Source organism: Gadus morhua, chromosome 16, assembly GCF_902167405.1.
Source record: "Gadus morhua chromosome 16, gadMor3.0, whole genome shotgun sequence".
NCBI lineage: Eukaryota > Metazoa > Chordata > Actinopteri > Gadiformes > Gadidae > Gadus > Gadus morhua.
Window position 1 is genome coordinate 30581088 of NC_044063.1, and position 71016 is coordinate 30652103.

Sequence of the window (71016 nt, forward strand, 5' to 3'; positions counted from 1 at the left end):
GTTACCTAACTACTTGCGGAGTGCTACCAAAGACGTCATTAGAGGTAAAAAATCCTTGGTTTTCCTTGACAGCGGTCAATTAAATCAAATCAAATTTATTGTCATTTTGTTGATCGAACAACAAAACGAGAAGGCGTTTCTCAGGGATCAAGATCACATACATTACAAACAAACGTCCCAATGATGAATAAATAAATAATAAATAAAGTCCAGTGGGAAGATTTAGGACGCTGGTGCATTGAGCATCCTGACAGCTTGAGGCAGGAAGCTGTTCCGCAGCCTGGTGGTGGAGCATCTTAAGCTGCGATAGCGCTTCTTGGAGGGTAGGAGCTTAAAGAAGTTGTTCAGAGGGTGAGAGGGGTCTCTCACTATTTTCTGGGCCCTATTCCTGCAGCGGCTTAGGAATATGTCCTGGACAGAGGGAAGTGAGGCTCCAATGACCTTTTCCGCTGATCTCACCACTCTTTGCAGGGCCTTTTTATCCGCCGCACTGCAGCTGGAGAACTAGGTAGAGATGGCGTACGTCAGCACACTCTCCACTGCCCCCCTGTAGAATGTGGTGAGGATACTGGGAGGTAGTGAGGCCTGATGGAGTTTCCTCAGGAAGTACAATCTCTGTTGGGCTCGCTTCACTAGCCCAGTGGTGTTTTTGAACCAGGAAAGGTTGTCAGAGATCTGTACTCCCAGGAACTTGATGTTCTCCACCTTTTCCACTTCACGATTACTGATGCAGAGGGGTGTGTGCTTAGGTTTTGATCTACGGAAGTCCACGATCATTTCCTTGGTCTTTTCCGCATTGAGCACCAGGTTGTTGTCTCTGCACCATCTCTCAAACAGATTGACCTCCTCTCTGTAATAGGATTCCTCATTCCCATGAATGAGACCCACGACTGTAGTGTCATCTGCAAACTTAACAATCATGTTGTTCTTGTGCCTTGGCACACAGTCATGGGTCAGCAGCGTGTACAGCAGAGGACTGAGCACACATCCCTGGGGGGATCCTGTACTCAGTGTGATGGATTTGGAGATTTTTTTCCCAACACGAACTGACTGTGGTCGCTCCAACAGGAAATCCAGTATCCAGTGACAGAGGGTGGGGTTTATGCCCAGGAGGAGAAAATTAGACTTAGCAACGGTGAATTATCAAATAGAATTCACCGCCGGAAGTTGTGAAGGGCCCATGCAAGTGAACTGAGCATTCCACGGCATTGAGAAGACCCGTGAAATAAGTATATATATTTCTATATCTTTATATATATATACATACATAATGCATAATAATATATATATAATACATATAATATTTAATATATCTATACATATCTATACTGAGGCAGCCTTGCCCATGAAGGAGGGGTACGTTGAAGCCCGCTCCGACAGGCCCTGCGTTACGGGGGAGCAGCGCCCCCTAGCAGCTGTGACCAGATTAGCAAGAGAACTGGCAACCATGAACCGCCCCCAAGCTTCCCAAGTCCCTGGGGCGACTCTGATGGAGCCTTACGCCTCGTGCCCACTACCTCCGTCAGTTGACCTTTGCCTATTGACTTTGAATGGGGACGGACGCGCAATGCATTGTGGATCCGTCCGTTCAGTTGGAGCGTTCGCCAACGTCAGAAAGTTGAAGAATGTTCAACTTTTTCGGCAGCGACGGTTCCGTCATCCAATCAGATCGTGTATGCAAATTTAAGCACTGTGACGCGACTCGGGCTCTGACGATACCTGAAAGCGGGAAAGCGGGTCATCTTGCCTCGCAACAAGCAGGAAGAAGCGGGAAGAACCCGGCGAAGCGATTTGATTGGCTGACGGATGCCTCTGCAAACACTACTCCCCCATCAGTCAGCCACGCCTTCCCACGTCCGTTGACTGAAGGAGGTAGTGGGCACGAGGCGTTACGCCCCGTGCCCACTACCTCCGTCCGTTGCGTCATCCCCATTGACTTTAATGGGGACGGACGCGCAATGCATTGTGGATCCGTCCGTTCCGTTGGAGCCTTCGGCTCAGTCAAAAAGTTGAAAAATTTTCAACTTTTTCGGCAGCGACGGATCCGTCATCCAATCAGATCGCGTCTGCACATTTAAGCGTTGTGACGCGACTCGGGCTCTGACGATACTGGAAGCGGGAAAGCGGGTCATCTTGCATCGCAACAAGCAGGAAGTAGCGGGAAGAACCCGGCGAAGCGATTTGATTGGCTGACGGATGCCTCTGCAAAGACTACTCCCCCATCAGTCAGCAACGCCTTCCAAACCTCCGTTGACTGAAGGAGGTAGTGGGCATGGGGCGTTACCTGGCCTAGCTCCGGCAAGCTGCATGGCACAACAGCGGGGACGCAGGGAAGGTTGTTCACCTCGCCCTGGAGTTGGAGGGGACGGCGATACGGGTCCTGATTGACCTTGTCCAGGTGGAGCAGCGGATTCAGGCGCTGACCAGGGCAATGGAGAGGCGGTTCGGGCAGCGGACCTTCAGCGACCAGAGCCAGGAGCAGCTAGCTGGTCGCCAACTCCAGGAGGAGGAGAAGAGCCTGAAGGCTTATGCCGCCGAGTCAACCTCTACGCCCAACGCGGGTATCCAGACTTTGCTCGGCTGAGGCAGAAGACGGTCACCTTTCAATTGTCACACGCCAACCTAATTGGTATATAGACCTATTTTCTAAGGTGGGTTTTGCACTCCTTGATCCATGGATTATCTGCTCACCATGACATTAACAATGGTCTGTCCAAATCATCGGACTGGGTGATTTTCGGCTTTTAACCACCAGCCCTATATTCAACCCTGACTTGCGGCCAGTCATCGGTCCCTACGTCGCATTCCCTTCGCCCTTCATGATGACATGGCTGTGAAGCTTCAGAAGCTGCTGGAGGCAGACTTAACCAAGCTGGTCAACGCTGCTCCCTGGATCTCGAACCTGGTGGTCACTAAAAGACCAGCGCGCGTGTGTCGACCTCAGGGCTGTTATCAAGTCATTCCAGACAAGTAGCGGCTGCCTAAAGCGGAAGAACTGACAATACAGCTTCACAGTGCCAACATATTCTCAAACTTGATCTCCGCCAGGGTTACCTGCTGGTCCCACTGCACCCCGAGATCCGGAACCTCACTGCTTTTGTCACCTACCCAAGGGTGTTTCACTACACAAAGCCTTTTGGGCTCAGCTTCCAGCATCAACTGTTTCCAGAAGATTATGGCCACCATCTCCGCAGGCATTACCGTGGTGGTGATGTACCTGGATGTTCCTCTGTACTATTATTACAAATATATGTGACTAGCAATTGCCTGCAAGTATTGTGTGCTTTTTGCATCGTCGAAAGACGAAAGAATCATACACGATTTTGACGGGTCGGCGACGAGACGAGGTCTTGTAATATGACATGCTTGCGATCTGCGATGCTTTCGTCTGCGACGTTCGAAAACCCCACGACGAAAAGTTTGGCATGTCAGAATTCTTTGGGGAATCCATTGTTGACATGAGGGAACCACGCCCCCAGTTGCGTGAGGGAAGCCCGCGAACAGCTGGAGCTCACGCGCAGTGTTTACCAACTGACTTCACTGCACTACGCTGAGTAGGAGTAACTACTGCAAAAATGAATGCGATCAATAACAAGAAGAATGCTAATAAAGAAAACGATAGAAATGGAGCAATATAATGGAGACAACTTTGGTGGAAATGTGGCAGCAACGTCCCTGCATTTTCAACCCAAGAACGAGTCCACAATCTTTTCTTCTTTTTCTTCCTTTCCGTCTCTGTGCAGGGGACCGCCAGCATAATGCCTAGTGCTAGGTACTCGGGATCCATTGTTTGATTGCTTTGTTGCTAGGCTACGTTGTTGCTGCGTCTACTTTGTATAGTTCATGTCACGCGCAACGCAACTACTGTGAGGAATTGCCGCATTGAGCAGATATAAAAACTACTGGAACCTTTATGACAAAAATGTAAAAAGCATTTATGTTAGGTCTAAATCTTAGATTTTCAAAATATCTTGCAAACGTGAATGATACAAAGTAGAGAGCATCGCACCCTCGAATCTTGTAGTGTGGCCAGTCTTACGACAAGGCCCGATTTTCCTGGCTCTGAGATCATATAGTGTGACATGTTAAATCGTGGAGGAATGTCTGAGAATCGTGTAGTCTGAACCGGCCATTAGACGCAATATCTGATGGAATTGCCACGACAGTAACAAGGGTTCCCATTATATTAAATATTGTCTTATTATTCATATAGTTACAAAGTGTAGTTACAGGTATTTCCATAACATTAAAAATATTCCTTACTTTTGATATTTTTTAAGCGTTAATCTTGAGGTAATACATTTAAAGACTTTTTCTTCAACCCCCCCCCCCCCCCACACACACACACACACAAAATGTAGTCCAGACGCAGTGTCACAACTGAATATACAAAAGGACGATGATCAATCGGTAATTAGCTAATTAAATCTCAATCTGTTAATTAAATGATTAAAAAGGGGCGAGGGAAGAAAAAGCAGAACATAAAACCTATGCCCTTTCATCAATGGTCTGACAGAGATAGTCAGAGAGATCATTTCACTCATACAGCCACTGACTCATGTGATATTAAATTTATTCACAATCGTTATGTGTAACAAATTGCTTAACTTTTTTCTAACTTCAAAGGCAGTGCTCATATTTCTTTCAATATGATGTCATTTTTTACAATACTGAAAACTAGAGGGAGGCTATGAATATTAATAAAAACACAATGTCTGAAATGTCTCATTCTATTTAATATATATATATAAAATAAGAATTAAATAAAAATATACATTTTCAAATACAGCATGTTGAATTTGGGATAAAAAAATACATTGGATACAAAATACATCATAGTAAGACTTTTTCAAGCCGTGGAAAATCAGGTAAAAAGAATTGCCATTGCATAGTTCACAGTGGGTTAACATGGATAAACGCAACAGGTTTTCGCCAAAGATAATTAAGTAGCAAAACAATTGCTTCAATAACATAAAACTTCAGCCCTCGGCCCTGTTCCCGAAAGCATCGTTAGCCTAAGTGGATCGTGAAGTGCGTCGTACGAGCATCGTACAGTTTTCACACCATTTCCCGAAAGCATCGTTGGTAACGAACGTCGTGAAAACGCTCGTACCTAACGAGGACTCCAGGGGTACTCATAGGATGCTAAGAGCATCGTTAGACTACTATAGCCTCAGTGGCGTCAACAGCGGACATTCCGTGTATTGGATATGTTTTATTAAAACACATCCAATACCACGGAATGCCCAGCTAGCACAATTTCGCAACCAAAAACAGTGGTTACCGCCGATATATTACTCATAGACTACTGTTAGATTTAAACAGCAAAGATAGAGACATGTTGTCAACAACAACATAATTTATTGCAGCAATTTGAAATTCCAAAAATACATGCGCAGTCGAAATGTAACGATCAAACGCCACATCACATGGCATATAATAAAATCAAATGATTCCATCTCTCTGGTGTGGGAGGTCGCTTTCGAGCTGCACTTGCTGTCTCCCTCTGATTTTAATTCAACCATCGTGGTTAAAATGTCTTCATATTGATCAATGACAGAAGACTTAGGCTACTAGGAGACCAGCGGGTGTCGGATCATTTCTGCAGGCGTTTTTTGTTGCGATTGTTTGCATTAAACACTGCAGGCGCTTCGGTGAGGCTGAGATGAAGTAAGTTGTAGTCTACACTCAGTCGTGAACTCATTATTGCATTCATAAAAAAAAATTAACATTCGTGAGTATGCAATAATACAAATTATTCTAAAGAGGTCTGGACTCCGTGCGCAGCCCTGCCTTCTCCAGTGAACCAAGAAAGCCTGCGTCGTGACGCTGGGGGGTTGACCCCCTCGGTTTTACACAGGAAACTTGAGATAAGAAGGTGAAATCGCCGGGCGTGCCAAGTTGCGACCGAACCGGCTTGGCAGCGTAAAAAGAACTATAGCCTACTTCTTCCTGCCCAACAATATGGGCAGGATCTAGACCAAGCTCTCCTAATCGGGACAGCAATAGCCGTGTGTCAATGCCTAGCCTCTGCGTTTGAATGCAAATGAATGAATGGAACGTTGCATTTTAAATGTAACGAGAGAGTGTGCGCCAATCAATGAAACGTTATGCGGAATCAGATAAAGTCGGCTCTCTTTGCTGCGCAAAGTATGTTTCAGAAATCAACACCTAGTTGTCACACAAGCTATTTTTGATTTTTGTATTATGGAAGCGGGGAAAATGCCGTGAAAAAATGTACGCACAGTGCATTCAGGATTAGGACCAATACATATGTTGGCCTAGGCCTAATCAATTGTGTTTTAATATCTTTAGCATTCAAATGATTGCAGTCTATTCTTTTCGTAGGCTATTCTGCTGTTGGCCTTGCTGGGGAGATATTTTAACGCTTTTTAACCCCATTTTCTGCGACATTCCTGCGTCTCCCTCAGTACGGAGCCCATTTCAGCACTGTGTAACAGTTACAAACCTACGAACGTTGTGAGTGCAGTGAACGCACGTTCATGTTAGGAGTTTCGGGAAACGGTCCAAAGAAATTCACGATGGTTTGCAAGATCCATCGTGAGAATGATCGTACGAGCGAAGATCCATCAATATCGGGAAACTAGGCCCTGGCCTTTTTTATAGTAAATCAAGCCTTGTGAACTATGATGCCAATATATAAAGGTTATATGACAAAAATAAATAGAATGAGACACCGTATCTCGTCACAAGTGCTCTAGCATCAGAACTTGGTTAAATGGTCCAAGAAACTCTCAGATTTATTTGGATGCATCACTGTGAACACTGCCTAACAGGCCAGGCTCGCCCTTATCCCAGCATTATACTAATTGTACTTCATAACAGCAAGAGCCATCACATCACAGAACGCAATCGTTCCGCTCAATTGTTATCTTATGCCAGGGAAAACAATATCATGCACGGCAGCTCTGCGTCCAAGATGATAATGGTTGGATTTTTGATTCTCTTGACCCAAGACGTCGTGTGTTGGATCATATGGTTCGTATTGTTGTAACGTTTGCATTGAAGCCAGTGTCCATCAAAACTAGTTGTCCTTTTTGTCTTCACTGTCCTCAGTGTTCTGGTAAAGAATAAAGAGACACAAATGTTGTTTGTTAATCCGTAGGTGGCTGGTGGAAGTAATAGAATTCTGATGACCTTACGAGGACGGAGGAGGGTGAATTTTCAGCGTTTTCAAGCAGATCAAGATTTAATGAATAGAGGCGATTACGCTCTCTACGTAAAAGCATTCAAACCTAATATAATGGATCAAGTAGTGTTATGATAGGATTATTGGTTATAAACAAGTTTGCTGTGACTTGTAATTTGTTATTTCGTCTAACGGATACTTTGGTTAGGAAAGGTCAGAAGCTTAATATCAGGGGGTGGGTGGATGGCAGAGGCCCTGTGTCGGGTGTCAGTCACCTGTAGCAGTTGGTGCTTATTCAGAAGGCTATCATACTCTCTGGCCAATCCGTCTGACTGTCTCTTCACCGCCTCGGCATCTGACTGGGACTCCTTCAGCGCTGAGAAGGAAACGTGGTTGAAATCTCAGCCACACATTTACAGCCACTTACCAACTTTCAGCATCTGCGTCGCTATCCAGACTCATAGCGTAATGACAAAGAGCTGAAAAACACATGCCAGGGACCAGATGTGTGCATGTGTGTACTGACCTTCGCCTGAGGTCTTTAATTCTTCTTTAAGCATCTCCACCTCTTTCTTCAACTGCTCCCTGCCCTCTGTGGTAGACTTATCCCCCTTCCCTTCAGTCAGGGTCTGAATCACATATAGTCATCAGCATAAATGGTTGGTTGAATTATTCAGATCCGGATTACGATCTGGGCGATCTCTAGATATTCAAGCATTCTCTTCAAAAATTACAATAAAAACATTATTTTCCATTAATATCAATGAGGAATTGTCTTTATGATTGTTTAACCAATTAAATATCGCCCAAAACAATCGTGCTTACGTTTTTTTCAAAGATCAACCAGCTCTAGTCATCCAACCAACATGCATCAAGAACGGGTCTGACTGGGAAAATCTTTAGCTATTAGACGTTCACCAGGATAAATGTATACCGCCTTACTTGTTTTAGAAGCTCATTGTTCTCCATGTTCTTTATGACTGCCTGGTTATTGCTGTCGGCCTGTATCTGGAGGGCGGCGGAGGTGAGGTGCAATGTGGCCAGCTGGTTTATTAGGGTGACCATTCGCCTCACCACCCTGCAAAATATCACATGTCCATTGGATCACAAGGCTCCCTTTGAATCCCCATCGGTCATATTTGGCTTTAATATTTCCGGTGTGTCGCATTGTTATTGGATATCATTCGTTGGATATGATTTGCTGTTTTGGTTCAAGTTTAAGTATTTTATTGTCCTGTACACAGAGAAATGCAGGATTAAACTGAGCACTGAAAAGCTTGAGACAATGCACTGGGAAATACTAAACAAACTACCATAAAGCCTAAACACCTGAAAGCCAGGTGATATTAAACATAAACTATGTAAATCGATACACCATGGGGTAACCTTTTACACAGGAATATTACATACAAATAAAACAAATACACAGAATAGCAAAAAATGGATACACCAGTCCAGCAGCAGTGTTTCCAGTGTTTTGTGTTTTGACTAATGACTTAGTCAAAGTGTTCAAGGAGCAGGGGGTCTTCGGTGAGGGTTCCAGTTCGCAATAATCTATACAACCACCTGATGCCGTCGTTTCAATTCCATTCAAAAAGCTTTATGGCACGACTATTGTTTTGTACAGTATTACCGATGCATTATTAGGGGTCCGAGCAGCGAAGCTGCATGGTCCCCTATTGTTTCTGTAACGTGTTTTTTTCCCTCAAATTCTGTAAAAGTCCTACTGCAGCCTATACCGTAAATCTAAAACTCTTGAAATGTTCAGGTATGGTTACCAATAACCCCCACTACCCATGAACCCACATTTGTGGTCCTGCACCCAAAGGTATTGTGGTATTGTAAAAAAGAATGAATTAGGCTTATTTCTCCTCACCAGATTGACCTGGACTCAAAATTCTTTCATAATGTTAATCTCTAAAATCAGATGCATCTTTTTCACCCTGGTCTTCTGATCTAAAAATGTTTACTTTTCCCACAATTTCATAGAAAAGCCAAACTTCCACAGTCTCAACCCATTTTGCCTATATGAGCATTTTCTTATTGTATAACTACCATACAGCTATTATTAGGTTGATACCATTAACAGTGCAAATTTTCAGATCTGTGCTCTTTTAAGAAAGCCCTTAAATCTCTTGTGAAATGTGTGCTTGGAGTTTTCTTGATGTTGTGTGCTTATCAATAGACATTTTCACCATGTGAATGAGGCTTCATGCAGTTCAGGAATGTCAGTGCCTCAACAGGATAATGCCTTGTACTGGTGATCCTTAGCTTGAGAGTTCGAATCCTGATTAGAGCATTATGAACAAGCTGAACATGACATTCTGTCATTTCCAGTCATTTAAGAAACACAATATTGAACAGTGTTCCTGATGAGAAATTCATCAGGCAATCAACATTCCGACTCATTCATTTCCACAAATCTGACTGCCAAGACACAGTATGGCATTAGGGGAACTTCTTCGTTAACCGTTTTTCCTTCATAATTAAGTCTGTCATATTTATATTTCTTCCGTTAGTGTTCTTGACTATCAAGGTTTAATTTCCCAAAAATTTCAAAGATTTTTCAGGAATATGCTTTTAAGAAAGCCCTTAATTCACTTGAGAAATGTGTGCTTGGAGGTTTCTGGATGTTTTATGCTCATCAATAGACATTTTGACCATGTGAATGAGGCTGCAGTTCAGGTTTATCCGTGGCTCAATGGGATAATGCCTTGTACAGGTGATCCTTGGGTTGAGAGTTCGAATCCTGATTATAGTATTATGAACAAGCTGTACATGACATTCGGCCATTGCTTGCAGCTCACCTGAAAGCCGAGGCACAGTATTGCATTAAGTGGAACATCTTCATCAACATCTTTCCTTCATAATTAATTGTCATGTATATCTTCCATTAGTGTGTTCTTGACTTTTAATTTTGTTCGGACCCCGTTAATCACCTCTTGCGGTTATATTTAATCTTTAATTTTTGTACTTGATAGAAGTATGTTTTCTTTCCCTAAGAGTGTTTTGCACTTTGTTATTGCATAATAATTAAAACATATTTATTTAAAAACATACTGATATATATATATATATATATATATATATATATTTATTAATAATTATTATTATTTATTTTTTTTCATCTAACCCTAACCCTTTTTTTTTACATTGGTAGTAACGGCGGGGCCCTACTGTTGTTAAGGCCTTAACCATACAGTACTGGGGGAAACACTGAGCAGTGTACGGTGAATAATAAGCAGAATTTAAAAAAGTATCCAACATATTAAAGTCCAGTTGTAAATACCGTCCTTAAGAAGAGGAAAGAGGAACTGAAGATGTCTTTCAGTGATGATGGGTAAAGCTAAACATGGAAGCGTTAGGATGGGTGTGTTTGTTTCAGTGGTCTAGACTCACAGCCAGAGGAAGAGCGAGAAGCCAGAGATGTAAAGGTTCCGCTGGGCTCCAAAGAGCTTCATGTACACGTGGTCATACCGGACCGCGCCAACCTTTGGATCTCTGCCAGGCTCCATGTTGGAGTACTTCCTAACTTCTCGCACGGCGTCTGAAGGGACAAATAATGGGAATATACAACTTTAACATGACTTAATGCAACATTTGTTTGTACAGGAACGTTTTCTCAAAGCAATACCAGTAGTAAAACAAATTACAACAAAACGGCAACAATCAAAGGACAAGATTCGTCAAGACCATCCGCTACATTTCCATTGAACGTCAGTGGTTAGGTCATGGCAACCAACAATTGGATATAAACCAACAAGGTTAACTGTTCCTTGATGTCAATCAATCTGATGCACCGGTATAGTACCGTGCAAAAAAGGCAGAGTTACCATGCTCTCCAAAGAGGTGAAATGAATCATGGTGTTGATGACAGATATAGTGAACAATGCTAAGGGGACATGGCATCTCTGATTACCACACATCACTCTTTGCCGAGCACGATGGACTGAAGTTGTAGCAGCGGTGGCTAAAAATGCCATGGCTGACATATGGATACATTTTAAGAATGGATTATATAATCCATAAACAGTGACAAAGCACTGCCACTCACTCATTCAGAGAACTGGGGACCTATGAAAAATCTGATTGGTTTCTTACCAAGGAAGAGAACAATAAGAAAGATGATCATGGCCAGAAACCCCTTGTTCCAGAACCTCGCCACACTGTTCCAAATGTTCAGCTTGAATATGCTCTGCCATCTGTAACATATGATAACCACACAATAAGATTCATAACCAAGTGATAAATCATACACAATTGATCAAACTAAGACACACACACACACACACACACAAACACCTTACCTTGTAGCAGAAATAAAGGGCAAACATAGCAGGATAACAATGCCAATCTCCCCATAAAGGAACACGGCCACGGCTTTCCACTGTAGAGTCATATCTCTAGTGGCAGATTCTGAAGAAAGGGGAAAACAAGTCTATTAGAGCGACAACGCTAAACACAACATTATAATAAAAGGTCAGCTCCCTCACGTTAACATTTGCTGTTGACACAGAAACCCAAGTTATTCATGTAATACTCAATGACAGCCAGGTGTACAAGGCATTCATGTAATACTCTATGACAGGTAGGGCTGGCCCGAATTATTCGAATATTCGAATACTCGGAAAATTAGTATTCGAAGCTTAAATCAGTATTTGGAGCTTCGTTGTTACACGTAGGCCTACGTGACGTTACCAGAGCGAGGGAGGCAAACTATAAGCGACACCAAGCAGAGAAGCGAGAGAGGCTGAGGAAGAATAGATATCTTGTTTCCCTTTACTTTATAACATCATTAGCGGGATCTCGGGAGGAAAAGAAATGCTTAGTGAAATGCTAACCTTAGCTTAGTTTGTTTACGTTCGCTGTACAGCGCCGCGCCAATCAACTGTGACTGGCTTGCTGCAGAGCGTGAGCGTCTTGCGAATACCCGGTCAATATAATGGATATAATATGGACACATAAGACAATCAATATTCGGTATTGTTATGGATTTATTTTACAAATTCCCTGAAAAGATGCACGTTCCAGAATGAATTGAAAAGCTCCCGCAAGGGCTGAGATGGCAGAGGACAGCTGATTTGGTACGGTACAACAGCTGTTCGCTTCCACGGGGAAAAACTAAGTAACTCCAACTTACTTAGGCCTACTAATTAACGTTCAAAAGCTATTAAATCTTCAACAATATATGCAGATACTGTCAAAATCGGTTCCAGGGAGTATATAGGGATTGTTAATGTTGTTTTTGATGGTGTGTTTTTCTGGAAGGAGTATTCGAATATTCGCTCGGAAAAACCAACGAGTATTCAAAGCCTGAAAAATGGCATTAGGGCCAGCCCTAATGACAGCCAGGTGTACAAGGCATACAAGTAACACTCTCAATGAGAGCCAGGTGTACAAGACATACATGTAACACTCAAGAGCCACATCTACGAGCCAGGTGTACGCAGAATAAGAATTTCGAATTACTTTGAATCCATCTTATTGTACACAACAGGACACATCTTAGGCTTGGTTCCTCAACAGCCGTAGCAACAATACAAGATAAAGTCAAAATATTTGTATACATCATTTTTATAAGACAAAATAAAAATAATAATAATGGCAGCATAGATCACAATAATAAATATTTATAATGAAATAAAGTAATTCATAAAAAGAAACTAAAACAGTGTAAGTTAATAATAAAAAAATACTATAATAATTAAAGCTGCGAGCAGCATTTTACGGGTGCCAAGCCTAAAGCCGACCAATAAGACCCCGTCAGACCATTAAGACCCTAACAGACCATTAAGACCCTGACGCAGACCATGAAGAACCTGTCAGACCATTAAGACTGTGACGCAGACCATTAAGACCCTGACGAAGACAATTAAGACCTTTTTTGTTTGCATAGGTTTGACAATGCTGGGATAACATCAGCTTGGATCTGTTAATGGGCGAACAAAATTTCATGAACGTACGTCCTCCACTCTGTCGGGTAATACTTTCCAGTCAGGTCCGATGAAATTTGCATATTTAATACATTCGTTATACGGAGCTGCACAATTCCACAACCATTACCGTCAACACCCGGCCCCCTTCTTCTTCTACGCCACTTTTGCTGAACTGCGACTGTCAACATCCGGGATAATATACCAGTAACAGGGCTCTCACGCATTCGGCGTGAGACACACGCAATTCAACCCATGCACACGCTCACTAGGGCTGGGATAAACGATTATTTTTTAAACGATTCATCTAGCGATTATTTTTTGATGCATCGATTAATCTAACGATTCATTTTTTCAGTCCGATTCGATTTCGATTCGATTGGATTATCTCCCCATTAATTGACTAATAGCAATTTATACATGTTGATTGACATAAAATATGAATTCCTTAACATTTCAATACATGTTTATTGCCTTTAAATTCCAAAATAAAAGTTCAAAGTGATGCAATTCTACGGTGCTCGGTCATCTGCAGCTGCTACCAGGTGGCGCCTCTTCAGGTGCTGGTGAATTGCCGTGGTGCTAGAATGGAAAGTCATCTCCATTTTGCAAAGACGACATATCACGGAATCGTTTCCTTTTACATTAAATAATTCCCATACTTAGAGGAACGAGTGCGTGGCGCCTTGCACTTATGAAAGTCTGAGGAGCCGCTCGCGTTGCTACTACGCTCCGGCGCCGCCCATCTTTTTTTCTTTTTTTTTTATCGACGCGCATTTTTCGCGTCGGCGTAATTTATGCGTCGACGTAATCGATTACGTCGACGCGCCGTCCCAGCCCTAATGCTCACACGCCACCACACTTCGTATTTCTCACGCAGAGAAATTACCAGGATAGCGCCCGCTATTTAACAGTGTTACATGTAGGAATCAAATGGGTTTCCCGTACGTAGAGTAACCAGACGTCCTCTTTTGCCCGGACATGCCCTCTTTTTGAGACACTTTTAAAAAATGTGTGGCGGAATTTCAAAGGCCGCTACCTCATACATGTTCACATTGAATTTGCGTTGTGTTTCTCTGGGTCGTTCACAAACTAGTTAGGCTACGCCCTCCCCTACTCAGTTTGGTTCGCTTTGCATTGGTGGAACTGAGTAGGGGGAGTGGTTAAGTAGAGCCTTCAGATTGGACGGTTTGACTTACTAATGCCGCTTTTCCACTGCATGGTACCAGCTCAACTCAGCTCGTATCTGGTACCTGAAGTGGCTGCTTTTTTTAGTACCGCCTCTCTCTAGGTTCCAAGCGAGCTGAGCCGATGCTAAAAGGTGACGTCGGCAGACGGCCGGCCACTGATTGGCCAGAGAGTGTGACGAAGTCACACTCTGTTGTATATACTCCAACACTCTCCGGGACTTTTCTAGTGTATTTTGTCTCGCCGCGTGCAGCCTTCTCTGACTCTCTTCTCTTTTGTGTCTGACAAAAAGCACCAGACCGAGCAGCACGAATACCATCGCATCGATGTCCTCCATTGTTGTCATGTGGGTTCTGTCCATGTGTGGGTTGCGTAGGTGTTGTTTGCGTCCCGTACAAAAATACGTCACGGCCCTTTCGTGCAGCCGACCCCGCCCACGTCCAGGAGGTACTATTTGCGGTGGAAAACGACCCGTGCTGCTACCGTGTCGAGTCGAGTCGTGTCGAGTCGAGTCGAGCTACATGTGCGGTGGAAAAGCGGCATTAGTTACCGTCAGGTTTTGTATTTTTTTTTTTGCCATTATTGTTTTATAGGGACAAACATTAACAAATTTCTCCTACAGGGGATTGATAACGTTCGATCTATTGAACAGAAAGAAACACTTCGTCATACTTTACACACTTTACCACAGCATTGGCCTACTGAATGCCACAGATATATTTTCAGCATTGGACTGAATGCCACATAAATATATAATTATGTTTTTGCACTTTTGCAACGTTTAAAAGTTCAGGGTGTAAAGTTCAAGTATATGCCTCTACTTGTATTTCTTAAGCCAATAGCCTTTTGAGGCAGTGTTTTTTATTAGTGTTAAGGGCCAATAATGCTTACTATCATACGTTAGTTACCATGTCTGTGGACACATTTGTATGCAGTCACATGTAAATATAAAAAAACAAATGTTCCTATTGACTTATGATGGTGTAGCCATGCATGTTGTTTTATTGTTAATATGTCAATTCATTTTTTATTGAAAATACTTTGTATAGATGAATTATCCCCAAACTTGTCATCGTAACACCTTTGACATAAACATGACTTAACATGGCAGATACCTGTGTATTGTTTATCATATGCGGTAAGAGTGTAACATTTTCAACTCAGTTCCTTGGTAGCACCTACTTACATTAAGAATCACTTCTGATGGAAAAAATGATGTGTATGAAAAACACTTTTCTTATCTATTGTTACTATTATATTGTTTAAAATGTACGCATATATTAAAAAAATATCTAGCGTATAAAAAGTGGCTGGTAAAAAAGATGAGTGGCTGGTGGGCAAACAAGTTAATTTCCATCTCTGTATTGCACCTGTTATGGAATAGGGAGAGACGTCGGGAACCCGACGCAGTCTATTCATAATATTGTATAGACAGGGCTCCAGAGTGCGCCTAATTTGGGCGCACATGCGCCTAGAATTGGGGGCAGTGTGACCAAATATTGTATTTGGACGCACCGGTGCGACTGAACATTTATCTGGTATAATATTTTTTTTTTTTGACCACGGAAGAGGCAGTGAATGAACTATTGATTAGACAGCGATTTATTAGATACCTAATAAACCGTTGGAACACGCAAGACCGGTAACCATAGCAACGCCGGTAAACAAACCCGTGAAGCCCAATCCAGTGGCCTGTACTACGAAGCTCGATTAGAGGGTTAGCGAGGTGGGATGTTGAGCTGAAAGCCTGGGTTAGCTGTACCACGAAAGTCGATCTCTTTAAGCGTCGGTGTATCACCATGGTGACTTACGCTCGCAACCAAACCTGGTCGGGAGCAGCTTTTCAGCTTAGTCTACCCGGAGATCGGCTACTTATATCGGCGTGCGCAGCTTCCTAGCCCCTCCTCCGATAATGGCGTCACCATTTGTGGGTGTTCCGGTGGACCTCGGCGCACTTATCGTACAGGCGTCTCTCCGGAGACAGAGGGTTTTTCGGGAGAGAACCGATCCCTTGGCATTGTCTGACGATAATCTTTATGAGAGATACAGATTCTCATCAGAGGGTATTCGTTATTTGATCCTCCTTGTTGGACCTTATGTAGTCAATGCTACACAAAGACACTCATTCGGAATACAATTATCTGTTCGGCATAGAATTACATGCCGAATAGAAGAGGTGGTGTATTCCGTTTTAATCGACATGTATACACTTATTCCGAACAGATTGGGGAGCAGCTGCAGTAGTTCGTAATTGGTCCACTGAGCTCCGTTGGTACTTTTATACACACCGAACTTGACCGCTGTCAAGGAAAGTGGATTTATTGCCTGATTCACGTCTTCGTTCGCAAGTAGTCCGGTAAGCGTGTCCGGTTGCTAAGCGGCGGGCCATAGATATGTTTATTAATGAAATGTTCGCGTATCGTAGTGTCCCTCGGTGTCCGAGATAACTGTAAATGAGTAGGCTACTACTAGTACTTTTGCAGGCTGAACGTTAAAATACTTCTTAACTTGGAGAGACCACTCTCTCCCACCAGTCTTGGCTGCGGACTCGCATTCAAATTCCTCTTGTTTGCGGCGAAGGTGGGGGTAAATATAAAGATCAGACTTAGCTGTGCTGTCCTTCTTAATTGAAGGAGCAGGCAGAGAAAAGCTCTCTCCTGCTGTGCTTTCATTAAAATCAAATTCACAATGCCAAATAGTGATAAGACGTCCATTATGTCGCCGCCGGTCCAGAGATGTGAAAGGTATGCGCAAGAGACATAACGGACACTTGTGTTACTGCCAGGTTTACAGTAGGGGATCACATTTTAGGAACAGGGGCCGTATTCACAAAGGATCTTAGGGCTAAAAGTAGGTCCTAACTGGCGAATTTAGGAGTAACTCCTAAAAATAATGGGCGTGTCACTCTTAAATTTAGGACTCCTAACTTTTTTCACTAAGAGCAATTCACAAAGTATTTTAGGACTAAAAGTAGCACCTAAGTCTAGGAGAGCTTAAAAGTCCTCAAGAGGACTCCTAACTCAGTAAGACCTATTCACAAAGAATCTTAAAATGCCTGCGAGACGAAATGTTAGGGTATTCAACTTATTGTGGAGTTAATGCGCGATGCAATAACATCCCCGACTAACAGGAATAATCCGATTAGTCCCGAAATAAAATGTTATAAAAATTATAAGTTATAAAAAAAAATATATAACTTATAAAAAATAAAAATAATTGCGCCATCAAAAGACGAGGACGTGTTCGTCAATAGGAAGAAAGTGCATTCCATCAACACGCAGGTTGTTTTTGATGCAAATTTTAACATAGCCTACTGGATGTTGTTGCAAAGTGGCCTGGATCTTCAGCTACCCATGATTCGCGCATTTTAATGGTGAGCGGTCTGAGGCAGCTTTTTGAGATGTACCAGTTGGGTGTCACTTGCTGGGTGACAGTGACTATCCATGCAAGACGTGGCTCTAGACACCCTACCTTAATCCACAACCGGGAGCACAGTTAAAGTGTAACATGTAAGTGATTAAGATTACGCTTAGTCCTATGCGTAAAACACATCGTATTGGCTCTTTGCGAGCACACAAACATACACGAAATGTTGTGGAGAGAGGAATTGGGCAGATGAAACGTCGGTTTCATGTCCTCCACGGCGAAATACGCCTCAACCCAGAGAGGGCAAGCACAGTAATCACTCTATGTGCCATTCTACACAACCTTTGCAAGCGGAGGAACATTCCACAGCCAGACGATGATGATGATGATGATGATGGCGATCAACATTACAAGGAATTTGGCCGTGTGGAACCAGGTGGACTGGCATTTAGGGATCACTTTGAAAACAAATTTTAGGTAAACACCTTCGCACAAATCAGTCAACACTTGGGTAGTTCGTAACATTTATTTTCTTTTAGATTTCACGTATTTTTATTGTTTGCTTTCTCTCTCTCTTGAACGTGCAGGCTACAACGTCATTATCGTGGTCTGCACAAAATTGTCATCATGCGTGTATTCTGCTAACTGCACTATAACTACTTAATAGGAATTAATTTCTAGCCTAGGCTATTTCCTTGTTTTTCGGTGATTCAGTGGGCTCGTCTGAACAACCAATCACCGAATTGGCCGCTTCTAAACTCGTGCACGAGAATTGACGTAATCCATAGCAACGGCGCGTCACTCTTAGTTCACTCTTTGTGATTTATCCTTAGTAAGAGTAGGTCTCAGCGGCTTTGTGAATAACTTTTAAGAAAAAACTCCTACGTAAAATGTTTTAGCGCGAGTTAGGAGCACTCCTAGCGGTAAGATAAAATGCTTTGTGAATACGGCCCCAGATCTATTCCGCATAGACATCTATGTGGATCAGATGTGCCATGTAAACGCTGCTAGTGTTGCGTAGTGTGTCTGTGTTTCAAGTTCGAAGGTGTCCCCGCACGTACAACGTACATTAACCTATAGTCCAGTGCCGTGTTGTCCATTATCCCTTATATAACCGCTATGTCAGTGACACAATTAGGCCTAGGCATTTTTTATTCTACAAATTCATATTATAGCTGTGAGAATTGTTAGAGGGTTACACCTCCATAGTCGGAAAACCAAATCATAGGCTAGATTCACCTGAAATTATTCAAATGGATGCTTACAACTTACCACATTGAATAATATTTTATATTTATTTTTGACTTGGCCCCATGTTCGTAGGAGCAAACATGGGGCCCCACATGGTAAAAGGGATGATGATACATAATATTTTTTAGACAATATGCAGAATTTTTTACCAGCACGCCACCCTAGCCATATTATGGGCAACCGTGTTCCCCGTGGCTGTGATTTGAACTTTGAATTCTTCGTAGGAGTTCATTATAACACACTGCTCGGGGTGAGTCAAATGAAAACCTGGTTCAACTAATTGAATCTAAAGTGAGCGTTGTGGTACCATTTAACTCTGATTGCGAGTTGTCGCTCTGTCGAGCCAGGTTTTCCCAAGAAAGCCTGGGTATGTTCAGCGAGGTTTGTGGTATACCCCCCAGGTCTTACTGAAGGCATTTATGTAATGGTCAAAATATTATTAATCAGTGGCGTAAATATCGACGCTGCAACCGGTGCAGCTGCCCGGGGGCCCAGACGCTGTCACCCCCCTCAACAACTCAGCGCAAGGCAGGCACGGTCCAACGCCCCCCCCCCCTCTCAACAACTCACAACTTGGGTGCACCATAAATACGTGCTGGTGCACCCAAATTAAAAATGTAGGCGCACCAGTGAACCCAAGGAAAAAGTTAGTCTGGAGCCCTGATAGACCATGGAAGAGGCAGTGAATGAAGTATTGATTAGACAGCGATTTATTAAATACCTAATAAACCGTTGGAACAAAGAAGACCGGTAACCATAGCAACGCCGGTAAACAAACCCCGCAAAGCCCAATCCCTACGAGAGCTCCCCGCGCTACGCCCATCCGGAGGCGCACAGAGCTTTTGGCTGCGATATTATGTATACAAGAATTATATTATATACCATTATATATAGAGCTTCGGGAGTCACAAACGGCAACAATCACTTTCTCCTCCATGGTGCGGTTCACCCCGGACTGCACTACAGGGAACGGTTGGCCGGTTGAACGCTGATTGGCTGTTACGTTATGCATGTCTCCCTCATTGGCCACGCTGTTGAACGCAGATTGGCTGTCATCATGCGAATGTCGCGGCAAATCCTCGTGAACGCGCTTGCCTGTGCAGGGCGAAGTGTCGCTTGACAAATCAAAACTTGTCGCAGGTTTTCTCACGCGAAAGATTCGCCTGATTCGTGTCTCTACTTTGACTTTGTATGGAGTCTTGTCGCCCCTTCGCGTTTGGTGGGAACGCACCGTCTACCCCAGGGGTGGCCAACCAGTCAGAGACTAAGAGCCACATTTTTTACTGTGTTACTGCAAAGAGCCACATCATACACACGGGTACACATGAACATTAGGGATGGGCCGATAGTCGATTCTATCGACGATCGACGATGGAATCAAGTAGCCGATAAAAAGGCGATAATTATATTTTAATAATTAATTGTTATTTTATTATTTTTTATTATTTTTTTTTTAAAAGCGCTGTGGTAGCTATTTTTTCAACTTAAAAAGCCCCGCAAATTGTAATTGAAATTAACTGGCACCGGTGGAAAACATACTATGTAGCGCTGACCTGCCGTATTCACTCACTGCTGCGAGAGGAGAGGGGAGGGGCTCGAAACATACCGGTCTGCTCGCACGGCGAAATGACATCACACCCCGCTGCACCATTTCCGGGTCACAGCTGTGGTACATGAGCTGTGTTCGAAATCGTTCCCTATTCACTCACTCACTATTCACACTTTCGCAAATGCAGCCATCATCGCTTCTTTTACATCCATTCCACGGGTTCGTTCCTTCAATGGCACAATGTCAAGGAGTTCTTCTCTGATATGACACTCACTTGATACCGACCGTGCAAATATTGCCAACTGTGGCTTGTCCTGAATGTCGCAAGACTCGTCCAATGCGCCACTAAAATATTTGCATTCTTGAAGATCGGAGTGCAACTGCGATTCAATAGCCGTGTTAATGTCCGATATTCTGCGTTCAACAGTGTGGCGGGACAGTTGGACATCTGACACCATTAGTTTTAGTTTGTCGTTTTCAGGAGACAAGATTTTAACAACGTCACTTAGACGTTTTTTTACAAACTCCCCTTCATTGTATGGCTTTTTAGCTTGTGCAATGTTCCAAGCCAGTTGATAAGATGCCAGCGTTAGGGTCTCTGAGTGCGTCGTAGATTTTTGGAACATCTGTGTGCTTTTCTGCGTGCCTTTTCAAAGCGATTAACTTGTGCTTGCGAAGTTCAGTCCCTTTCCGAAATTCCTGGTCGAAGTTAGCATAGAGTGAGCTGAAGTGGCGCTGAAGATTTGAAGCCTTGAATTGCGCTAATGACAACTGGCATATAAGGCAGAATTGCTCTCCCACTCTGTCAAAAACGTCCTGTGTTCCTCTTCATATTTCCTTTTTGCTGTGCATTTTTTACCTGCCATTTTTGGAGCGTAGCCTACTTGACGCAAATTGTTTACTCATGGGAAGGAGCTCTGTCACGTTAAAATTGTACCGGGGGCGAAAATTGTACCGGCCTACGTCATCAGTTGTTGACAATTTGACAACTAATTTGATTGGGTTGTCCGTTGCCGGGCAGGTTTCAAAAAACATTCGGCTCATGTTTCCAAAGACGAAATAACATAATACAGATAACGGATCGCTAGATAACACTGGTTTTTACTTTATATTTGTATTGTATTGAATTGTTTAATCGAATTTAGTTAGTAAACTGAGTGTTTAAAGCACGTTTCAAAAACCATTCGCGCTTATGTTGCCGAACACCAAATAACATAATACAGATAACGGATCGCTAGATAACACTTGTTTTTACTTTATATTTGTACTGTATTGAATTGTTTAATCGAATTTAGCTCGTAAACTGAGTGTTTAAAGCAGGTTTCAAAAACCTGCCTTGTCACGCTCAATGAAGGAGTGCAATGAACGAGCATGAAAGTTTGCGAATGTTCAAGAACCTCCCTACGTCATTCAACGCGATCGCCCGTTGCCAGGCAACAAACGATCGCGTCGTCTGTTGCCAGGCAGGTTTGGAATTTGTCAACAACTGATGACGTAGGCCGGTACAATTTTCGCCCCCGGTACAATTTTAACGTGACAGCTCCTCCAAGCTGAGCAGGCCATTTTATGTTGCATCAACACCAAACGTTTGTGAACGTTATTTTGCGTCATCAATTAAAACGTTAGCGAACATGCACACACATACAAAAAAAAAAAGGATTAAAAAAAATAAAAATAAAAAAAATATATATATATATATATTTAACACAAAATTTGATGTGAACTGAAGAGCCGCACGAAACGAGGCAAAGAGCCGCAGGTTGGCCACCCCTGGTCTACCCACTGCACTAAAAATATGCAAAATAGACATATGCTGCAATGCCATGCAAACATAGCCCGTGCTCACTACTAGTTTAACCTACATTTTAACCTGTATTACGTGCTGGCCAGGCTCTGAGTCTTTGCGATGCTCTGGTTGAGTTGGATAAGATGAGTAGATGTACAGGTAATCCTCGAACGCCAGACTTCCGAGTCGAACGTAGAAGATCTCCCAGCTTTCTTGCAACATTTCTTGAAGGCAGGCCCCCTTTTTCTCTTCATCTTTCGAAAATCTGATGCTGCTATCCATTTGGATGGTACGCCGGTACATGCAAGTGGTAAGTTGCAAATCTCTGAGCTTTCTTGCGGCATTCAACTGAGGCACACCCCCTTTTAGTCGTAGGATCTCGTCGCTTTCAAAGTAGAGCGAGTAGAGCTGTATAACTCGCAAAGAGGATGGCTACGCCCCTAGTTAATGGGGGTTGAGACGCATTTTCTTTGTATTTGTACCACGTTGGAGGTTTTAATGTCATTTTTAAATGCTCTTACACACATGATTTCATTGCTGCTTTAATCCGGTCACCAATTTATGCATCGCACGGTCTTGCTTTGTGTGCAATTCAATTTAAAGTTGTGTTTTCAAGCTGGTTTGGCAAAGAGGCTATGTTGCTAATGATGAATAGCCTGCTACCAGGGCACAAAACAGGAGCACGCGTGCGAGTGACTTCTCCACAGCGCACTATACTGTGCGTTCACACCAAACGCGAAGGGGCGAAACGATTCCATACAAAGCAGCGACTCCATTTGCAGCGCGACACTTTTGCCCGGCACGGGCGAGCGCGTTCACGTGGATTTCAGGTGGATTGAAATATTTAAACTTTGCCGCGACATTCGCGTGATGACAGCCAATCAGCGTTCAACAGTGTGGTCACTGAGTGACGTGCGTAACGTAACAGCCAATCAGTTTTCAACCGGCCAACCGTTCCCTGCAGTGCAGTCCGGGGTGAACCGCAGCATGGAGGAGAAAATGGATTGTTGCCGTTTGCGACTCCCAGAGCTCTATATAGAATAGTATACAATATAATATAATTGTATTGTATATACAATATCACGGCCAAAAGCTCTGTGCGCCTCCGGGTGGCCGTAGCGCGGGGAGCGCTACGGGAGGGTATAGCAGGGTTTGTTTACCTACGTTGCTATGGTTACCAGTCTTGTGTGTTCCATCAGTTTATTAGGTATCTAAATCGCTGTCTAATCAATACTTCATTCACTGCCTCATCCGTGGTCATTACAATATTATGAATAGACTGCGTGGAGAAAGTTAATGCTGTTACTGTAGACGATAAAGTCTACAAATTCAACCCCCGACTGGTTGAAGGATTTCGGGTGGCTAGTTTATGATGCTAAGAACATGAAAATGTTCTTTACATTTTGTAAGGAAGCCCCATCGGCAATGGCAGGCTCCTCTGTTTATAACGGGGAACCCTAATCTGAAACGCGATTCTGTGGTGAAACAAATCGAGTCCACTAGGCATTCTCGCTGCCCCAATTTCTATATAAATCGCACCCAGCCCAATAACCCTGGTACGGTGGAAGCCGAAATTGGTGCCGCTGTGTGTGTTTCTGCACGCTAATAAATGTTCTAAACAAAAACCTACTGTGCCCCCATTTTTGTTTTTCTGTGCTCCTCCTTTTTACTTAGGGGCACGAGTGATCCTGAAAAAAAAAGTTAGTGTAGAGCCCTGCCTGCTACTACTCCCCCTCGTGGCTCGACAGAAACACAAATGACAAACTGGAAGCAAGGGAAATACGTCGCGTTCTCGCTAAAGCTGGTCGTTCGTACCGGCGTACCATCCAAATGGATAGCAGCATAAACCAGCAGTGATGACCTTTCGGGCAGGTTTGCTAAAGAGGCTAATGTAGCTAACCCTACAATAAACAACGACTAGCCAATTTTATGCCACCATCACAAAGAAGAACAGGAACGCTATGAATGCTCCGAGACCGGAAGTGACGTCAAACGCAACTCGGAAGGCTGGCGTCCGAGGATTCAGGAACACACCATAAGTCATCAAAACTAGACGCAAACCCTGTTTCAACACCTCTCTAATTATGAACATAGAACAGGTCCGTTACAACGTCTACAATGCAACATCAAAACTGCGACTATCTCCCTAGAAATAAAATATTATTATGTCTATAATAAAACGGTATTATCTGGCATCTGTATGGGGCCTGTACAGAACCCAGAAGATCTAACTCGAAGGTTTAACTCGTCTAACTAGTATTACTTACCTTAACTGTTTCAAACGATATCTGCAAGGAGGTGATCACAAAGTCCCCAACGTTTTCTGCTGTCTTAAAGAATCAGTGTGCTAACTATTTCACTAGTGTTCACTTTAGTAACAACGATGACCAACACAAGTTTACAGCTAGGTCCATGGTTTACAGGGGGCTTCAGTCTGTTATCACTTCCGCGTTGGCCTCCGCCCACTGTGACATAGAGTGGCAAAGTCACGCCCCTTCCAGGGAGCCCGTGGGACATATGAGATCGAAAATATGTATGGGTTTCAATGGAGAGAAAGTAATTATCTTCTGGTCGCAGTCTTTATATGCCCCGCATTACACATATGTTGTTTGTGGATTTAAATTATATTTTTTAACATTAACATTAACATTATCAAACTTCAAAATGTTTAGTTTTCTTTGCATGAAAAATTATCATTTAAATCCACAAACAACATATGTTTTATCCAGGGCATATAAAGTAAAATAATTACTTTCTCTCCATTGTAACCGGATGAGCTTAGTGCGTTGCAGTGGAGATGAAATCGAACTCTCATCAGACACATTTTACCTTTAGCCTTGTAGGCATATTTATTGTATCGACAGGCGGGAGTAACGCAGCTGTGCTGCCACTCTCCTTGGCATCATCACGTGTAACTCAGACACCGGAACAGGTAGTGTAGGTGTCAAAGGTAAAGTCAACCCTGCCCTCTAATGGACACGATGAGTAAGGGCGTACAATAGTACTACACTTAACGTAACCCATTCATATTTTTCGATCTCATAGCTCCCATGGCGTGACTTCACCACTCTATTATGGTCCAGAGCAGCCTCCCATGGCTCTGGTGGACAGTACATGAAGCCGCCTTCAAAACGGTCAGAGTTTCCGGGAGGTTCGGACCTTAAGCTCGGAGGACAGTGCTTTGAACCAGGGCCGGTTCTGGCCCTTTTGTAGCCCTAGGCGAGATTGAGTTTTTGCGCCCCCCCCCCCCCCCAATAGCGAGCCGAGCGTTGCCCTGTTAATTTACATTGCTATATTAAACATCACTTAAGACGCATATTAACTGATTTACCTTTACTTTGCTTGCAGCATTTTCACACAATTATAGCTCCACTATACTACATTGCAAATAAATGTGTGATGCATGGACAACAAACAGAAATGTTTCAGAATATTTTCTTTTTAATTATTTTAAATGACTTATATACATTCATAAACACTTAAGCATACAAGTAAAAATAAGCCAAAAGTATCAAGTCAAAATATGCAAATATATACAAAAATGCTACAAAGAATGTTATGAACTTAAAAAAAAAACACACTAAAAGAACACTATAATGGACACCAGTTTAACTATTAAACACTCTACGAACAAAAGTGCAGTTGTATCGGGCATTTCTATTGACCTTTCAAAGTGACGCAGCATTAGAATTTGACAATTCTAGACTTCCTAATGGCAAATGTGTTGATGGTATCATCAAATGATATCTGACTTGAGACCTCTTGGTTGACGCTCATCAGTGCAAGCCCATTGAGGCGTTCTTGACTCATCGTTGACCTTAGGTAGGTCTTCAGTAATTTTAATTTTGAGAAGCTTCTTTCAGCAGAAGCTACAGTCACAGGTAATGTGACAGCAATTCTTAGGGCCACCCACATATTTGGGAAAACTTCTTCAAGTTTCTTCTCTTTTAAGTGATTTAGAATTTCCATTGTCGTCATGCCGGCTTTTGGCAATGCTTGGAAATTGTTCAACTCAAGTGCCAGTTCCCTCCCGTCAAAGTCTTTATGGTCACCTTGGCTCAGAGTGTTGCTGAGGGTTTCGCACTCCTGGGCGAGTTCTTCCTCTGTCAAATTAGGGAAGTTAATTAACACTCCAAACTTGTCCTGAACATCACCCAAAAGCTTGAAGCGTTCTTGCAGTGATGTTACCGACGCATCGACAATAACATTGAAGAAGGAAATTTCTAATTTCTTAAGTGCGTCTCCTTCTGGCTCATCAGGGGATTCATAAGAGAACTGTCTCTTTGTTTTTCTCAGCCTCTTCTGCTTTAGGACGGTGTCCACATTGATCTCCTCACAGAGATCTCTTGCGGATACCTGAGCAGAAGCGAACCCAGTGCTTCTATAGCTCACCAGAGAGTCTACTGTTTTCCTCAGGAGATTCAGAGCCACATCCAGCTGCATTGACACAGACTGCAATGCTTTGCTGACATGATGTATTTTGGCCAGCATGTCATACCACACAATGCTACAAATGGTGAAGCGGTATGACCCAACTTCTTCAGCCAAAGACTGTGCTTCAGTTATTACCATTGAGTCAGTGGCTTTCTCCCTGACCTCAAGAAGGGCATCCCTCACCTCCGCTGTCTGGAATCTCACAGCCTGCACACTGCTAATTCGACTTTCCCATCTTGTATCTGACCAGGATTTCACAGTTGTTTGGACGTGGTGCTTTAGGATGGCCCACCTTTGTGTGGAGGCAGAGAATAGTGTAAAAATTCTTTGTAGGTAGCCAAAATAACTGAGTGCATCCGTAGAACTTTTTGCTGCATCCGCAACAACAAGATTTAAAGTATGTGCTCCGCACGGGACGAATAAAGCTCTTGGATTTTTTTTCAGAAGTCTAGCTTGGACACCTTTGACCTTTCCCTTCATATTTGCGCCGTTGTCGTAAGACTGTCCCCGGCAGTCTTCGAAGGGAAGGTTGAACTCTTCTAGTCTCTTCAGAATGAGGTTGGAGAGGCTTTCTCCCGTGGATGATTCAACTTCAAGGAACCCCATGAAATGTTCTTTTATTTTTGGGGTGTCGGTGTCGTCTGCTGCAACAATTCTAACTATAACCGACAACTGCTCTACGTGGCTGAGGTCTGGGGTGCAATCCAAAATAATGGAATAGTATTTGGCCAGCTTTATCTCCCTTAACATATAGTGAACAATTTTTTCACCAATGCAATCAATTAGTTCATTTTGAATATCCTTTGACAAGTATGTTGCATGCCTGGCTCCTCTCTCCACATCAGCAACATGTTGTTTGAGAACTGGGTCAAACCTGGCCATGAGCTCAACTTCCTTAAGGAAGTTCCCATTATTTGGCTGGTATAGTCTGTCTGAGCTCCCCCGCATGGGAATATTTCGCTCGGCCAAAGACTGTATTATGGCGACCAACCTGGTCAGCACATCACGCCACCTCCTCCTTTCAGCTTGAAGGAGTGCCATTTCCATTTTGTCAATTGTTTGGCCCTTTTCAAGTCGAGTCTCCAGTTCCTTCCATGAGGTCATGTGCCCTAAATGCTCTGAACTTTGCTCATGGCTTTTCAGGATCTCCCCGCAATTCTTCCAGTCATTTAGGCCACTACTATTGAGGTTAAAATGTTTCTTTGAAAAGAGCTTGCAGCAGAAGCAGTACAGAGTATTGGTTTTCCTTGAATATACAAGCCAGCTTCTCTTGACTTTCTCCCCATTGACTAATTTCCTGTAGAAGTAGTGGTGGTGGCAGCTTCTCCCATCATCTCTTTTGGGAAATGTAAAGTCTGGATTGGTCTTGTATGGTCCTCTACTAACTAACTCAGTCCTTACCGCATCACAGAGGGCTGGCCAGTCAGCAGGATCTATGGGTGCTCCCTGGATATTAGGAATTGAGGAGGGTGAGGTGTCTGCAGGCGGCAGTGTAGTAGCAGAGCATGTTGCGGTTGTTGTTCCTTCACTGGTCTCAGTGGTCTGTGTTTTACTGGTGCCTGGAATACTAGATGTGGCCCCTTCACCTGTATCAGCCAGATGTGGTTGAAATTAGTTTCATAGGGATTTCATAGGGATCTTCAAGTACATTTTGTCAGGTGGTTGTTGGCTTAGTTATGCAAAGGACTTACTTGCTTCAGGCTGCGTGTCCCTGGTCTCAGTCGTCTGTGTTTCACTGATGCCCTGAGTGCTTGATGTCCCTTCACCTTCACCTGTATTCAAGCATATAGTATACCAGACAAGCAGTGTTTAATAATGATGTGAAAATGATCATGTATTTGAATTACTTTTAGAAAACAAGCTATGGACGTGGCTTGAATAAATACTATTAAATAGACTCACTCACCTGATGCAGGCTGTGTGTACCTGGCCTGTGTTCCACTGGTCCCTGGAGTACTACTACTGGATGTCCCTTCTCCTGCTGCAGCTGTATTTAAACATAGAGTTCATCCATGCTGTTCATTACACAATTGCATTTGGTCATTTCTATCATCCTTCCACATAGTTGTATTGTACAAATACATTTTATCTGACCATGTAACTTGTAGTAGGTAACTTACAATTACTACCACCACTACTATTATTACTACTAGGCTGCTACAAGACTAAATAATACTACTAATAACAAAAAAGTTATAATAATAATAGTAATAATTGCTAATAATAACAATAACAAAAACAGCAACAATAGTACTAGTACTAGTAGTGCTCTGTAAGGTGACCTTGGGTGTCTTGAAAGGCGCCTCTAAATTAAATGTATTATTATTATTATTATTATTAGTTGTACTTACAAAGTTCAGAGAGAGGTGAACATGACGGATCAGGTGTCCTTTCTCCTGCAGGTGCTGGCTTCTGCAAATATTGCTTGAGTGCATCTGGCCAATTAAAAAAATATATATACGAAATACTGTTTATTCCGTGTTTTATTTGGCCTTTTGTAAATTCATTGAAACCGAAACCGAACCGTAAAAGGAAAGGGAGATTACTGGTTGTAGTCTTTTCGCTCGGTTTTAGCCCTACGGTTGATACGGAGAACCGAGCAAAAAGACTACAACCAGTCTCCCTTTCCGTTTCCGGTTAGGGTTAGGGGGGGCCTGAAAACGCGATTTGAAAATTCAATCATTTCGAATTATAGAATTCAAAATTAGCCAAATACCCGGGACAGGACCAATAGTAAGAATTTCGTTGGTAATCACTCTTATTTCATCCTAGACAAACCAGAAACGGGGCTCAATGTTCAAAATACCGGAATTGTCCCTTAAAAGTCGGTGGCTAGCGGTGGCTAGCGCCGCGGTAGCTGCCTGAGCGGCCGCAATGTTACATGATGCACTTGACAGCCTGACATGAGTTTGACACTATAATGGCAGAGGTCAACGTCAATTACCTCTATACTGGGCTTTCTTTTCTTCTTCTTCTTTTTTACGTTTTCGTCCTTGCGCGCCAGAGGGTTTAACTTTAGTCCTTTTCATTTTAAGAGTCAATACCTATGTCAAGCTTGATCGACGCATCTTAATTTACCGAACGTAACGTCTTTCACGCCACGCAACGCCCCGCAACGCCCTTGATCGACGCATCTTAATTTACCGAACGTAACGTCTTTCACGCCCCGCAACGCCCCCCCCCCCCCCATGGAAAATGATTTACAAAAAACATAAAAAAAAACGATTAACTAAACGTCTGGCTGAGGGGGCGCCCTAGGATAATCGTGTTTAATAATAAAAAAAAATCTTCGCTTGTTTAATTAAATTAAATTAATTAAGGGCGCCGCTAGAGGGCGCCCCCAACACATTTGTCGCCCTAGGCAATTGCCTAGGTCGCCTATGCCAATCGCCGGCCCTGCTTTGAACACTCTGTTGGGTCTGAGTTTTCGCTCGGAGTTTCGTGCGGAAGTAGAGCTACCCGAGTCCTCGGAGTTCACGTCACAACAATGGCTGCCCATTTCATTGATAGATTAAAGTGAACTTGCATTAAGCACTAAGAGGCAAACTTAAAGGTCCCGAGGCATGCTACTTTTTTGGATTCTTTAATGTAGATATTAATGGGCCCCTAACACAGTATTTGAAGAAGTTCCCGAAATTCAGCCGTGGTGCAGAATTACAGCCACTACGAGCCAGTCGCACATTGAGCTTTCCCTAAACGCACAGTTTCGGTGTCTGTAGCTTTAATGCAAATGAGGAGGAGAAAGGGTGGGTCAAGGAGGGTGGGGGGTGTGGCCCTGAGCAGCATGCTGCCACGGTACCATGCGCTCTCTTTACAGTGGATGTATCGCAATGGCGAGGCCACACAGCCTTTGGCCGTGTTCTGTAAGCATTCTAGAACACTCCGGGTGCTCAGGCGGGAGTCCTGGAGCTCCATAATATCATATTATATCTATATCATAGATATCTATATCATATAATATATATTATCACAGCCAAAAGTTGTGTGCGCCTCCAGACGATATTATGTATCCCAAACGACTGCGTTGGTTTCTCTGACGTCTCTGGTTCTTCCACTTCCACATCGATCTGAAGTAGACTGAACTGCGCGCTCCCCGCTGCCGGCTCCCCGCTGCCGGTTGCCCGCTGCCGGGCGGTGGTGTGTTGTGGCGACGGTGCCTCGCGGCAGCGGGCAGCGGGGCTCAACGATGGCTGATACGACCCCAACTACAGTCCCGTTGAGGAATTACCAGAGACGTCAAAGAACCAACGTGTCAAGCCGGCCACACACCGTGGCCGAAGCACAGGGGTGCGCATTTCACGCGGGTCAATTGCCGCCCCTAGCACCAATAGGAAGCGGCGCGCTGCAGCACCGTTGTGATATGTTTTGAAAGCAGCAGATCAACAAACTTAGTCGGTATAGGCAAGGCTACCATAACATTATACCAATTGTTGTATGACTACATATATGGCCCTGATGCCAATGATCCTCTGTTTGTGCTTACAATGATAGTCACATTAATTCATAGTTACTTCATGTACTGTCAAACACTTTGTTTACGGTTTAGTCACTTTACATACTTTATTTACTTTCATTGCTCATTCCTTTTGCATTGTGGTATTCTTCATCTAGTGCATCAACAATCTCTATATGTACAGGACCTCATATCAAGCCGGGGTGTACCAAACAGCTTTAAAAAAAAGCTTTTTCAGGGGCGGCGACGCTAGGGTATAGAACAGTTGCGTGAAGCCTAGTGGGGCAGCGTGGCACGCTGCCGCAGGTCTAGCCGGCGCCTGTGTGGGCTTGTATGTTCAAAATAATTGGGGCGTTCTTTTTGACACGCTTCTTTGGCGCCGGTGTGTGTTGGCTTTAGTGTGTGTACTACAAACCAAAGCCAAAACACTTGTGTTACAATGTGTGTAATCATACACACACACACACACACACACACACACACACACACACACACACACACACACACACACACACACATGTGACGCTCGCACAGTCATAGCTCATTGGCGGGCCGAATTCTCTGGGCTGGCAAGGCAAAGAAAGGGGAGGTAGAATCTCCCCTTTTGACGACATACTGGGAAAATTCCAAAACGGCGCGTCTGAGCTTTTTTCAAAAGCGGCGCTTGTTTTACACCCAACGAAATTTCTAGCTCCTGGGGGATCATAGGTAGGCTAGGGGAACTCATATTAATGTTAAAAAAATTCAGAAAGTGAAATTTTCATGCCATGGGATCTTTAACACCCATTCTAACATTTGCATTACGATACATTAGCTTACAATTATTAACATCACCTGATAAATTCTCGTTCATGTTCAACCATCGCAAGCAGTTCTAATAACTGATTCATCTGATTCAGCAAAGAAGTGCAAAGAGGTCCCTGCAGGAATCCATACTTGTAGGCTAGTTTTTATGAAGTCTAGTCTCCAGAACGATCTGTTTTCCGGTTTTATGTCATAGCCTTCAACTTTATTTCGCCATGTATACAGATACTAGGAATTTGAATTGTTCTTCTCCATGCAGGCAACACACAGTAAAACAGAAAGACAAAAACACAATACAAGGACAAACAGTACCATTATGAGCAATAAATTAATAGGAATGGAGATAGTGCAGTGTTAAATAAAATTAAAGTGCAATGGTGTCCAAGTTTAAGAGTTATTTAGGAGGGCTATTGCTTGGGGGAGAAAACTGTGGAGGTGACGTGATGTTTTGGACATAATAGCCATGTACCGCTTTCCAGAGGGGAAAGGATTAAACAGACTATTGGCAGGATGGGAGGGGTCAGCCGCAATCTTCACAGCTCGGTTAATGTTCCTGGAGCTGTGGAGGTCCATGATGGGGGGCAGGGGGCAGCCGATGATCCGCTCTGCCGCCCGGACGACTCTTTGTAGCCTGGCCTTTGCACGGGCTGACGCAGAGGCGAACCAGACGATGAGGGAAGATGTCAGCACACTCTCAATGACCGCTCTGTAGAACTGTACCATGATGGGGGGATTGATCTGTAGTCCTTTCAGGCGGCGAAGGAAAATCAGGCTCTGCTGGCCTTTCTTCACTAGTTGGGTAATGTTATTGTCCCATTTGAGTGTGTTGGTGATGGTTGTGCCCAGGAATTTAAAGTGCTCTACCACAGTAACGGATGAGTTGTTAATGACCAGAGGAGGATGAGTCTGGGTCTTTTTGCGGAAGTCCACTATCATCTCCACTGTTTTGTTGATGTTAAGCTCCAGGTTACTGGCTGCACACCAGGACTCCAGGAGGCTGACCTCTCTGCGCTAGGCTGACTCGTTGTGGTTGGAGATGAGGCCTATTATGGTGGTGTCGTCTGCATTTTTGATGGTTTTGACAGAAGGGTCTCCAGAGGTGCAGTCATTGGTATACAGGGAGAAGAGCAGGGGGGACAGCACACAACCTTGGGGGGCACCGGTGTTAGATGTGCGGGGCTGTGAGAGATGCGGGCCCAGCCTGACAAACTGAGTCCTGTTGGTGAGGAAGTCTGTAATCCATGAACACAGGAGGGGGTGAATCGTCAGATGGGTCAGTTTGCTGTGGAGGAGGTCGGGGATGATGGTGTTGAAGGCAAAGCTGTAATCCACAAACAGGAGTCTTGCTTAGGTGTTCCGATTGTCCAGATGTTGTAGAATGAAGTGAAGTGCAATGTTGATTGCATCGTCAACTGAGCGGTTTGGTCTGTATGCAAATTGAAGGGGGTCCATGAGGTGGTCGGTGGATGCAGGGCCGGTTCTGGCCCTTTTGTAGCCCTAGGCGAGATTGAGTTTTTGCGCCCCCCCCCCCCCCAATAGCGAGCCGAGCGTTGCCCTGTTAATTTACATTGCTATATTAAACATCACTTAAGACGCATATTAACTGATTTACCTTTACTTTGCTTGCAGCATTTTCACACAATTATAGCTCCACTATACTACATTGCAAATAAATGTGTGATGCATGGACAACAAACAGAAATGTTTCAGAATATTTTCTTTTTAATTATTTTAAATGACTTATATACATTCATAAACACTTAAGCATACAAGTAAAAATAAGCCAAAAGTATCAAGTCAAAATATGCAAATATATACAAAAATGCTACAAAGAATGTTATGAACTTAAAAAAAAAACACACTAAAAGAACACTATAATGGACACCAGTTTAACTATTAAACACTCTACGAACAAAAGTGCAGTTGTATCGGGCATTTCTATTGACCTTTCAAAGTGACGCAGCATTAGAATTTGACAATTCTAGACTTCCTAATGGCAAATGTGTTGATGGTATCATCAAATGATATCTGACTTGAGACCTCTTGGTTGACGCTCATCAGTGCAAGCCCATTGAGGCGTTCTTGACTCATCGTTGACCTTAGGTAGGTCTTCAGTAATTTTAATTTTGAGAAGCTTCTTTCAGCAGAAGCTACAGTCACAGGTAATGTGACAGCAATTCTTAGGGCCACCCACATATTTGGGAAAACTTCTTCAAGTTTCTTCTCTTTTAAGTGATTTAGAATTTCCATTGTCGTCATGCCGGCTTTTGGCAATGCTTGGAAATTGTTCAACTCAAGTGCCAGTTCCCTCCCGTCAAAGTCTTTATGGTCACCTTGGCTCAGAGTGTTGCTGAGGGTTTCGCACTCCTGGGCGAGTTCTTCCTCTGTCAAATTAGGGAAGTTAATTAACACTCCAAACTTGTCCTGAACATCACCCAAAAGCTTGAAGCGTTCTTGCAGTGATGTTACCGACGCATCGACAATAACATTGAAGAAGGAAATTTCTAATTTCTTAAGTGCGTCTCCTTCTGGCTCATCAGGGGATTCATAAGAGAACTGTCTCTTTGTTTTTCTCAGCCTCTTCTGCTTTAGGACGGTGTCCACATTGATCTCCTCACAGAGATCTCTTGCGGATACCTGAGCAGAAGCGAACCCAGTGCTTCTATAGCTCACCAGAGAGTCTACTGTTTTCCTCAGGAGATTCAGAGCCACATCCAGCTGCATTGACACAGACTGCAATGCTTTGCTGACATGATGTATTTTGGCCAGCATGTCATACCACACAATGCTACAAATGGTGAAGCGGTATGACCCAACTTCTTCAGCCAAAGACTGTGCTTCAGTTATTACCATTGAGTCAGTGGCTTTCTCCCTGACCTCAAGAAGGGCATCCCTCACCTCCGCTGTCTGGAATCTCACAGCCTGCACACTGCTAATTCGACTTTCCCATCTTGTATCTGACCAGGATTTCACAGTTGTTTGGACGTGGTGCTTTAGGATGGCCCACCTTTGTGTGGAGGCAGAGAATAGTGTAAAAATTCTTTGTAGGTAGCCAAAATAACTGAGTGCATCCGTAGAACTTTTTGCTGCATCCGCAACAACAAGATTTAAAGTATGTGCTCCGCACGGGACGAATAAAGCTCTTGGATTTTTTTTCAGAAGTCTAGCTTGGACACCTTTGACCTTTCCCTTCATATTTGCGCCGTTGTCGTAAGACTGTCCCCGGCAGTCTTCGAAGGGAAGGTTGAACTCTTCTAGTCTCTTCAGAATGAGGTTGGAGAGGCTTTCTCCCGTGGATGATTCAACTTCAAGGAACCCCATGAAATGTTCTTTTATTTTTGGGGTGTCGGTGTCGTCTGCTGCAACAATTCTAACTATAACCGACAACTGCTCTACGTGGCTGAGGTCTGGGGTGCAATCCAAAATAATGGAATAGTATTTGGCCAGCTTTATCTCCCTTAACATATAGTGAACAATTTTTTCACCAATGCAATCAATTAGTTCATTTTGAATATCCTTTGACAAGTATGTTGCATGCCTGGCTCCTCTCTCCACATCAGCAACATGTTGTTTGAGAACTGGGTCAAACCTGGCCATGAGCTCAACTTCCTTAAGGAAGTTCCCATTATTTGGCTGGTATAGTCTGTCTGAGCTCCCCCGCATGGGAATATTTCGCTCGGCCAAAGACTGTATTATGGCGACCAACCTGGTCAGCACATCACGCCACCTCCTCCTTTCAGCTTGAAGGAGTGCCATTTCCATTTTGTCAATTGTTTGGCCCTTTTCAAGTCGAGTCTCCAGTTCCTTCCATGAGGTCATGTGCCCTAAATGCTCTGAACTTTGCTCATGGCTTTTCAGGATCTCCCCGCAATTCTTCCAGTCATTTAGGCCACTACTATTGAGGTTAAAATGTTTCTTTGAAAAGAGCTTGCAGCAGAAGCAGTACAGAGTATTGGTTTTCCTTGAATATACAAGCCAGCTTCTCTTGACTTTCTCCCCATTGACTAATTTCCTGTAGAAGTAGTGGTGGTGGCAGCTTCTCCCATCATCTCTTTTGGGAAATGTAAAGTCTGGATTGGTCTTGTATGGTCCTCTACTAACTAACTCAGTCCTTACCGCATCACAGAGGGCTGGCCAGTCAGCAGGATCTATGGGTGCTCCCTGGATATTAGGAATTGAGGAGGGTGAGGTGTCTGCAGGCGGCAGTGTAGTAGCAGAGCATGTTGCGGTTGTTGTTCCTTCACTGGTCTCAGTGGTCTGTGTTTTACTGGTGCCTGGAATACTAGATGTGGCCCCTTCACCTGTATCAGCCAGATGTGGTTGAAATTAGTTTCATAGGGATTTCATAGGGATCTTCAAGTACATTTTGTCAGGTGGTTGTTGGCTTAGTTATGCAAAGGACTTACTTGCTTCAGGCTGCGTGTCCCTGGTCTCAGTCGTCTGTGTTTCACTGATGCCCTGAGTGCTTGATGTCCCTTCACCTTCACCTGTATTCAAGCATATAGTATACCAGACAAGCAGTGTTTAATAATGATGTGAAAATGATCATGTATTTGAATTACTTTTAGAAAACAAGCTATGGACGTGGCTTGAATAAATACTATTAAATAGACTCACTCACCTGATGCAGGCTGTGTGTACCTGGCCTGTGTTCCACTGGTCCCTGGAGTACTACTACTGGATGTCCCTTCTCCTGCTGCAGCTGTATTTAAACATAGAGTTCATCCATGCTGTTCATTACACAATTGCATTTGGTCATTTCTATCATCCTTCCACATAGTTGTATTGTACAAATACATTTTATCTGACCATGTAACTTGTAGTAGGTAACTTACAATTACTACCACCACTACTATTATTACTACTAGGCTGCTACAAGACTAAATAATACTACTAATAACAAAAAAGTTATAATAATAATAGTAATAATTGCTAATAATAACAATAACAAAAACAGCAACAATAGTACTAGTACTAGTAGTGCTCTGTAAGGTGACCTTGGGTGTCTTGAAAGGCGCCTCTAAATTAAATGTATTATTATTATTATTATTATTAGTTGTACTTACAAAGTTCAGAGAGAGGTGAACATGACGGATCAGGTGTCCTTTCTCCTGCAGGTGCTGGCTTCTGCAAATATTGCTTGAGTGCATCTGGCCAATTAAAAAAATATATATACGAAATACTGTTTATTCCGTGTTTTATTTGGCCTTTTGTAAATTCATTGAAACCGAAACCGAACCGTAAAAGGAAAGGGAGATTACTGGTTGTAGTCTTTTCGCTCGGTTTTAGCCCTACGGTTGATACGGAGAACCGAGCAAAAAGACTACAACCAGTCTCCCTTTCCGTTTCCGGTTAGGGTTAGGGGGGGCCTGAAAACGCGATTTGAAAATTCAATCATTTCGAATTATAGAATTCAAAATTAGCCAAATACCCGGGACAGGACCAATAGTAAGAATTTCGTTGGTAATCACTCTTATTTCATCCTAGACAAACCAGAAACGGGGCTCAATGTTCAAAATACCGGAATTGTCCCTTAAAAGTCGGTGGCTAGCGGTGGCTAGCGCCGCGGTAGCTGCCTGAGCGGCCGCAATGTTACATGATGCACTTGACAGCCTGACATGAGTTTGACACTATAATGGCAGAGGTCAACGTCAATTACCTCTATACTGGGCTTTCTTTTCTTCTTCTTCTTTTTTACGTTTTCGTCCTTGCGCGCCAGAGGGTTTAACTTTAGTCCTTTTCATTTTAAGAGTCAATACCTATGTCAAGCTTGATCGACGCATCTTAATTTACCGAACGTAACGTCTTTCACGCCACGCAACGCCCCGCAACGCCCTTGATCGACGCATCTTAATTTACCGAACGTAACGTCTTTCACGCCCCGCAACGCCCCCCCCCCCCCCATGGAAAATGATTTACAAAAAACATAAAAAAAAACGATTAACTAAACGTCTGGCTGAGGGGGCGCCCTAGGATAATCGTGTTTAATAATAAAAAAAAATCTTCGCTTGTTTAATTAAATTAAATTAATTAAGGGCGCCGCTAGAGGGCGCCCCCAACACATTTGTCGCCCTAGGCAATTGCCTAGGTCGCCTATGCCAATCGCCGGCCCTGGGTGGATGCCTTGAGATAAGAGAGGACCAAGCGTTCAAATGCTTTCATGACTACAGAGGTGAGGGCGACTGGTCGGTAGTCATTCAAGCAGGTGATCTTGGGCTTTTTCGGCACTGGAATGATGACAGCAGATTTAAAGCAGGCAGGTACTCGGCATAGTACTAGTGACTGATTAAAAATGTCCGTACACACTGGGGCCAGCTCGCGGGCACAGTGCTTGAGGGTAGCAGGTGACACCATGTCTGGTGCACATGATTTCCTGATGTTCTGACCTTTGAAGAGCCTCCGAACCTCATGCTCCGTGATGACCAGTGGAGCAGGCGAGGTGGTGGCAGGGGTGGGGGGGGCAGGGGGGGTGGAGTGGGGGGACCCACGCGGGGCTTCGAACCTTGTGCAAAACACATTGAATTGATCTTGTAGATTTGGGTCGGTGGAGGCTGGTGGGGGGGGCTTTTTGTAGCCCGTGGCAGATTGTAGGCCCTTCCAGACAGCTTTGATGTACTTGTCCCCGACCTGTTCAATTCTGGCCTTATACAGCCCCTTAGCATGCTGGATGGCTTTGCTGAGTGCGTATTTGGCCTTGGTGTAGCCAGCCTTGTCTCCGCTCCTGTGGGCCGCCTCCTTCTCTCTCCTCTGTAGCCTTACTTCTGTGTTGAACCATGGCTTATTATTTCAAAAAATTTTCTTTGGCTCAAAACAAAGAAGCAGTAGCCTGACTGCTATGTTCAAATGACATTTGTTCAAAGCAGTCGTTTAATTGCACTATAGGCTCTTTTTTTGTATCGTCCTGTTTTGATCAGTATATGCCAATGTTGTTATCAATAAAAAATCATTTGCACAAGGCAAGCCGATGCACTTCACCATGTTGATAAGAGAATTAAAATGAGAAGAATTATGGGAAAAAGAAATCAAGGGATATTTAGCATAGAAAAATAATTCGCGATTAATCGTGAGTTAACTATGACATTACTGCGATTAATCACGATTAAATATTTTAATCGCTTGACAGCTCTAGTAAATATGAATGAAAAAATCACATACAAGTATTTGTCTGACTGTTATTGCCTTATTGCATATTTGTAAATGTCAGTTTTACATTTAGAGCGGTAGGGGGGCAACTGAAAGCTATCTATAAGTACTATTACTTAGATACGTTTTTAAGTTTTGGAGGGAAAGCTTCACGTTCGTGTTAGCATACTGGCCTAAACTTAACTTGTACCTTACATCTGTGTTGAAATCAAAGTATTCAAGATGTTCTACCATGATCATTTAAAGATATAAGCCACACAAAGTATCAAATATATTAAAGAATAACAACTCATTACGCTTGGATGAATGAAATTGTGTTTTTTTTTATTAAACAATTAGTGTGACAAGAACAAGTGATTGCGATTGTGTGAACAGATTCAACAATGGACACAGCAGGGAACACTATATACTTAGGGCAAACCATTAACATATAACGTTGCAAATATACTATACTTTATGCCATTACAATACTTAGAATAGCCCTAGGAAATTCAAAATGGGTTTAGGAGGGAGGATCCTCGTTTGGTCATGAACTCTGACCTCTAACCTATTCTCAAGTCGGGGCATAAGTGGTTGAGGAACAGTTGTTACCCACTCTGTGATCTTCAATGGTGTCATGGTTCATTGGTTACAACTAACATTTTATAGATCAATGTTCTTACCATGGTTGGCTGTGCAGCATTTGGATGCTCCAATCGGTCCGAGAAGGGTTATCACGGCTTCCCCAAGGACCAAGAGCGCCGGGAGAAATGGATGGCAATGGTCAGCCGTCAAAAGTTATTGACAGTCAGCAACAGTCAAAAACGATGTAACGTAATGTTCAGATCACTTGCTAGCATTTCAAAGGGCATAATAATTCTAAGTGTAGAGAATTATGACTTTCCAATGATATTTGAAGTGCAATGGAAACCGATATAAAAGCCTACCTACAGGTACACTTTGGAAATGACCAATTCAAAGCCACAAAAGTAGATAGGATGTTGAAGTTGAGGCCCGATGCAGGTCCAACAGTTTTCATCCATCGCCCTAAACCGAAGAGGAGGAAACCCCCTTCTGTGAGGGTGCCTCCGGAACCAAGTGCAACGGACCACACATATTGCGCCAAATTAAACTTCGGTATGATCCATGCAGCTAACAATATTCCCCATTTCATGTAATTCAAGGATAGACTACACTCCTAATGAGATTACATAATTCATATTTGTACATTCTGTTTAAAAAACAACCAGAAGGCAGGGATTCTCTGAGGATTTGCACACAATGTAGATATCGACACATTTCTACCCAATTAACAATTGCCGGTAGATCCATTTATAAATTGTATTGGTTTCTGATTGTGGCAGATGATTTAATTCACATTACAGAAATGTTTTGCTTTAATTCATTTTCTTACATTGGAGATGACAGTATTTGCAAATGCAAAGGCAAAATACATATAACATCAACATTACCTTGTAATTGTTACAGAGATTGAGGGAGGAATTTAGGTGGATTTCAAGAGCGTTGAAAAGGACATCACAGGAGACAGAGAGAGCAATCAAGAGGCCACATTGCCAGGGGCAGGTGATTCAGGGGCAGGTGATCCAGGGGCAGGTGATCCAGTGGCGGGTGATCCAGGGATTTGTGTGCCGAGGGCCAGTCAGTCAGGGGTCAACAGTGAAGGAATAACTTTTGCCAGGGCCAGCTGCTCCAGGGACCAGACTGCCAGGGATTGATGGGGCGACTGTGGAGGACCTAATAAGGCAACTAGAAAAGGAAAAAATAATGAGAAGGAGAGCAGAGAGGGCTATTGCAAAACAAAAAAGAATCAATTTGGCACTAAGAAAGAGAATAAATTTGGCACTAAGAAAGAGAAACAATTCAGTCAACAAGAAGTTAAAACGAAAAAGCCATACAGGTTAAATTCACCGCCCATCATAATCAGCATTGTTGAATCGGCGGCATCTGTAGGGCTTCATGTGCTGAACATCACCCTTTCCAGGATATAATTAAACAAACAGTTATTTCTACTAGCTATCGCATCATAAAACCCGTCCTTAAATCAACCTAAATTATCCTAGTAATCCAACATAAATAACTAACTAAATAAAAGTTAGATTCACTAGTACTGAACTTTGTAATTGTTGGTGTAGATACCATCACATGGTGCAGTCGAGCTAACAAACTAGCAGGCAATCGGTCGTCTACCAAGATAAAAATATATATAATTACGCTGTGCATATACAGATAAATATCAATATATGCATCATAAAGGTCCTGATACAATATAGACAGTTGACAATTCAAAAGAGGTAGCTATTTAATCAATTTACCCCTGGAGATACCTTCACAGATGGTGAAGTTGAGCTAACAAACTAGCAAGCAATCGGTCGTCTACCAAGATGAATATATATATAATTACGCTGTGCATTTACAAATAAAGATCAGTATATGCATCATAAAGGGCCTCTGATACAATATAGACAGTTGACAATTAAAAAGAGGTAGCTATTTAATCAATTTACCTCAGAAGTTACTCGGCGGCCAGCAATGGAAATGAACGGTCTCCTACGCCGTAAAATGGTTGTTTGGAACTATTCGAGGCTCCATACCCCGGAAGTAGGCGCTACAACGGAGTCCAATGGAAGTGTCGCAGCTCTGGCTGAACGTAGTCGCACGCGAGGATTATGGAAGATATTTCCTATAGGCGAGTAGAAAGGTTTACAGTGTATGGCCAGCAATTCCAGATAGGGGAACATAATTCAGCAATGAGTTAAATCACTGCACCACTCGTTACTCACATAAAAGCAAACACCTCCGCCTTTTGTTTTCCCGGTAGCTGTCGCATCGCGGTCCACTCTAAAGAGCTGATAGCCGGGCAGGTTCACCGCCGTGTCAGGAATATTGGAGTGAAGCCAGGTTTCCGTAAAGCCAAACGCAGCAATATGGGAATAGTCCTTGTCCGTCCTCAAACAAAGTTGAAGCTCATCCAGCTTGTTGCTGAGTGATCTCACGTTAGCCAGTACTAGTCCAGGTAAGGGTGCACGGAACCCTTTCTTCGCCAAGCGGCGATGGCAGCCGGCTCGATTACCCCTCGCTGTGCAGCGGGGGAGTAGCCTCCATGGGCGAGCTCTCGAGGGTTTGTGTGGGCTACAATCCGTGGAGTTTCTGAGGATATCAGAATGAAAGCCCTGTAAATCAGGGTGGCAACCAAGGAATGATGTTGCTCTGGGGCCGTAGCCACAAAGGATCTTAGGGCTAATAGTAGGTCCAAGCTGGCGAATTTAGGAGTAACTCCTAAAAAATAATGGGCGTGTCACTCTTAAATTTAGGACTCCTAACTTTTTTCACTAAGAGCAATTCACAAAGTATTTTAGGCCTAAAAGTAGCACCTAAGTCTAGGAGAGCTTAAAAGTCCTCAAGAGGACTCCTAACTCAAGAAGAATCGTAAAATGGCTGCGAGACGAAATGTTAGGGTATTAAACTTGTTATGGAGTTAGTGCGCGATGCAATAACATCCCCGACTAACAGGAATAATCAGATTAGTCCCGAAATAAAATGTTTGGCCACACTACGTTATTTAGCAACAGGGGAAATGCAACTTTGCAATGCCGACGATTTAAAAATATCGCAACCATCAGTAAGCTGTGCCATAAACTTTCCTTTGGACATTCAACAATTACACAGGATCAAAGCCAACTTCATGGCAATTGCAGATATGCCCGGTGTTGTCGATGCAATTGACGGGACGCACATAAAAATAATTGCGCCATCAAAAGACGAGGACGTGTTCGTCAATAGGAAGAAAGTGCATTCCATCAACACGCAGGTTGTTTTTGGTGCAAATTTTAACATAGCCTACTGGATGTTGTTGCAAATTGGCCTGGAGCTTCACTTACCCATGATTCGCGCATTTTAATGGAGAGCGGTCTGAGGCAGCTTTTTGAGATGTATCAGTTGGGTGTCACTTGCTGGGTGACAGTGGCTATCCATGCAAGACTTGGCTCTTGACACCGTACCTCAATCCACAACCGGGAGCACAGTTAAAGTATAACATGTAAGGGATTACGCAGATTACGCTTAGTCCTATGCGTAAAACACATCGTTTTGGCTCTTTGACGCCTTTTATTTGTCTAATCCATATTTATTATTGTTTACCGTTTTCCTCCATATATGCTAGAGCACACAAACATACACGAAATGTTGTGGAGAGAGGAATTGGGCAGATGAAACGTCGGTTTCACGTCCTCCACGGCGAAATACGCCTCGCCCCAGAGAGGGCAAGCACAGTCATCACTGTATGTGCCATTCTAAACAACCTCTGCAAGCGGAGGAACATAGTCAGACGATGATGATGATGATGATGATGATGATGGCGATCAACATGACAATGAATTTGGCCGTGTGGAACCGAGTGGACTGGCATTTAGGGATCACTTTGAATACACATTTTAGGTAAACACCTTGGCACAAATCAGTCAACAATTGTGTAGTTCATAACATTTATTTTCTTTTAAATTTTACGTATTTTTATTGTTTGCTTTCTCTCTCTGTTGAACGTGCAGGCTACAACGTCATTATCGTGGTCTGCACAAAATTGTCATCATGCGTGTATTCTGCTAACTGCACTATAACTACTTAATAGGAATTCATTTCTAGCCTAGGCTATTTCCTTGTTTTTCGGTGATTTAGTGGGCTCGTCTGAACAACCAATCACCGAACTGACCACTTCTAAACTCGTGCACGAGAGTAATCCATAGCAACGGCGCGTCACTCTTAGTTCATTCTTAGTGATTCATCCTTAGTAAGAGTAGGTCTCAGCGGTTTTTTGAATAACTTTTAAGAAAAAACTCCTACGTAAAATGTTTTAGCGCGAGTTAGGAGCACTCCTAGCGGTAAGATAAAATGCTTTGTGAATACGGCCCCTGATGTGTGGGTGTAAGGAATTTTCATAGTGGCTCCGATCATGAAAACATTAACATGAACACGGACAACCACAGACAAACTTTTCTCCTGCACGAGATCTCCACGGCCGCTGTCACGTTAAAATTGTACCGGCCTACGTCATCGTTTGTTTACATCCTGACAACCTGCCCGGCAACAGACGACGCGATGCAGAAAACATGTTTCCAAACGACGAAATAACATAATGCAGATAGCGGATCGCTATCTGTATTATGATAGATAGCGATAACACTTGTTTTTACTTTATATTTGTATTGTATTTAATTGTTTAATCTAAACAATAAAAAAATTTGCCCGCGAAACGGGCGATCGCGTCAAATGACAAATGTTTTGCCCGCAAAACGGGCGATCGCGTCAAATGACGTAGGAGGGTTCTTGAAACATAATACAGATAACGGATCGCTAGATAACACTTGTTTTTACTTTATATTTGTATTGTATTGAATTGTTTAATCGAATTTAGCTAGTAAACTGAGTGTTTTAAGCAGGTTTCATAGTCTAGAATGTTCAAGAACCTTCCTACGTCATTTGACGCGTCATTTGACGCGATCGCCCGTTTTGCGGGCAAATTTTTTTATTGTTTCGATTAAACAATTAAATACAATACAAATATAAAGTAAAAACAAGTGTTATCGCTATCTATCATAATACAGATAGCGATCCGCTATCTGTATTATGTTATTTCGTCGTTTGGAAACATGTTTTCTGCATCGCGTCGTCTGTTGCCGGGCAGGTTGTCAGGTTGTCAGGATGTAAACAAACGATGACGTAGGCCGGTACAATTTTCGCCCCCGGTACAATTTTAACGTGACACCGCCTCACAAGCGCCATAGGAAGGTTTACGTAAAGAAATGTAGAAAAGAGCTTCTGAACCTCCGGGGTGTTTTGAAGTCGGCATAAAACCCATACCCTGCTGTCATCAATGGTCTAATTTATCAGAGATTAGTCTGAGAGAAAAATTCACTCATACAGACACTGCCTCATTTGATGTACAAATTCATACACACTTGTTATGTGTTACATATTGCTTTAGTTATCTCACTTCAAAGGCAGTGCTAATTTCTTTCAATATGCCTTTTTTTTTTTTATAATAGGGGACCCATTATACCACATCTACTATAGGGTCTGTAGCATATTACTGAGTTTTCTGATTACAGTTTAATGCATTTTCCACAATTTATCAGCTCTCGTTTTGAAGGCTGAACAGACATTTTGACTGGAATTACTTAGTAGATGTCCATATATCAGGGATTAATGGACATTGTTACGTATTTTAGGAACACAAGCTGAATTTCCCTCACTTAACCAATAGGGGGTAGGACCAAACATATAAGCCGTAAATACTACACATAGCCACAAGGGAAAGCAGGACATTACTGAAGGCTGCAATAGATACTTTAGCCACAGAGGGCAGCACCACAGACCAGGCGAGGAAAACCGAGGATAACGTCACACCGGTTCCTCTCCAAGTCTTCCGGTCCTCGCTGAGTCCATAAGAAGCCCCCCTGGCCATGAAAACAATAGAACTCTCCCGGCAGCGATTAGACATACGTGGGTTTGTGGCTAGGATCAGCTAGGAGAACACTCTCGCACGTGCTTAGAACACATCTTCAATCTCTCTTTACTTCAGAGCATCAGTTTACCATACCGAAAATACTTTATACAAATAAAGTCTCTTTAAAGCTATTCCTTTGGATTCGACCCCTCTTTCCATGAAGAACATTGCAACATGGTTTAATTAAAGGATGTACAAACATAGACAGACATCCTATATCTGTCGTATTCTTGAAGAAAATAGTACAATCCGGATCACTTTTAACTCACTTTATTTGTTAAAGGGGACATATTATGAAAACAGCACTTTTCCTGGGATTTAGGGTGTTGTGGTGGGTATATGGTGCTCCCACACGCATACAAACTTTGAAATAAGTCTGTGCATGATTTTTTGAGCGAGATACGCATTTCTGGAAGCAGCCCGCCTCCAGCTACCAAACGAGTGAGTCAGTTTCGGCGCCCCCTCCTACGTAGGAAGGGGGTACATTTGAATATTACCTCCCACTTCCCCACTCCCCTCCAATCAGAGTATTGCTAAGATTTTGTTGACCAGCGGACGAGCAGCTCTGGCGGGGGGAACTCGGCGCTAGCCCTGCAGCTAAGCTCCGGGAGTACAATCCCTTTCTCTGGCGCCGAGCTCACCCCGCTGGAGCTGCCGCCGAAGAGAAGTCAGGAGGAGGAGACATAGAGTAGAAAGGGATTGTACTCCCGGAGCTGAGCTGCCGGACTGCCGCCGAGCTACCCCAGTCGGAGCTGCTCATCCGCTGGAGCTGCCAGCCACCTAGCTTTGGCGCCAGTTCAGCTCCCGGAGTACACCAGTCCGGCAGCTCCGGCGCGGGGAGCTCGGAGGCAGTCCGGCCGCTCAGCCCCCGGAGTACAATCCATTTCTTCTCCATGTCGCGGTTCATGGACTTCAGAAAGTCAATGCCAAAGTGCCTTCCCCCCAATTCTTCTCAACCATGGTCAGACAGTCTTTATTATTCATAATATCATCCGAGGCGCACATAGCTTTTGGCCCTGATATTAGATTATATTAATACCTGTATATAATATTATTATTATGTTATATTATATATAGAGCTCCAGAGCTCTGTTTCAATTGGTTGACTCAGAGTTCAGGGTTGGAAAGCAACTCTGGGTTTTCGGTTTCAGAACAGAGGGGTGTTCCACGAACGACTCTAGGTTGATTGACCCTGTGCCGACCAACCCAGAGTTTTCGGTTCCACAGCAGCGGTTATGCATTAGTTCAATCAACTCGGGGTTGGTTAACGCGTCCACGCCAAACTTAAAAAGACGTGATGTATGGATCATGGAAACCCTGATCGATATGGCGAAACGGGCCGCTTATTTCAATGAAATGGAACTCCAGGTTCTCCTGGAGAGCTATGACGAGGAGAAGGACATTATCACAAGAAAAGGGAACGCTAAAACCTCTGGAACCCGGAGAACCAAAGCCTGGCAGCGGATCGCTGACCGCGTAAATGCGTTAGTTACGCGTCAAAAGCATGATCCTTAATATTTGAGCCATGAATATATAAATATCCCAGTTAAGCATTCTTAAAGATCCTACCACATAAGCCCTTTCTTCTAAAACAATATGTACTCCGATTGCTTCCAAGCGGTCAGAGGATCAAGTATAAAAATGAAGTAGGCCTATAAAAAACATACAAACTGGTAAGCTTTTCCCAACATCGTATTGGTATAAATTTAAATAAGCCATTTTTTTAAGCCAATCGTGAAAAGGCCGACAGTCGGCAGACTGGATCTGGCCCTAAAATTGTCTTGACCCCGGTGGAGGAGCTGTTAATAAACATAAATTCAGGGCGCCCTGGCATGGAGGGGGTACCTGGAGGTAGGCCTAATACCACCTCAGAGAGTCATGGGCCATACCCCACACTTGTTGAATGTAGGTTTTTGTGTTTTCTTGTATTTTAGATTTTTTTTGCCTTCGAAGTAACACATGCAAACCGTGTGCTTGCCACAGCGCATACTATTCCAAATGTTTCTTTTTTTGGTAACTGGGTAGAAAACCTAAAAGTGATAATTCATCAACTTCACAGATCAAGATGGATCAGTGCTTGTAATGAAGCCGCCGGCTATGATCGAACATTCTCCAGTGGATGCAAGTCCGTTAGGACTATTTTATACTTTATGTTGTAAATGCCTCTCGGCATAGTACTCAGACAATATTGCTCTTTGTATGATAGGAGGCCGATACAAATCTTGGATGGGTCATCTGAAACGACTGTGATGTGCTCAGCATCTCCAGCATTATAGCCTAGATAAAACTACCATTTGAAAAAAACGGAGGGCTACGCAAATAGTCTGGAGTGAAGTGAGGCCAGGTCCTCGATTGGTAGTGTTGGCTATGTAAGGCTATTTAAATATATCAAAGATTTGCGCGAGAATCTATGTCTCCACTCCAGCAAAAAGTCATCCAATATGCCAAGATGTCGAGCCGTGGTCTTATCAATCGCTCCCGGTGGATTGCACGTATAATTTGCGCTCTGATATCAGCAGTTCTCTCATCAAAAGGGCATGCCATTGTGAACATATGAAATCTGCGGTGAACGCCGGTTGAAATACCCAAAACCGGGTTATGTTTCAAACTTAACCTGCGCAAAACCTGGTCCGACCAGGTTTGATTCAGAGCATATGTTGCTATAGCAACTAACATACCGTGATCCTTTTGGAACGGAAAACCTAGGGTTACAGCAAACCCTGGGTTAACTTACCCGGTTATGTGATAAAACCGGCTTTGTGGAACACCCCACTGGTGATCAGCTTTGGGTTAATCAACTCTGAGTGTGTTCACTCTGGGTAGAGGGCGTGCCTGTTGACTATAAAGAGCCATCATCAATGGATCTCTGATAAAATGATCAAACATGGACCAAAAGCGTAGATCCACTTACTTTTCCCCCACGAAATTCTAATGAACGCGTAAGCCGAGCAGTTACCCATTTAAAAAAAAAAAAAAAGCAATACCGCTGCGGCAGCGAGAGCGCGAGAGAGAGCTTGGCAGGAAATAGCTGAACAAGTCAATGCGTGAGTAAAATAAATTAGTAAAATAAAATAAGAGAAAAGTTTAATATCTTCCACTTATTCAATATGTAAGTTGTGTGTGTGTGTGTGTGTGTGTGTGTTTGTCAATTTACGCAGGAACAATCCGAGTTGCCCCTAGAGCAGTGGTTTTCAAACTGTGGGGCGCGCCCCCCCTGGGGGGCGCCAGAGTTCTTCAGGGGGGGCGCGACGTGAGAAAAAAATAAACCCGAAGAAAAACCTGTACTGTAGAAGTAACCTAACTAAATAAATTTTCAACCGTTTATCTTCGTGCAAACCCAGGGCTGCCAAGCCTCACGCTTTGAGTGTGACAGTCACGCAATTTGACCCATTCTCACACCACACGCCACACTTGCCATTTCTCACGCTTATTTCCCCATTCATTACTCTATTTTTTTTTCTCATGATAATAAGCTTTGGTCCTCGCGGCTTCGAGTGGTTATGTAGTCGCGCGGTGTCCACTTTGCGATGTATACGTTTGACAGTTTGTAAACAATCTCCCGCGACCTGCGCGTGTGAGCGTCTTGGTGGAGCGTCTTTGTATAAAGTGCCAAATTTGACTTCTGGACTGCATTCTGCAACATGTTCAAGAAGGGTAAGTAGGCCTACATCAATCGCCTTCTTTCAAATATACATTATACACAGAGATGTTTCTACTGGTTGTTTTCATATTTCATAACAGCATTATGTATAAAAACGTAAGGTAATACATTACTGAACTCTTCGTGTTAGTTAGCCAGCATAACTAGGTAGCAGCATAGTTTGATTTCTCAAAATCAGCTCACCAATAAAATCAATTCAAGTGTTCGTCCCGGGGGAAAGGCAACCGTTGTGACAGGTCGCTAGTACAGCTGTTATACAGTTATCCCATAGAAACCCTTATGCTTTTCCGTACACCCTCGAAGACAATTACTACGTTTTCTCATGCTGTGATAGACATGTTTAAGTGATCTAAGTTTTATTTCTACGAGTTGTGTTAATTCATAGTAATTTACGTCACGTTCTAATATAGAGATAAGACCGTTATTCATTCATAATTCCGTTAATGGCTAACGTTAGCACTTGCCACTGGTTAGCCAGCTGTGCAGTTCGCTGTAGTCTTCCATTTTTGCCGCCCTGTGGGCTCTCGCGCGCCCCCTTCTTTGAGGCGGAGCTAGAGTTGACCTCTTTTTCACTGCAGGTTATTATGTCAGATCAGCCAGACTAAATAGGTTCTACACATAGGCCTACGTGAAATACATTGTTGACAGGACATGCGCATGAAGTGCTACAATTTACATGATTATAAAAAGGCTTACAATGATTGGAATCATACAGATATGACATTTATAGCACATAACTGTAACTGTACAAATAGAACCAAATGGACCCATTGGGGCCTTTAATACAGTATTCAATAAAACACTAACATGTAGCTATCTTTTGATAGATGCTAGGTAAGACGATGCTAGGTAAGAGGAAGAGCCCACAGAGAGATCTGCTGTCATTCTGGGCAGTGCCAGCCCCCCCTTATGCACCCCCGGAAAATGAGAGTGCAGAGGGCACAGAAGAAATGGAAGATAAAGCGAGATCAGAAGAGATTGAGGACAGTGAGGGCGAAGATTTTGATTGTATACAAATTGAAAACACAGAGACAGAAGAGCCAGCAGAAAAAAATGTGGAGATAAGAATAAATTCAGGGAAGAAGCAGAAGGCCAAAAGTGGAGCAGCCCTCTACAGGTGCACTTTTAAAAGGGAGTGGACAGCAGAATGGCCCTTCATTAGTGTAGGCACAACCACCGCCTACTATTGGTGCTCTGTTTGCCGACATGAGAACAGCTGTGCCCATCAAGGCAAGGCTGATGTCGCAAGGCATATCAAAAGCAAAATACATCGTTCAAAAGAACAGGCAGCACAGTCAACAGCCAGCATTGCACCATATTATGGCCCAGCCACTGTTGGTGGCATGACATCTCAGGAAGTCAAGGTACTAGGCGTTATACCCGCTGCTAGTAGCTGAATTGCACTTGTAGGTTATATGAGCATAAATACATAGTAAATGAAACAAATGCCTAGCTAATCTGATGTTCATTTGAACTGTTCTTATTTGTTTATTTTTGTATGTAATAGTGTTTTCCTATGGACCTTGAGTCTGCTGCTAAGACATTCATTCAATTTTATTAATGTTTTTGCATGATTTGCTCTTTAATTACATCCTTTCTGTTGCAGACAAGGAGAGCTGAGGTAAAGTTAGCAGTGTCGATGGTGGAACACAATGTGCCATTTGCAGTAGCCGATCACTTCAGCCCATTGCTGAAAGAATGCTTCAAAGATTCCCCTACTGCACAGAGCTTCAAGGCTGCCCGCACAAAAATGTCCTGCATAATAAATGAAGCAGTGGCTCCTCACTTTAGAAAGGAACTGGTCATGAAGATGAGGACCAATCCTTTCACGTTGATCACAGATGGATCAAATGATACAGGTCATTACATTTTCCACATTTTCCAGCACCCATTTTAGATATTAATTAATGTATTATATTAATCAGAACAAACACACAAACAATTTCAGTCTGATGTGTACCTTTAATCTGACATATATCATATATGTACCTATCGTTACAGGACGTGAGAAGATGAACCCGCTCACTGTGCGGGTATATGACAGTGATCTCAGCAAAGTTGTCCACAGGTTCCTGGATATGTGCCCCACCAGCGGGCCAAACTGCGGCACAGCTGAAGTCATCTACAAGAAGATGGATGAGGCCATGCAGAAAAACGCCATACCATGGAGAAACTGTGTCAGTCTGTCAGTTGATAATGCCCCTGTCAATACAGGAGCAAGGAACTCCATCGCATCCAGAGCTCATCAAGAACATGGCAGTATCTACATCCATGGGTGCCCTTGTCACATCATCCACAACACTGCCAAACAGGCTGGCCAGGCCTTTTTGGAGGTCAGTTGCTTAAGACCCTCCGTATGCCTTATGCCTAATGTCACGTCAAACAGGTTGTTATGCTGTGCGGTCATGAACCAATGACAACAATGTCTTGTGACTATAAATAATCATGTATTTTGCAGGTGTGTGGATTTGATCCAGAGGATCTCGCTGTGGATGTTGGATATTGGTTTAAAGGAAGCACCAATCGCAAAGGTTACCTAACAGGTATGTGTGTGCAGTCCCAATGTAGTACAAATTAAATCTATAATACTTTGATCAAATTGGCATTAAGATGTTCCATTCTTGTCCTAGAATTCTGTGAGCTCCATGGAAGTGAGTATATGGAAATGCTCATGCACGTTTCTGTTCGATGGTTGAGCCTGGAGAAGTGTTTGACTCGTATCCTGCAGCAGTATGAGCCACTGGCCAGCTACTTCAAGTCATTAAGTAGGCATCACATTTTAATGATGCAAATGCATGGTTATTAGAGCAGACTGAAAAGTAAATAAAGTATGCAGTATGCACAACCATTTTTTTCTCTCTTTTTCCCACAGATGACAAACAGCCAAGGTTCAGGAGGCTTGTGGTGGCATTCTCTGACTCAATTACAGAGGTGTACCTACTGTTCTTTCAAGCAACTTTTCCAGTCTTCTCCACATTCAACCTCCTCCTCCAGAGAGAGAAGTCGTCAATCTTCCTACTACATGATGAGGTAAATTGGAACCGTTGGGATACAGTTTGCTAGTATGATGTTCTATCTTTGTTCCTTTTTTATTAGCAGGAAATAAATGTAAATTTGTAAATCTTTTCTGACATTTTTAGATGAGGGGTTTTATCCGCAAGCTGCTCTCAAAGTTTCTGAAGCCCGCAGCATTGCAGCACCGGGAACTGCATGAAATATGCTTTAAGGAGCCATCCAACCAACTGCCAGGTGATTAGTAATTGTCCAGGTTTTACACATGCACTATCCACTCACTGATCTCACTCAACACACTTTTCGTTAGAGGGCTGCAGTCATCTCGTCACAATCACTGATATGATGAAGATACTTAAAGGGGTGCTTTCAAGTTGGCTATTGTGGTTTTTGATGGTGACTAAAGTGACTCAACACAGTCTTGTTCCCGTCTCATACTGACATGTTACTGCATACAGCATCGTTAATGACCTCTGCAGTTGTTGATTTGTGTCTCTTGTAGGAGAAAAGTTGGTGATTGGCTTCACTACTCGAGTTACACTCAACAGGCTCCTTGAAGCAGGAGCCATTACACCGCAGCAAGTGCAGAGGTTCCAGAAGGCAGCAGTGGCGTTTCTGGAAAGGGCTGTGGAGTATGCCATCAAGAAACTCCCCATGAAAGAGCCTCTGATTAAACATGCCATGTTTCTGGATGTCCAGCAGAGAGCAGAGTGTGGAGTGGAAGATGCCTTCTACTTTGTCGACAGGTAAGTTGGGCTATCAAGTAAAGTACATTTTATCTATAGTGCCAAATCCTAACACAAGTTATCTCAATATGCTTTGCAAGTAGAGCAGGCTTAAGACCAGGCACATTTTCTTGTTTGATCCACATCTGAAAAACAACCCCTGTTTCAGTTACACTACTTTACCAGATCACTGCACATTTTTTTTCTTTTTAGATTTCCTGAACTTCTCCCATACAATGGACCTGAAGAGCGTGACAAACTTTGTGAGGAGTTTCTGGACTACCAGACCATGGACATTGCCATGCCCGACGACCCAGCAATGTTTGACTTTGAGAGATTTTGGGGGAACATGGCATCAATGAAGAACAAGGTAAGAATTATTCTGTACTCATGGGAATACCCATTGACATAATCAACTTAATAGTACACAAAAATACTTGTGAGTAATTAGGCTTCCTATGTGCATTTTTCAAAGGTGACCGGTATGAGCAGATTTGGCAGGCTGTCTTGTATTGCCAAGTTGGTCTTGGTCATGCCTCACTCCAATGCTGATGCAGAGCGAGTTTTCTCTGTGGTTGGACTAAATAAGACCAAGACCCGAAACAGTTTGGCTCTTGAGGGAACTCTGTCATCCATCATGACCGTGAAGATGGCGAGCCTTGAGCCAGACTGTTTTAAGTGGGAGCCCCCTGCCTCTGTCATCAAGGCATCAAAATCTGCCACCAACACCTACAACGTTAGACATGCTAAATGATTGACAAATAAATGTATTTTGTCAAAATTCTTGTCTTGTTAATTTCTGGTTAAGAGAGGTTAGGAGGCCACAGTGCAGAGAGCAGCTGGCATGGAGGTGAGGACATCAGTCCTAAGGTATAAATCAATGTTAAAAAAGGCCAATTTTTTTGGTCGGCGGCCGAACGCTTCTGACTCTAAAGTCTCACTCTTGTCATTTTCTGAAACTTGGCAGCCCTGCAAACCATTTAACAAATCTACACACTTGTATCTTCAATAATATCTAAACAGAATTTCGTTATCATTTAAAATTTCTTCAGAATCACAGTTTTAGTTTCATACCGCTTCGTTTTCAGCTGTTTTCGTTGAAGACGTCAGCCCATTCAGCCCATTCTGATACACCTACTTCTAGACATCGTAACTCATTCATTTTTCAACCGTTTACCATCGTTCAAACCATTGAACAAATCTACACACTTGTATCTTCAATACTATCCAAATGGAATTTTGATAGCATTTATACTTTTTTCAGAATCACAGTTTTAGTTTCAAACCGGCATCGTTTTCAGTTGCTTATAATAATTTAGGTCACCATAGCAACGCCGGTAAACAAACCCCGCCGAATAGTCGAATCTCTGGACTGAAAAAGCAGATCTGATTTGACTCTGAAAATTCAGAGTCGGGGACCCTGAATGAAACTGTGTAAACTGGCAGTTTACACAGATTAAGATGTTGAAATGTATTTAAAAAAGGTTAAGCTAAAACATGCTTGGATAGAGTTGTTAAATTGTGTTAAAGAGCCCATGCCATTAAAATCACATTTTTCCTATTGTTTGTTAAATAACATAGGTCTGAATAAGTTTGTGAGCTGTGGTAAGTTTGAAATCTATGCAGTTTGTCTGCTGAATGCAATAGGCAATGAAAGGAAAAAGGCAGAAGAAATGAGCCGATCTGGATAAGGTGACACTGTGACGTAGCGTTGTCAAATTATTATTCATGGCCCTGCCCACTTGGTTGGTTCGTAACCACCCACAAGAATTCTGAAGGAGTCGTGATTGAGCTAGTGCTAAATGCTAATACGTGTACGGTAGTTGCTTAGTTCGTAGTAACAGGCTAGTTACAGAATTTTGAATGCAATGGCAGAACGACATCGAACTACATGAACTGCGACATGCTGCCTGCCGCCGGTTGCCGCGAGGCACCACCGCCGCGAAGCACCACCGCCCGGCAGCGGGCAGCCGGGCGGTGGTGCCTCGCGCCGGCAGCAGGCAGCAGGCAGCGCACGGAACTGTCTACTACAGATTGATGTGGAAGTGGAAGAACCAGAGACGTCGGAGAACCCGACGAAGTCCTTTGTGATTCATTATATCGTCTGGACGTGCACAAAGCTTTTGGCCCTGATAATATGTATTATTTGATATAGATATCTATGTATTATATGATATTATTTAGATATAGAGCTCCAGGACTGTAACGCAAGTGTTGTACACACGTCGGACTCTCGTCTCTGGTATTTCTCCAACTAGACTCGTAGTGGGGGTTATCTCAGCCATGGTTGAGAATGAATTGGGGGAAAGGAACTTTGGCTTTGACTCCCTGAAGTCATGAACCACGACATGGAGGAGAAAGGGATTGTTGACCGCGGTCGTCTCCCGCCGGAGCCTCGCTGCCGATGGACCACCGCCTCGGCTTCAGGAGGCGGTGATTAGCGCTGACCGCTGCCGAGGCGGCGGGAAGCAGGGCTCAAGCGGGATACATTCGCGGCCAACAATCCCTTTCTCCTCCATGTCGTGGTTCATGTAGCCTACTTCAGGGAGTCAAAGCCAAAGTTCCTTTCCCCCAATTCTTTCTCAACCATGGCTGAGATAACCCCCACTACGAGTCTCGTTGTAGAAATACCAGAGACGAGAGTCGTGTTATGCGCCATCACACCAACAGCAGAACGGTTATCCAAATAACAAGGAAGTGTACAACACTTGCGTTACAGTCCTGGAGCTCTATATCTAAATAATATCATATAATACATAGATATCTATATCAAATAATACATATTATCACGGCCAAAAGCTGTGTGCGCGTCCAGACGATATAATGAATCACAAAGGACTTAATCGGGTTCTCCGACGTCTATGGTTCTTCCACTTCCACATCAATCTGAAGTAGACGCGGTCGTTTGAGATTGATAATAACCTATCGTCTGGAGGCTCACACAGCTTTTGGCCGTGATAATATATATTAGGCTATATATTATATGATATAGATATCTATGTATATTAATATGGGTTTCTAAGAGCCATTGCGATACATCCACAGTAAACAGAGCGCATGGTACCGTGGCTACAAGCTGCTCAGGGCCAGGTGATAATATATATTATATATTATATGATATAGATATCTATGTATAATATGGGTTTCTACGAGCCATTGCGATACATCCACCGTAAACAGAGCGCATGGTACTGTCAGTGGCTACAAGCTGCTTAGGGCCACACCCCCACCCCCCTCCTTGACCTGCCTTGACACGCCCACCGTATACAGAGCGCATGGTACTGTGGCTACAAGCTGCTCAGGGCCACACCCCCACCCCCTCCTTGACCTGCCTTGACACGCCCACCGAAACAGCGCGTTTGGGGGAAGCTCAATGTGCGACTGTTTCGGAGTGACTGCAACTCTGCACCACGGCTGAATTTCGGGGACGTCTTTGAATACTGTGTTTGTGGCCCACTAATACCTATATTAAAGTATCCATAAATAGAATGGCATGGGATCTTTAAGAAATGTGTTTAAAAACGCACAAAGAAGTTGTAATGTTTCAGAAATATGTTTAAAATGTTTAAAAAATATGTTTCAAAAGTTTAAAAAATATGTTTCAAATGTTTTATAATTATGATCAGAGATGTTTAAAATGTGTAAAATAATTAAGATAGCTTTCAAAACACAGGTCTTTAGAACTTTTTTTTTGGGGGGGGGGGGGGGGGGCTCAGCTGAATTATTTTCTCTGAGGGGGGGCTCACTCTCTCACACTTTGAAAACCCCTGCCCTAGAGGACTTGGCAGCAAATTAAGATGAAGTACAAAAATATAGTTCAAACAGGTAAACTAATGTTTCATTGAAATCAAATAAACTGTGCTGTTTTGCCTGTTCTACCTAATTTAACAGCTATATTCAACATGTGATGGGCCTATATTTAAGGAGTAAATGTAAGTAGTGTGGTGGTTAACATAATTCACCCACGGAACTATGGGTTTTTAGCAGACGGAACGACCGTCCAGTTCAGTCCGGTTTGACTTTCCGAATGTACGTTTTATGGTGTTGTGTTCATTAAAACTTTGTGCTGGATACTCCGCCTCCGACTCCCGTCTCTCGGCACTACACTGGCGACCCCGACGTAGGTCTCGCTGAAGCTTCAGGGACCAAGGCGAACATGGCGAATAATGCTTTTATTAAGTTGCCGGAGTTCTGGGAGTTTTCACCGACGGCGTGGTTCGCGCAGACGGAGGCGCAGTTCCCCATCCGTGACGTCACGGACGACACCGCACGCTACTACCACGTCGTGTCGGCGCTGGGGAGATCCACTGCGACCCGGGCGGCGAATTTCCTAGCGAATCCCCCGGACCACGGCAAGTACAGGGACCTCAAAGCCTTCCTCTTGAAGACTTTTGGGCTGTCGCAGTCAGAGCGGGCCCAACGGTTGTTGGCTATTCGGGGCCTCGGGGACAGCAAACCCTCTGAGCATATGGAGATGATGCTCAACCTGCTGGGTGAGGAAGAACCTAACTTCCTCTTGATGGAGCTGTTCCTCCAACACATGCCACCGCAGGTCCGGACGGCGCGAGGATTACTGAGCACGAGGATTACTGAGCCACGCGCGTTGGCGGAGGAAGCCGACCGTTTTTTCCTGGCTGCTCAGAGTTTCGCACCCGTAGTGCTAGCCCCAACACGCAGTGCCTACCCACCGGACAGTGACAGGCTAACCAACAGAGCCCCAGTGGCCGCCGATGGCCGTGCCAGCAATGGTATGTGCTATTTTCAGGCAAAGAGGTGCCGGTCCCCGTGCAACTTCAAACCGACGGGAAACGCCAAGGCTTGCGCTCATTAGTGGCCATGAGTGCAGGCACATCCACCCGGCTATTGTTCATCAGGGACACTCTCTCCGGCCGCGAGTTTCTTTGCGACACCGGCGCTTCCTGCCGGCTACGGTGGAGGACACCGCCCCTGGCGTCTACGGTCCACAGTTGAGGTCCGCTAACGACACACCCATCCGCACATATGGTACAAAGACTGCGGACCTGTCCTTTGGAGGCCAGCGATTCAGGTGGGATTTTTTCACGGCCGATCCCCTGCTCGGCGCGGATTTCCTTTGTGCGCACAATCTGCTGGTAGAACGCACGGACGTTCTCCTCGTTTGAATGTGCCCGCGGTCGAGCGGCTTACGGCGGGCTCTCCAGCTCCCTCTCAGAGGGGGACGAATATCAACGCCTGCTCAGGGAGTTCCCCGGTATAACCCGACCTACCTTTTCGGCGGTCACGGCGAAACATGGTGTAGATCATCATGTAGACACCAAGGGCCCACCCGTCTACGCTAGGGCCCGACGACGCTGCTGGCGGGAACTCTGGAACGCGGTGGCTGAGGGGTTGGGGGTCAAGCTGCACCGCACTACCGCCTATCATCCCCAGCTCAGACCTTCCAGCGGTTAATGGACTCGGCGCTCAGGGAGATGCCCTTCGTTTTCGTTTATTTGGATGAAATCCTGGTTGCCAGCTCCTCCGAAAAGGAGCACCAGGGTCACCTGCGCGACCTCTTCATGAGGCTCGACCAGCACGGACTAATCATCAACCCGGCGAAGTGCCTGTTCGGGTTGTCCTCCATCCACTTCCTGGGGCATCTCATCAACAAAGATGGGGCCGCCCCTCTTCCGTCGAAGGTGGAGGCGATTTCTGCTTTCCCCCGCCCACACACGGCTTGGGCGCTCTGGGAATTCCTGGGGATGGTGACGTTTTACCACCGGTTCATCCGCCAGGCGGCTCACGTCATGCGCCCGCTGTACGGGGCTCTCAAGGACAAGTCCCCTGGCCAGGCTGTCGACTGGAAGGCGGAGAGGGAGAAGGCGTTCGAGGCCACGAAGGCCGCCTTGGGCCAAGCCGCCATGTTGGCCCATCCGTCGCATGATGCCCCCATCGCCATCAAAACCGGCGTGTCTGACTACGCCGTCGGCACAGTGCACGAACAATGGGTCGATGTTGGCTGGCAGCCGCTCGCCTTTTTCAGTTGCCAGTTGATCCCCAGGGAGCGCAAATACAGCGCGTTCGACAGGGAACTCCTTGGACTTGGCTGGCGATCTGCCATTTCCGGTTCCTCCTGGAAGGACGAGAGTTTGCGGCTTTCGAGGACCACAAGCCTCTAACATTCTGCATGTCCAAGGTGGCGGAGCCGTGGTCTGCCCGCCAGCAGCGTCAGCTTGCGTACATCTCTGAGTACACCACGGACATCCGACACATTGCTGGCAAGTCCAACGTGGTCGCAGACTGCCTCTCGAGAACAGTCATCGGGGCCGTCCAACTGGGCCTGGATTACGTCCGCATGAGCGTGGACCAGGCCTCTGACCATGGGGTCCAGGACCTGAGGTATTCGGACACGGGATTGCGCCTGGAGGAGGTTGCGGTTGGCAGCTCGGACGTGAGGCTATGGTGCGACGTCTCCACAGGCCAGCCTCGACCGCTGGTCCCGGTGTCCTGGCGCCGGCCCGTTTTTGAGGCGTTGCATGGCCTTTCCCACCCCGGCAGGAAGCCGTCTGTGAAATTGGTTTCCCAGAGGTTTGTGTGGCAGGGGCTTAGAAAGGACGTTAGTGCTTGGGTCAGCTCATGCGTTGACTGTCAACGGTCCAAGGTGCACCACCATATTAAGGCCCCACTTGGAGAGTTTACTGTTCCCGAAAGGAGGTTCGACCACGTCAACGTCGACCTGGTGGGACCGCTTCCCTCCTCTCACGGGTTCACCTACCTCTTCACCATGGTCGACAGGACGAACCGCTGGCCTGAAAATGTTCCCCTCTCCTCGACGTCGGCTTCTGACGTGGCGCGCGCGTTCATCGGCACATGGGTCGCATGCTTTGGGACTCCTTCGGACCTCTCCTCGGACCGGGGCTCGCAGTTCACCTCGGAACTCTGGAACGCGGTGGCTGAGAGGTTGGGGGTCAAGCTGCACCGCACTACCGCCTATCATCCCCAGGCAAACGGCTTGTGCGAACGTTTCCACCGTTCCATGAAGGCAGCCCTACGGGCCAGCTTGAAGGACGGCGACCTGGTAGATAGGCTGCCATGGGTAATGCTCGGGCTCTGGTGCGCCCCTAAGGAGGACCTGCAGTCCTCTTCGGCGGAGCTGGTCTACGGGCAGGCCCTACGAGTGCCAGGCTATTTTATTCCTGACGCCTCGGTTCCCTGGTCGGCGGCCAGACAACGTTCCTCCCTGCTGGAAACCGCTAAGGTTTTCGCACCTGTTCCCACTTCGCAACACGGCACTCCCACTTTCCGCATGCCCCCCGTTCTGCGCGTGGTGGACTATGTTTTCATTCGCCACGACGCCCACCGTGGTCCCCTACGACCTCCTTACGATGGCCCGTTCATGGTTTTGAGCCACGGAGACAAGTGCCTGGTGGTGGACGTCGGGGGTAGGCCTGAGACCGTTTCCTGGGATAGGGTTAATCCGGCTAACGTGGACATTTCCAGACCGGTGGAGGTGGCGCAACCCCCACGCCGGGGAAATCCGCCTGCGCCGCGCCCCGCGCTGGCCGTTGAGACTCCAGCGACCTCGTTGACCCCCGGGACCTCCGAGGTGGTGGACGGCGCCGACGTACCTGCTGCTTCCTCTGCCTCGGCCCCTGTCATCCGCTCGAAACGGGGTCGGGTCGTCGCCCCTTCCCGTCACAAGGACTTTGACCATGGGTGAATTCTGGGGGGGCTTGTGTGGTGGTTAACATAATTCACCCACGGAACTATGGGTGGGGGGCATGTTTAGAACAGACCCTTTTAGCAGACGGAACGACTGTCCAGTTCAGTCCGGTTTGACTTTCCGAATGTACGTTTTATGGTGTTGTGTTCATTAAAACTTTGTGCTGGATACTCCGCCTCCGACTCCCGTCTCTCGGCACTACAGTAGTACATTTCTCAGCCACCCCAATGCTGCCAATATTTAATAGGATTTAGATATATTAGAAGGCTACCAACACCTAGGCAAAATGCATTATGTATGTATGTATGTATGTATGTATGTATGTATGTATGTATGTCTTCAAAATAGCGCTTACAGAATATTAGGGTAACATTTTCCTCCATGTTAGCAAATCGAAGAAAAGCTGAGGAAAAAAATATACGTCTTAAAGTTGATGATAGCGTTGCACAATTTAAAACTGACATCTTCTTTCTCTCTAACAGGATGAAGTCGAATCCAATGAGAGGCCATCCACTTCTAAATCACAGCTTACCTCTCTAAGATTCTCCCTGGAATTAAAATGTAACGCTCTACTTGGCACTGTGAAATCCAATGTCATTTTTTGCATTCCTATAGCTTCCAGTCAAAGAGCTATAGAAAATCTATCTAGAAAAGCAAATACACAAAGCAGACTTGGAAATGGACCACCTTAGGCAAAAAATGCAAAGGATGCTTTGGAGATCCAAATTTTGGAACATATTGTTAAAGGTGGGTGAGGTGCAAACTGGGATACTGTTCCCTGCTCTAAAAACATACCCAATATGAATGACTTTTCTTTTTTTGTGCTTTCAGGAAATAAAGAAATCCTCATAAAAAGTAGATTGTCTTTATTAAAACACGGGCTGTGGTGGGACAAGTTATTTTGTTGAACAGTTTACTCAAAGGGTTTTACTTCAGTGAACAATGCAGACGATTATGCTGAGCATGTGCATGTAGAGAAGAACAGCATCTGGTTAAAAGCAGTACCAGGGCCTTTTCTGCCTTGCATTCTTAAAATGAGTTTCTTGACTTGCAGCAGTTATAGGTCCTTGGTTAGTCAGCTACTCTGATCATGGGAAAGCCACAACGTTAAAGTTAAGTGACTATAGTACAGAGCGGGTGGGATGCACGGGCGGATCATTCTGCACATGCGTTAATTGCGTTAAAAAAACAAAACTTAAACTTAAAGCATGCCCCCGGTGCAGTTAACATGGGTGCTGAGAAGGTGGTCTAAATAAATGATAGCGCTGAAAAACGTTAGCGCTCGTGAAGAAAATTATCAGGAAAATAAAGTATATCCAACCGGGAGCAAGATCTAATCTAATCGTTCCTCACGGAGATTCCTTCTGAGGATCGCATCCTCTACGTCCACAGGCTCTCGTAGAAAAGGACATGCCATTACTAACACTTCCTTCTGTCGGAGAGCTGCCTTCAGCCTTATAGACAACAAACTCAGAGTAGGTCTAACCACCTCCCGAGCAGGTTAGACCCACGGCGTATGTTGCCGCAGCAACTAACTCTCGGTTGCGCTGAACCTGCTACCTGAAACGGAAAACCCAGAGTTTCCGCTAACTCAGAGCGAACAAACTCGGGGTTGCCTCAAAACCAGCTACCTAAAACAGGGCTCCGGAGTCAGCAAATGGCGACAATCCCTTCTCCTCCATGCTGTGGTTCAGTCTGACAGCTCATTGGTCAATGGGCAGCAGCTAATTTGCATCAATGCTACAGACACCAGAAACAGCGCATTCTGAAGGGACTGAAACAGAGGGGAATAGCGGTGGACAATATTTTTTTCCTAAAAGCTATTACCAGCAAACAGAACTCAAATAGTATGTTTACTTGTTGGGAAAACACCATAATATGTCTCCTTTAAGTATTTCGGTATGGTAACTATGAAGCAAAAGGAGGGGAATTGTATTTAACACGCATGGAAAAAATACCGCAGATCTATCTTCCAGCCCCGGGTCTTTCAACGGGGCTTCCCTATGTTTCTGACCTCGAGTCTGACTCCCGCACTGGTTTGTATCAAGTAGGTGTGGCCTATGTGACGTATGCGTGGCCTATGTGACGTATTGGCTCCGCCCTCCTCACCTGTCTAACGGTGCGGCCACACCAAACGCCTAACCTGACGCTTGATCATTGTGTGGTGGGTTCAACGCTTCCAACGCAGCTAGATGAGTCCATGTCCATGCAAGTGAACGGAGCGTTCCCTCTTCGTCATAACTATCAAACCAAACATCCTTCACATTCACCGAGCGAGTATTATGAAAGTAAAATGCACATTTCTCGCTAAAAATGTTTCCATAAACGCATTTAATGGCGTAACTATGTTACTATTTCCACCCTGAATAAAGATAGTTGTCGGCCGTGGCTGCGCTGGAGTCCGAGGTAGGAAACACAAACGCCGCCGTGTTTGGGTGATAGAGTTTAGATCGGGTTAGATTAAATAATCTCTGATATAAATAACAATAATCGGGTTGAATAACTTCACATGGTGTGTCTGGTGTGTTTCCAGCATTCGTAGTGTTGATCAGGAGAGAAATAGTCCGCCAAGACGTTGAGGTTGCTTAGCATCCAGAGACTCTGTCCATGCAAGTGAACGGAGCGTTCCCTCTCCGTCATAACTATCAATCCAAACATCCTTCACATTCACCGAGCGAACATTATGAAAGTAAAATGCACATTTCTCGCTAAAAATGTTTCCATAAACGCATTTAATGGCGTAACTATGTTACTATTTCCACCCAGAATAAAGATAGTTGTCGGCCGTGGCTGCGCTGGAGTCCGAGGTAGGAAACACAAACGCCGCCGTGTTTGGGTGATAGAGCTTAGATCGGGTTAGATTAAATAATCTCTGATATAAATAACAATAATCGGGTTGAATAACTTCACATGGTGTGTCTGGTGTGTTTCCAGCATTCGTAGTGTTGATCAGGAGAGAAATAGTCCGCCAAGACGTTGAGGTTGCTTAGCATCCAGAGACTCTGTCCATGCAAGTGAACGGAGCGTTCCCTCTCCGTCATAACTATCAAACCAAACATCCTTCACATTCACCGAGCGAACATTATGAAAGTAAAATGCACATTTCTCGCTAAAAATGTTTCCATAAACGCATTTAATGGCGTAACTATGTTACTATTTCCACCCAGAATAAAGATAGTTGTCGGCCGTGGTTGCGCTGGAGTCCGAGGTAGGAAACACAAACGCCGCCGTGTTTGGGTGATAGAGTTTAGATCGGGTTAGATTAAATAATCTCTGATATAAATAACAATAATCGGGTTGAATAACTTCACATGGTGTATCTGGTGTGTTTCCAGCATTCGCAGTGTTGATCAGCAGAGATATAGTCCGCCAAGACGTTGAGGTTGCTTAGTAACCAGAGACTCTGTCCATGCAAGTGAACGGAGCGTTCCCTCTCCGTCATAACTATCAAACCAAACATCCTTCACATTCACCGAGCGAACATTATGAAAGTAAAATGCACATTTCTCGCTAAAAATGTTTCCATAAACGCATTTAATAGCGTAACTATGTTACTATTTCCACCCAGAATAAAGAAAGATGTCGGCCGTATGCTTCTGTCCAAGCTCACTACTCTCTGCCAGTGACGTCGGGTCAAGCTCAACGCTGATTGGCTATCGCGGCCAAGCGTCACGCGTTGGAGCGTTGAAAGTTCAGATTTCTGAACTCCGGGCGTTGGCGCGTTGGGCGCGTTACTGCGTTTACGTGCGTAATTACGTGCGTCTGACGCGCGTAACGCCCCTAACGCGACGCTTCATCGCATGTAACGCGTCTAGGCGCCTATACCAATGGTTCCCTATGCAAAAATGCCGAATTTTGACGCCCCTAACGCGAGTAAAGGCGGCTGCATGCTTCAGCGTTGGTGTTACGTTGTTGCGCAAAATTTACTCAAAGCAATTCATGCTCCCTTTTAGGTTGCGCGTGTTGCGCGTGTTGCCAAGCAATTTACCGCCAGAACAGTAGGTGGAGTAATATGTGGAGTAAAGTTTTTCGTTGAAGACGACCTCGAGAATGACGTCTTTGTCTGTGGGAGTCGTTGGTTTGTTTATGTGCCAGATCGTGTTCTCCCCATACACAGTGAATTATGGCAACAGACAGAGGAACAGGGGTGATGAAGTTGTTGATCATTGGGGTTGTATAAATGTGCATATCTCTCTACATTTTAAAACGACATAATGTGTTGGCAGCAAAGTTAACTTCACTTCACGTTAACGCTTTTGTATATGAGCCAGCCGGGTCGTCCTTGCCTTCTGGCTTTTAAAATGGCGGTATGAAAACAGGAAATGTGATACTCCAGACAGGAAGTAGTAACCAGACCAGCAGACCAATCACAGCCTTGCTTGGCTGCGCGGCTCGCGTAAAAGCTTACGTAAAAAATGACGCAAGTCTAGAAAAATCGCCCGACGCACGCAAGACGTGAGAAGTCGCGCAAGCGGTGCGCAAGGGCGCGCAAGGGCCTCTTGCGCTTGCGCTTACGCTTACGTAACTGAGCATAAATCGGCCTTAACGCGTTTGGTGTGGCCGTACCGTAAAGGTGCTGCCATCTGTAGCTGGAGTAGTTATTGCAGCTTGTATGTCGGGTCCTGCTCCCCTTGTGGATATGTATAGTAATTTCAGCTTATGTGTTCGATCTTGCTCCCATGTGGCTATGTGGGGGCAGCTTATATGCTTAAAATATGTAACATATCATATATATATATGATATAGGATGTCTATGTATACAAACGCTTAAAAATAGATACATATTGACCCTACAACTTGATGTCCGCAGGGTTGCTATGGCCGGTCGTTATGCGGAAATCAGAAAGACGTAGGGCCCTTACATAGTCGACGCGAGCAACGCGCGTAAACGACGCGAGTGACGCGAGCGACGCGCTTCCTTTCATAGTCTACACAGCATACGCGAACGTTGCGGGCAATGCATGACATGCAATACACCACTCACGCCATGGTTGGCAGCAGAGCCACCGGTCTTTTCGCGGGTGACATTCCAGGTGACATTCCGATCAAAGTGGCTATGGAAGAAAAGTGATGAAGCGCAGAGATAGGCGGTTGTATGTGCGCCCTTTAAATACCACACGAGATCAGGATGGGGAATTTGTTTCTCTGGTGCTTCCAATGCGAAGCCTGGACGAGGAGAGGCATTTCCAGTATTTTCGGATGTCGGCGCCAAAGTTTAATGATCTCCTTACGCGAGTCATCCGATATCTTCCCGACTCTCACCAAAACCGGCCCTTGTCAGGGAGCAGCTGGCAGATTATTTTTTGTCAGATGCTGATAATTAGTAAAAGAGACGTCAATTCATTCTTATGACGTTCCCGCATCCTCTCATATGTTCTTCTGTAAATATAACCTATAGTGGCAATAATGTACAATATTTGCAGTATCGCCCCCACCGACAACGCATGGTATTGCATGGATCGGCGCGTCGCGTATCAAAAATGGCGGCCGAAGCGTCGCGTCGCGTAGCCTTTTGGACACGTATGCGTAGCGATGCGTCGACTATGTAAGGGCCCTTACGCCCCGTGCCCACTACCTCCGTCCTCTGACGATACTGGAACGCGGGAAAGCGGATCATCTTGCATCGCAACAAGCAGGAAGTAGCGGGAAGAACCCGGCGAAGCGATTTGATTGGCTGACGGATGCCTCTGCAAAGACTACTCCCCCATCAGTCAGCCACGCCTTCCCACGTCCGTTGACTGACGGAGGTAGTGGGCATGTAGGGTTACGCCCCGTGCCCACTACCTCCGTCCGTTGACTGATCCCCATTGACTTTGAATGGGGACGGACGCGCAATGCATTGTGGATCCGTCCGTTCCGTTGGAGCCTTCGGCTCAGTCAACAAGTTGAAAAATGTTCAACTTTCTCGGCAGCGACGGATCCGTCATCCAATCAGATCACGTATGCAAATTTAAGCACTGTGACGCGACTCGGGCTCTGACGATACTGGAAAGCGGGTCATCTTGCATCGCAACAAGCAGGAAGTAGCGGGAAGAACCCGGCGAAGAGATTTGATTGGCTGACGGATGCCTCTGCAAAGACTACTCCCCCATCAGTCAGCCACGCCTTCCCACGTCCGTTGACTGACGGAGGTAGTGGGCATGTAGGGTTATGCCCCGTGCCCACTACCTCCGTCCGTTGACTGATCCCCATTGACTTTGAATGGGGACGGACGCGCAATGCATTGTGGATCCGTCCGTTCCGTTGGAGCCTTCGGCTCAGTCAAGAAGTTGAAAAATGTTCAACTTTCTCGGCAGCGATGGATCCGTCATCCAATCAGATCACGTATGCAAATTTAAGCACTGTGACGCGACTCGGGCTCTGACGATACTGGAAAGCGGGAAAGCGGATCATCTTGCATCGCAACAAGCAGGAAGTAGCGGGAAGAACCCGGCGAAGAGATTTGATTGGCTGACGGATGGGGGAGTCTTTGCAGATGCATCCGTCAGCCAATCAAATCGGTTCGCCGGGTTCTTCCCGCTTCTTCCTGCTTGTTGCGAGGCAAGATGACCCGCTTTCCAGTATCGTCAGAGCCCGAGTCGTGTCACAGTGCTTACATTTGCATACGCGATCTGATTGGATGACGGATCCGTCGCTGCCGAAAAAGTTGAACATTTTTCAACTTTTTGACTGAGCCGAAGGCTCCAACGGAACGGACGGATCCACAATGCATTGCGCGTCCGTCCCCATTCAAAGTCAATGGGGATCAGTCAACTGACGGAGGTAGTGGGCACGGGGCGTTAGTGCTGTGTTCACTGTTCGCTACGTCACAGCTGTTTCGAAAAGTGTGTTTCCATCTCCCATTTTGTGCATTTATTCTCTTTCGCACAAGTCCAAAACCACCTCAAGCGAGCGTAAAAAACTCTTTTGCGAATTAGAGGATTTTTATGCAAATGTTGGTGTTTCCATCACGTTTACTGATTAGCCGCTTCAAAATTTGCATAAAAGCAGGTTAAGTCTTATATTGCTGCTTGCCAGACCAAGGTGATGAAAAATTTGTGAAATTAATAATATAATTTAATATTATACTCCAGCCATCAGTCCATCACTCCTGTACCTTGCAGTTGATCACCCATATATACCCCCTGACCCAGAAACACTGACTTAATAATCTTGTGCTGCTTAATTAAATTTGACAAAATACTGTTCTTCAGCACAATAAATACAAATCAGGCAAAAAGTAAGATTTTATTAACCAACATATGTATATATACTTTTCATAAAATGTATTTAAAAACAAAATAGACACTTAAGTTGACATCCCGCAATCTTGGACTGGCCCGTATGTTTCATGCAGGTAGTCGATTACCGCTGCAGTACCGTAGAGAGAGTTGAACACTTTTCTCTCTGGCTGAGAACTGACCCTCTCCAGCATGTACATTAGATGGTGGTGGAAGCAGGTGAAAGGGGTGCCTTGCTCTGTTGCAATGTCTACCCAGTCCCAGACACACTGCAGGGGAGTGCACTCGTAGCCGGCAAACATAGCTGGGTTAGCGAGTAGACCCCGGGCGGCCATGACACCTTATAAGGAAAGAAGAAAAGAAAAGGGGGGAAAAAATGAAGTAGTCTCTCAGATTGTAGGAAAATAGATTTTAGACGTTTATTGTATATAAATACAATAAACAGTCTTCTGTCTGAGACACATCTTAGTGCCCAGAGTATGAATAGAGTTACCAACAGCTTAAATCCTTATGATTTGTTCTATTCCCATAACCCTACAACCTAATTAAAAAGGTTAATGAAGGTTTCGACACAAGCGGAGCACAGTGGTTTTAGTCGGACGATATTCTCTTCCAAAACAATTCGATTTTTTAAACACATTGGACAATACATGTGAAACCTTGTCCAATGTGAAAACAAGACATCAGCTCTCAATGGCTACTGAAATTTGGATGCAAAAAGGGAGAAAGATTGAACGTCCAGCTGAATTCATCATAGCAGAGATCACCGTGGGTTCCGACCTATTTCAATAAAAGTCTTCTAAACTAATTAATGTCATTTTATTATATCAAACAAAAAGGCTACAAATAAGTATGCATCAACAGTTAAAAACACACTCAAGTGGGGAGACCGATTGCAGTGGAAAAACAACTGCTGCTGGGTCGAGGCTAACTCAACCCAGCAGTATAGTAAAATATAGTATAGTGGAGAGATGCCATTTGAGCCAGACATTAAGGAGACTTTGCTGACGCTTTTATCCAAAGCAATTTACAACCATTCTTTCACACATTCACACCGACGGCGGAGTCAACCACACAGGGCGAAAGCCAGCTCGTCAGGAGCAATCAGGGTGAGGTGTCTTGCTTAGGGACACCTCGACACTCAGCGAGGATGAGCCGGGGATCGAAATAGCAACCTTCTGGATACCAGTCAACCCGATCTACCTCCTAAGCTACTGCCCCCCCCCTTAATAACACGTTTCTGTATCCAGGATAACTCTTTGGATAACAGCTGGCAATCTACAAAGTTAAGAAAGCAATGAAAACCTACCATCCACACCAGTGAGCCGGTGCATGGCCTCCACGTCCCGGAGGTTCCTTACATCTCCGTTGGCAATAACAGGCACCGAGACGCTGTCCTTTATGGTCTGTATGGCGTTGTAATTGACCGGCTGGTGGCGCTCGTCCGCGGTGCGCCCGTGGACCGTGATCCAGGACGCGCCGGCGGCCTCGGCCTGCTGGCACAGGTCTACGGTCCGCCTAAGGTCCTTGTGGATCCTGCAAAGTAGAGATACTCATGATGGAGGCGCAAGACAATAAGATGAGCGAGTCTTATTTGCACAATGAACTTGTCTGGCGGGTTACAAATGTAAATTAATTTTGAATTGCAACCGGTTTGTGCAGGCACACACATTTTTTTTGTAAAACATATACACTCTGTACTCAGCAATGACCATTAAGCAAGTATACCTTATTTTTATAGAGGTTGAATAGTTGGGTTTTGCTACTTGGTTTCGGACTAGGCGAACCATGTCTCGGACCAGATCGGGCTTATTGATGAGGCAAGCACCGTACCCCTCAGCCATGGCCCACCTGAGATTGGTTAAAGAAAATATATGGTTGAATAGTGCTACTGTTTCATTGCGTTTATTTTATGACAATCAAAGAACACACATTATACACAAACGCTGTGTCCTATCCATTCGGTGCTGTGTTGTTTTAACAATGACAAAACCTTGAGCACGGTTTCAGCACCTCTGGGGACAGCCACAGTTCAGGTCAACTCCATCCGAGAAAGGAGCGACAACACAGGCTGCATCAGCCAGGGTCTGGGCATCACTGGAGGCAAACTGCACTATCAATGGTCGGTCAGCTGAAAATAAATAATGATTAAGTATCATGTGCACTAATAGCTTCTTAACAACACGTTATATATTGCTTCAAATATGTTGCGTTCTGCAACATTCAACCCACCGATAATTCAACGTTATTGTGTTTAAAGAGCAAAAGATAGTTACAGTCATTGGTGGTGAATTCACTATCTCTGGCCTTGTTGGAACGCATGAAGTCTGCAGCCACTATCATGGGAGTGAAGCAGATATCGCAGTCATATCTCCTCACCAAACACCTGAATGGCAGCCTAAAACCGATTGAATTGAACACAAGTTAGTGAGAATCAGAATGACATATACTACATCTTATTGTACAAGTAGGCTACGCAGGAGTACACTTATTAGGCTTGGTTCCTTAACAGCCACATAGCAGCAACAATATAAGACAAAGTAAATAAAGATATGTCAAAATACAATTATGCAAACAAATAAGTAAAGATCGGTAGCAGCATTTTCTACTTCACAGCGATAACGCACAGCTTCCCCGCAGCTGTACAAACCAATAACACCCGATTAATGTTATTAAAGCTTACTTTGAGTATCGAACCATGGGTGCGCAGATCTTGAGGACCTTTCCCTCCTCGAACATGTCCATTATGTTAGTCTCCATGTTATAGATGGACCACTTACGAGCCTACCTTAGTGTCAGTGCTCATATTATAGATGGACCACAGACAACACAAATTTAGTGTTAAAGCTCATGTTACGGATGGACCAGCACACAACCCTCCCGTGGTCGAAGCGAGGGCTGTGCGGTGGAAGTGTTATGGGCGCTTCCGGATGACGTCACCAGCTCGCACCAGAACTGAACAACGCTTTTTTAATAGTTCTCCATTTGGTTGACTTTTTTTATTTTTTTTCTTAATCTTATTTGAAATTCTGAACACAAACACTTCGTATCTTTGAATTTGTCCCCACTATTAAATAAATTAGTAAAAAGTTCTTATCGATCATAGGTTAATGATGTTCGACAGTCGATATTCCCCGAGTCACAGTTCGCTCACTTATGCT

At 44.4% G+C, this 71016-nt stretch overlaps 5 protein-coding genes across 5 annotated transcripts; 1 reads left to right on the top strand and 4 right to left on the bottom strand.

Moving 5' to 3' along the window:
* Positions 1-6719: 6719 nt before the first annotated feature.
* bcap29 (B cell receptor associated protein 29) lies at positions 6720-24676 on the bottom strand. Its single transcript, XM_030381084.1, has 8 exons — positions 24491-24676; positions 11458-11566; positions 11252-11352; positions 10550-10697; positions 8093-8228; positions 7677-7779; positions 7426-7526; positions 6720-7081 (listed from the first exon to the last, which is right to left on the bottom strand). Exons 2-8 carry the CDS (start codon positions 11547-11549, stop codon positions 7046-7048), a joined length of 717 nt encoding a protein of 238 aa, XP_030236944.1. The 5' UTR covers positions 11550-11566; positions 24491-24676; the 3' UTR covers positions 6720-7045.
* Positions 24677-25474: 798 nt separating this feature from the next.
* LOC115561224 (zinc finger MYM-type protein 1-like) lies at positions 25475-30049 on the bottom strand. Its single transcript, XM_030381082.1, has 4 exons — positions 29009-30049; positions 28564-28644; positions 28349-28429; positions 25475-28243 (listed from the first exon to the last, which is right to left on the bottom strand). Exon 4 carries the CDS (start codon positions 27759-27761, stop codon positions 25908-25910), a length of 1854 nt encoding a protein of 617 aa, XP_030236942.1. The 5' UTR covers positions 27762-28243; positions 28349-28429; positions 28564-28644; positions 29009-30049; the 3' UTR covers positions 25475-25907.
* A 3383-nt stretch (positions 30050-33432) lies between these two features.
* LOC115561223 (zinc finger MYM-type protein 1-like) lies at positions 33433-38021 on the bottom strand. The gene is made up of 4 exons (XM_030381081.1): positions 36981-38021; positions 36536-36616; positions 36321-36401; positions 33433-36215 (listed from the first exon to the last, which is right to left on the bottom strand). Exon 4 carries the CDS (start codon positions 35731-35733, stop codon positions 33880-33882), a length of 1854 nt encoding a protein of 617 aa, XP_030236941.1. The 5' UTR covers positions 35734-36215; positions 36321-36401; positions 36536-36616; positions 36981-38021; the 3' UTR covers positions 33433-33879.
* Positions 38022-49539: 11518 nt separating this feature from the next.
* Positions 49540-53752, top strand: LOC115561222 (uncharacterized). The gene is made up of 10 exons (XM_030381080.1): positions 49540-50581; positions 50824-51076; positions 51219-51550; positions 51676-51760; positions 51848-51982; positions 52090-52247; positions 52358-52466; positions 52732-52975; positions 53168-53324; positions 53430-53752. The coding sequence occupies exons 1-10, from the start codon at positions 50045-50047 to the stop codon at positions 53706-53708; spliced, it is 2289 nt and encodes a 762-aa protein (XP_030236940.1). The 5' UTR covers positions 49540-50044; the 3' UTR covers positions 53709-53752.
* A 14096-nt stretch (positions 53753-67848) lies between these two features.
* On the bottom strand, positions 67849-70796 carry dus4l (dihydrouridine synthase 4-like (S. cerevisiae)). The gene is made up of 6 exons (XM_030381083.1): positions 70539-70796; positions 70132-70253; positions 69869-69986; positions 69584-69706; positions 69165-69391; positions 67849-68195 (listed from the first exon to the last, which is right to left on the bottom strand). Exons 1-6 carry the CDS (start codon positions 70613-70615, stop codon positions 67924-67926), a joined length of 939 nt encoding a protein of 312 aa, XP_030236943.1. The 5' UTR covers positions 70616-70796; the 3' UTR covers positions 67849-67923.
* Between the last annotated feature and the right edge of the window lie 220 nt (positions 70797-71016).

Bases quoted from the DNA above. Each gene is read 5' to 3' on its own strand.
- bcap29 (XM_030381084.1), bottom strand. From the start codon at position 11,549: ATGACTCTACAGTGGAAAGCCGTGGCCGTGTTCCTTTATGGGGAGATT. The intron at 11,353-11,457 runs GTAAGGTGTTTG...CATATGTTACAG, and splicing joins CCCTTTATTTCTGCTACAAG to ATGGCAGAGCATATTCAAGC. The intron at 7,527-7,676 runs GTCAGTACACAC...TTTCCTTCTCAG, and splicing joins ATTAAAGACCTCAGGCGAAG to CGCTGAAGGAGTCCCAGTCA.
- LOC115561224 (XM_030381082.1), bottom strand. From the start codon at position 27,761: ATGACCTCATGGAAGGAACTGGAGACTCGACTTGAAAAGGGCCAAACA.
- LOC115561223 (XM_030381081.1), bottom strand. From the start codon at position 35,733: ATGACCTCATGGAAGGAACTGGAGACTCGACTTGAAAAGGGCCAAACA.
- LOC115561222 (XM_030381080.1), top strand. From the start codon at position 50,045: ATGCTAGGTAAGACGATGCTAGGTAAGAGGAAGAGCCCACAGAGAGAT. The intron at 50,582-50,823 runs GTACTAGGCGTT...TTTCTGTTGCAG, and splicing joins TGACATCTCAGGAAGTCAAG to ACAAGGAGAGCTGAGGTAAA. The intron at 52,248-52,357 runs GTAAATTGGAAC...TGACATTTTTAG, and splicing joins TCTTCCTACTACATGATGAG to ATGAGGGGTTTTATCCGCAA.
- dus4l (XM_030381083.1), bottom strand. From the start codon at position 70,615: ATGGAGACTAACATAATGGACATGTTCGAGGAGGGAAAGGTCCTCAAG. The intron at 70,254-70,538 runs GTAAGCTTTAAT...AATCGGTTTTAG, and splicing joins CCCATGGTTCGATACTCAAA to GCTGCCATTCAGGTGTTTGG. The intron at 69,707-69,868 runs GTGCTGAAACCG...AACCAATCTCAG, and splicing joins AACTGTGGCTGTCCCCAGAG to GTGGGCCATGGCTGAGGGGT.